Consider the following 68882-nt stretch of genomic DNA (forward strand, 5'->3'; position numbering starts at 1 on the left):
GCAGCTGGGGGTGTGTATATTTCTCAGATGCGCTTCTCATTCTCAGTGTTGGAACCACTCTGGGCGCACAGATGTGCCACTGGTGGCCATTTTGATCACCCAGCCACACAGGACAGGATAGCCAACCTTTTGCCACATGCAGCTTCTCGATGGCCTCCCCCCCCCCCAACATTCTGATTTCTCTCTCGTGGTGGCACCCTCTGCCCAGGTGCGTGGAGCAAGTGCTGCTCAGAGGATTGAGTAACCCCAAACCAGAGTGAGGCTTGGGTGAGAGATAAGCTGGCAAGGGCCTTTTAGCAGCTGTCCAGCAAAATGTGCACATCTTGATTAAAAGCTCTTAGACCTCCTTTGAGGGTGCAGCCGGCTGGAGTGTTTCTGTGGGTGGTTGCAGGAGATCAGATTTCTGCGTCGGACTTCAGAGCAGTAGCCCTTTGCTGCACGGCATGTTGATGTGCCGAGCGCCCTGCCCAGTCACAGTGGGGCCTGCCACAGGCACCAGTGGGGCGGCTGGGGCTCCAGCTGCTTCAAGAGTGGCATCAGCATCTGGGCGACACGGGCTGAAGCTGCCTGCCACCACGCTTTTTCCTCCCCGCCCCCCCCCCCGCTATTTTCCAAACCTCTTACTGTGGGACGACCAGCTGGGCAGGTACATGGTTACAGATAATTGCTCTAAAACGTTCTTGACTGCAAAATGCAGTTTGATTGGTTCTTTTTTTAACATCAGAGTTGGCAGGTGTTTTGTTTTGTGGCTTTTTGCACTCACCCATCAGGGAGGCAAAACCTGTCGTAAGGCACGGCATGTGGAGGGGTGGTGAGCACAGAAGAGACATCTCAGTTGGTGCCTCACGCTGGAAGTAAAACACAAGGCCCACCAAGGGCCCCCCTCCCAGGGGGCCAGCAAGGCTGAGGGTCTGCGCTTGCCTAGCGGCATCGCTGGCCGACACAAAGGGCCGGCACACCACTTCTTCCTCCTCCTGGGATGTTTGCCGGTCCATCTTCCTTCCGGAAACTGTAACAATGGAGCATGTGGGTGCCCCGGAAGGCTGGGCTTAGCACACATCCCAGGAAACAAACATGCTTTTGCCAGGCTGAAAGAAGCACCCTGCAGGTGAGGTGGCTGCATACATACTGATCCCCCCCCCCGGTTCAATGGGGTATGCCAGGGGTCCTCAAACTTTCTGAATAGGGGGCCAGTTGAAAGGCTGTGGTGACCTTCGCCGATGAGGCGGGGGTGCATGGGGGCGTGGGCCGGTGAGGTGCCGTGGGGCGCGTGCGAGGCGGCATCAGGCGCGCAGTGGTGACTCGCGCATCCGGAGAGCTCCCAGCGAGTCCAGAACCATCTCCAAGTGAGCGAGCGAGCCACTACCTTCCTGCCCACGCTGCCAGCGCGCACGCGGGCGGCAAACCGCGGCACAGGCCAGATGGATCTGCCCTGTGGGCCGTAGTTTGAGGACCCATGGGCTAGGCTGTCTGGAGCATCCTGGGAGTTGTATGCTGTTTTTCTATCTGAGCTTACACGGGATTGTGCCTTAAAATTATCCCACTTTTAGAATAGCTGGAATGGAGTATACTTCAAATAAAAAGAGAGCTGCTGTCAAACAAAGCAGTGGTGTTCTCAGCATTCCCATGGCGTCTGCAAATCAGCCAGTGCCCTCCTAGAGGGAGACTCTTCCTGGCTGAGGGATTTCGGATGTGCAGTATTCAGATGGGAGGCTTTGTGTGCAAAATGTCATGCGGCTGACTAACTCTGTGCCTGGAAATTGAGCGCCAAGTGGAAACGGCCCGTGTTGATTTCCACTGCCTGAAGTTGCAATCCTGCCTTTCCTCTTGCGAGTCATTGAACTTGCTGCTCCAGAGCTCAGGACTGGGGAAGGCGTCACTGACTCTTTGTTTCCGTAAGAGGCCTTGGCAGCCAGGCCTCCTTCCAGGCTTGCCCTCTGGGCCAGGTTCTGTCAATTTTTAAGCCTGTGGGCATTTCTCTCTGCTCCATGGAGGCAGGCTGAGAGCAGGAGAGGGCACTGGTTTCCTTCCCTCAAAGGATTCGGGGAAATTTGTGCCCTCCATCTCCGATACATATTTGGCCGAGGCTGCTTTCCTCTGCAGGAAAACACACGAGGATGCCACAGGGGTGAGAGGCCGTGAGCAGAAGCTCCCTTTGCAAAACGGTGGTGCTTCTGCATCCTTTGTCATGCTGTTGTTGCACACAAAGCCCCCACCCCAAACAAAACCCTGTGAAGTCAGCTCTGGTCCTGCCATGCTGCAGATGAGGCAAAGAGCAAGAGGGAGAACGCGTGGCTGGCCCAGAGCTGACACCCCCCAGTCTCGAGGCTGGCCAGGGCTGCATCTGTCTGCTGAGAAGGGCGCTGGGCGTGATGGAGACCCCCGGGCTTGCTGGGCTGCACAGTTGCAGCCATGCTTCCCCCTCCGGGTCCAGGTCCTCTTCCCAGAATGCTGTGCTGAAATCAGCAACTCAACACTTTTTGTTGCCGCCAAGGGCAAAGCTCCTGCCCTTGAGAGCAAGGGCGCCCCCACATCTCCTGGTGAGGGCCCAGCCCTTTGGGTGAGCAACTCCGGCCGGTGCTGGAATAGAGTCCTTGCCTCCGCAGCGACACTGGATGCTGCGCTAGCCTCAGCATTGCCCTCTGGAATAAACGCTGAACAGCAGTGCTGTGGGACAGTCCTTCTCAGCAGGTGTCTCCAGATGGATTATTATTATTGCGAGGAACCTAAGGCCGCTTACAAGGCCCTCTTCCCCTCCTTTTTATTCCTGAAACAACAACCTTGTGAGGTAGGCTAGACTGAAATTCACTGACAGGCCCATAGTCAGCCTGTGAGCTTCAAGGCCACGCATGGAGCACAGAAACCGGGTCTCCCAGGTCGCAGGCCAACACTCTGCCCACAGTGGCCCACACCGCATGGGACCACGGCTCCGCCAGCCCGTCACTTCCGGAGGGAACCAGGCAGGGAAGGCTGGTGTAAACGACGGGCCGCAGCTGCTCTCCACCGAGGGGCCTGCGTTCCATGTCTCCCAGCAGGGCTGGGAAGCGCCCCTTTTGCACACACCGCCTCAGGAATCAGGCAGGCCGCTGGGGAACAGGGGCAAGGTAGCGCCTCGCTCCGGAAAGCATCGCTTCACATGGTTTCCTTTTAAGGAACACCAGGCAGTTTACATAATTCCCCTCCTCTTCTCAGCCTTATCTTGCAACACCACCCCTGTGAGGTAGGTTGGGCTGGGAGGCGGCGACCAGCCCAGAGTCTCCCAGCAGGCTCCATGGCTGAGCGGGGGCTCGCACCCGGATCTCCCGAGTCTCGGCCCCACACTCCGGAGCACGGCACCGCTGCACCTTTGCTGCTCCATCCTTTGCACGCCCACTCTGCTTTGGGCCGAGAGGGGTCCCCGCCCACTCCCCCCCCCCCCGCGCTCCTCATGGCTTGTGAGCGCCCGGCTCGTGCGTCTGCTCCGGCCTTCCGCAGGCCTTGCTCCGGCAGTCTGGCTGGTGCGCTGCGACGTGGCACCTCCGCTTTCCATGAGGCCACAGCAAACTCGACCTTGCAGCTGGAATGCATGAATACGGTCGGAGCCTCTGGAAGGAACTGGGGGAAACCCACCTAACTGCTTCTGTTAATTTTTACCCTGGCGGTGTGTCAAAGGCACCATTCTGCGTGTCACCTGCCTGGACACGTTCCAGCTCTCTCCCAGCAGCCCAAAGGTGGCAGCAGAACGGCTGGGCTCCTGGCCCTTCCCGAGCCAAGCCCGTGACTCATGGCCACGCTGGGCACCCATGAGAGCAGCTCGCAGGCCTGGTGGCCTGGAGGAGCGAGCAGCGAGTTGGCAGACACAGCTGCTGGTGAGGAGGTGTCTCCCGAAGCCCTGCAGGAGCTGCTTGCTTGGATTCTGCTGCTGTTTCCCCTGCCCAGGTCAGAGGGTCCACAGAGACTGCCTCGTTCCCAGACATCCTGGGGGCCCCGAAACCTGAAGCCTTCGCATCACCTGGCAGAGCCCACCTCGAATGCCTGCCGTGTCACCCCTCCATTATTGACTGAAGGCTCAACCCTACACGAGTCTGGACAGAAAAGGGCCCTCCACTGCCAGCAAGCCCCAGCCACCCACCCGTTGCTGGCTAGATTTGCCCCAGGTTGCTCCCTGTGCTTCTGCCCCTGCAGCCATCGGCTGCCTTCCCGCCCCCACCTTGGTCCCCCCGACAGATACTTGCCTGATAAAGACAGCTGCCGATTTCCACAGCTGGCACTTCTTTCTGCGTGAGCCTGATTAAGGTCTTACACTGTCTGCTTTTGGAATTTTCGTTGGAGCCAGCACTTGTTTTTTTTAAAGAGAAAGAAGTTTGCACCCAGTTCCACTTACAAAAATAAAGCGGTGTTCATCCTGAGAAATGGGGTCCCCCTCTCCATGCCGTCTGTTGGCTCTGGTGTTTTTCTGTAGCATGAAGAGGCGCTCACTGGCTGCAGTGCCCCCCCCCCGCGAAGCTCTCAGTGCTGCTGAGTGATGCGCAGCCCAGGGTGAGGGCCACACACACATCCGTTGGGCAATGCACTTCCGCCCCACGCCACCTCGGAGGGCGCAGAAGGCCGCCAGATCTGCTAACGCCACAGCCCAGGGAGACCCGGCAACAGAGCGAAGACGCGGGCTTACGCTGTGCCAGCAGAATCAGCGCCTGCTTGAGCCCTTGTGCCCACAAGGTGCCTATGCTGGGATGCACAACCCGTGAGTGCCCCGAGGGCCCCGAGCCTCCCTGCCCCCACTGCTGCATTTCCTCTGCTGGAATCTGCACTGCCTCCCCGGAGCTCCTCGCGGGTCGCTGGGGGTGCGCACACGTGGCCCTGGCTCCCCGTCCTGTGCCGTCCTTGGGCCCCTCAGGCCTGTGGGCTCGGGCCATAGAGCACTCCCCCCCCCGGGCTTTTCCACAGCTGCTGTGCCCTTCAGGAACTCAAGGCAGGTGCTGCTCCTGCACGAGGAGTCATTCACCCCCCCGCCCCGCCCGCTCTTGCTTCTTCACGTGTGTGACTAAGAACCCCGTACCAGCGCTACAGATCCGGTTGCTTCCTTTCCCCGCCTCGCAGCTCCTCCGGGGTGGGAACCTACGGACAGCCTTCCTCTTGCTAACCAGCCAGGCTGTTCAGTCAGCGATACACAAAATCCCCGCCTGGTGAGGTCCCCATTTATCCCTGTGTAAGTGCTCTTCTATTGTCCTGGCTCCTGAATCCTGGCACCAGCATCCTCTGAATTGCCTGGGCCAGGCAGACAGGCAGATTAGAAAGGAATGGCCTCCATCTCTGCACAGGCGCGTTTCAAAAGACCGGCAGAGAGCACGGCTCTCCCCAGAATCCTCGGCTGCCTCTTCTCTCAGATATGGGCAAGTCCAGTACCTCCCAGACACTTCAGTGCAGGTGGCTGTTCTTCGGTGGAGAGCTATTTGCGGCTGCCCCCGATTTTGGGATGTATGAATTGCACTGGAGCAACATGGCAGAGCCGTTCACAGGCAAAAGCTGCTCTGCTCATTCAGCCTGGGCAGGAGCTGCCACTGCATCGCGCCGGCCAGATGCGGGGAGGGCTGCAGGCTCCAGCAGCTGGGCCCAGGGTGGGTCAGAGGCTTGCGTGCATCTCCCACACTCCGATTGCCTCCTCTCAGTCCGCTCTGCGTACCAGCCAACCTGCCCAGCCCTCCTGCAGGAATCACCTTTCCGAGAGACTCTACCTTCCGCGGCTCCAGAGCATGCAGGCGGCTTCGGGAGCGTTGCCCCCTCAAGCTTTTAATGGCAAAGCTCTTGCAGTCGCGCCTGCTGAAACCTCCCTCCTGTTGCCCAGCGGGCCGCTCCTGGCCGCTCTGCGGAGCCAGAGGAAGTCAAGAGGACGGGCAGCGGCGCTGGCAGGGGAGCCCACAGCCGATGCTTGTGGCGTGCTGGCCAGGCCCTTCTGGGAACACACCTGAGCAATGATGTCCCGGCCCTCGGCATCAGTGAGCGAGAGGAACCACGCTGGCCTGCTGGGTCAGCAGCTTCATTCTTGCGGCAGCGGTGGGACATTTTAGTGGAAGGGAAATGACAAAGCTCCGAGGCCCGGGAGTCTAGTTTTTGGCTTCTGGCTATGCAGATGTCGTTATGCTTCTATTCGCCCATTAAGACCAAATCTTAATCCAGGGCAGGGGACACTGATTAAGACACAACTGATCAGATGCATCCAAGAAAGCCCTTTGGCAGCTAGATGTCTTACATTGCTGAACCTAACTCTTCCTCATTTCTTCAAAAAGGAAATGAAAGAAATGAGCAAATTCCAAAAAACTGCAAGGCATTTTTATCCTGTTAGGATCATCCTGGGAGCAGGAGATGCAGCTGACAAAATGGAAAGATGCATCTGCTCCACATCTGGACGGAATAACCCTGCAACTGTTAACGCAGCCCAGATAAACATTCTTTGGCAGAGCTTACAGGCAGGCAAAAGGAACAACAGATCTGTCAATCGCCACATCTCCAGTGTCTAACATGACTCCTCTCTGTGTATACAGGTTTTCACAGCTTTCTGCAGTAGCAAAAGTTACTGCTTGACCATCATGGTTAGAATGAGGATATTATGGCAGATGATACATTATGGCAAATCAAAGTCCTAATTACTTTTCCCCTGCCTTTTCCAACCTGATGTTTTCTGTGTGTTTTCGACTTCAGATCCCATCAGCCCCAGATGGCAATGTCAGGAATGCTGGGAGTTGTCATGCAAAGCACCCGCAGGAGCCCAGGTTGAAGTGGGCTTCTGTAGACAGACGCCTTCCTACTCCCCACTCAGCCATGGAGCCAACCAGGTGACTTGGGGCCATGCACAGACTCTCAGCCCAACCTACCTGTTGTTGCGAGGACAAGGCTGAGAGTAGGCAGATAATTACATTAGCCACCTTGAGTTTCTTGGAAGAAAAAAAGGTGGAATAGAAATATAAAATTAAGATTGCACCAAAGATCTCGGATGGATTGTGGAGGCACTTCTGAGGTGGCCCCTCTGCAGGAACCCCCAGCCCCAGCCTGCGCCTGGCGCAGGCAGAGGGCCACAGGGGCTTGCCTCCCGCCAAGTTTTTACGAACACTTGCTTTCACAAGATGCTGCCTTTACAACCAGGTGAATGGCCACCAGGGGGCTGTCCAGCCGCTCCCCAAATCACCCCTTGGAAGCACCTAATGAAGTGGGCAGCCTCCCCCCCCCCCCGCTTCCCTCCCTTCTGGTGCAGCGTTTGCAGCTCTTGGGCCATTTCCCAGCTTTCCAAGGCCAGGCACATTTCTGAGCAAAAGAGGAGGAGGATGGGATCGCTCAGAGCCTCTGCCCCTCCCCAGCCTCCCCTCCCCTCCCCTCTGCGGGTGCCTGGCGGCAGGCACCCGCTCCAGCACCTCAGTTCTCTGCTCTGCCTTGCCCTTGACTTCTGCGGCCGGGAGAAACCCCTCCCAGGCCTTTGCCCTTCAGAGCTCTCTGAAGCGACCAGCAGCAGAGATAAACTCAGGAAGGCGGGAGCCCGCAGGCGGCAGGGAGGCCCCCGGCTGGTTCTCTGGGTGGGTGTGCTGCGGCCCTCCATAGTGGCGCCATTGTCAGGAGAAAGGACTCCCAGGGCCCTCCGAGACATGGGAAGCAGCGGGTGGTGGCAGCCCCCCGGCCCGCGCATTTTCATCTTTCTCCGCCAACGCACAGCGGACTCCTCGCTTCACTTTTCCCTGCAGGCCATGCCTGCGCTCTTCCCTTCAGCTCCTGCTCCTGCTGCGTGAAAGCAAAGAGCAGCTCCAAGTCTGAGGGTTTGGGAAGGGCCCCTTGTTTGCGCCACACGCGCTGGGCTTCCAGGATAGCGCAGCCACCCCGGGGGCTTGGCAGTGGGGGCCCGGCCCAGCCCCAGCCTGCACGGGTGGCTGGCATGCTTTGCCACAGCTGCTGCAAAGGAGCCCTGTGGCTGAGGCTGGAGGGAGAGTCTTTCCCCAGAGCAGGCAGGAGGGGAAGCTCTGCAGAGGGCGGCGATCAGGATGGCAGCCTTCGCAGTTGCGCACAGCCGCAGAAAAGCCCTGCAGGGCGTGGAACTGGGCACAGGAAGGGGCACCTGCCCCACGATGACTGTAGCCCCCATGGAGGAGAGGGCAGACTTGGAAATCAGAAAGGCTGGGGCAGAAATCGGGAAGGGGGAGATCTGCCAGAGGCGTGTGGGTTGCTGCAGCAGCAGCAGGTGGCCGCTTTTGCTTGCAGAGGAGTCTCCCGCCTGTCGTCAGGGCGATCCTGCGGTCCGGGCAGAGTGGGGCCCCCGTCGCACGTCCGATCGAGGGGAAATGCGACCCTTGCAGGCAGCCCTTCCGGCTGCCGCCGGCTGTGGTCTAATGCACCGTCTCGCCAGCACACCCACAAGGCAGAATGCCTGCTCACCAGGCCAGCCGTGCGTCTGCATGGAGTTCCTTCGATGCAGGAAGCTGGAGGCATGTCTTGGAGGGGAAAGAGCTGAAGCGCAGGCCTCTGAAAAGACCAGCACCGCTGAGCCAGGCTGGGGCTTTGCCTCTGAGCTCCTCTGAAAAGGAAGGGGGAAGGAATCGATGGGGTGTAAGCCATTTGGTGCTTTGAGCCGACACAGAGGCCCCTCCCACCAGCCCGCTCAGTGGTGCTTCTTTCCCAGCCCAACTGGGAGGAAAGACCCCCTCCCCTCGTCTGGCCTGTGGCATTGTCGTGATGCTCAGACGCTTGATCTGGGCTATTTTGCAAATGATCCAAGCTGCATTTAACTCCCCACAGCATCAGACAACCTGAAATCAGAGGCAGTCAACACTGTAGAAACATGCCCATCCCGCACGCAGGACTGCTGACTGGCAGATTACTCTGGCCTGAGCAAGGCTGAGAGAGGCAAACATCACAGTAACCCCCGTAATTCAGCCAGGGCAGATCTTGTAGGGCAGGATGGGGGGACGCTGCAGCCTCCTCCTGGGGCTTGGGTCCTCTGGATTCCGGGGCCAAGCGCCCGTGACGGGTGTGCGGCTTGCCCGCTCGCCCAGTTGTTGTGTGTCCCTTTGGTGGCAACCTACCCATGGAGACTGTCTTTGGGTCCCTTGGGCTGGACTCAGGGACCTAGTGGAATGAAAAGGCCATATCCCAGGGTGGTACCGCCTCAGGTGGAAGGCGCAGGCGGCGTATCCCATCGTAATGTTCCCCAGTGTTACTGTACATGTAGCAAATCCTGAGCACGCAAGATGGACTGCTGTTGCCAGGCCTGTGCCCAGAGAAAGCGGCTCAGGCAAGTCACTGTTTGGACTGATCCAAGGTATCTGGAGGGCAGTGAGCAGGCTTTATATTCAGATTACTGATCAAACAGTGCTGAAAAGAAGTCATTCATTCCTCTCTTGGCCGGGGGCTACGAGCATCTTTCCTGGGAAGCCGGAGAGCTGGAGGTGGGCAACAGAGGAGGCTGCGCCAAGGCTTTCCTCCTGTTCAGGAGCTGCTCCAGGTCTCCCAAAAGGGGGTGGGGAGAGACCTGAATCAGGCCACAGGGCAACTGCCCCACGAACAGCTCTGAAGGGCCAGGGAGGCTGCCTGCGCAAGGCTGAGTTGGCTGGACCACGCTTGCCCTCCCGTTTGGTCCGGGCCACCCGAGGGCAACTCGAACAGCTGACCGCTTGGTGCTCTGAAAGTGGCCGGCCTCGTTCCTTGATCCTGAACCCTGAATGAGTCTTCAGCCTCTTCCCACAAAGACCTAGGCCGTGTGCTTCAGTGGGGAGGGGGAGGCTCCTGGGGGGCATTATCAGACACATCAGTGCTACTTTAGCAATGGGGCATGCGACCCAAGCACCAGCCGGCCGCCAGCTGTGCTCCCCCAAGGCTACGGGGGCTGCAGCTCCAGTCACTTCCAGGGGACCAAGGAGGCCAGGGGGGGTTTACCGTGGGGGCAGCAGCTGGCTCCAGCGTTGTCCTGCCGGGCCGGGCCTTTGCTCCCACGGCTGTTTTTGCTGGGCCACCAAAACCGGCCAAGGCTCCTGCGGGCTGCCGTCCAGCTTCGTCTGGCGGGCACAAGGTTGCTCACCCATGTGACAGTAGGAGCTCCGTTACCCAGCAGTTTGCACATTTCCACCCCTGTGCCCCTCACTCTATCTGGTTGCAGCTGGCTAAATTTATCCTGCTCGTGGAAAGTAGACAGCGGCAGGATGGGGCAGCAGGTGCCAGCCGGGGTGCCTATTCCTCCCTGACTCTGGGAAGTGGAGTGAGGCCTCTCCTGAGCAACTTGTTTGCCTGTGTGTCCGTTCTCTCATTTTGTGTCTGTACCACCCCACAGCTGAAGCTCTCCGGGCGGCTTGCCAGATGTTTGGTTGCTTGGAATCTGTTGCAAGACAGGCCTGGCCAAGCCCATTTTGAGAGATCAAGGAAAGCATGTTTGAGAGTCCAAGACAGCTTGCATTCCACATGCTTTGTGCTGCGGACCTTATCAGCCCCACTCAGCAAGGCCAATAGACAGGCATGCTGGGAGTTGTAGTCCAGAGCATCAGGACTGCACGGGGCTGGGGAAGGCTGTCCTGCCCCCTGGCTCGAGAACGGCAGCCCTTCTCCTACAGCTGCCCTTGCTTTTCCCCTTACCCCACCCCCACACAGCACCTTGATCATTTTCTGTCTTCCAAAAATGCTCTGGGGAAAGTATGTTTTTCTTAAAACAGCACAGCTTTTTCAGTGAAAGACGTCCCTGGCCCTGTGCCTGTCCCAGACACGCAGAGCTCTCCCCAGCTTTCTGAAGGCCCTTGGGCAAGGTGTGATCACTGCCCCCACCCCCAGTGGCTGCATTTATGCAACACAGCAAGGAGCCTGCACAGGTACCCTGGTTTAGTGCCACCATCTTCCAGACAGATGATCACGTGGTTTCTACTTTATTGTGGTTTCCTAGTCCTCCTACTGTTGACATGCATCCCATCAGCCACCATGCCTGCAATTCATAGAAACATAGAAACAGAGCGAGTCAGAAGGGTCCTTCTGGGCCATCTAGTCTGACCCCCGGCTCCAGCCAGCTCTGCTCACAACACGCCCACCATGTGCACGTCCAGCCTGTCCTTGAACACCCGCACCGATGGGGCCTCAACCACCTCCCGGGGAAGCCCATTCCACACCCTCGGGGTCCTGACTGTCAGGAAGTGCTTCCTGGCATCTAAATGGAACCTTGGCTCCCTGGCCTTGGCTCTGTTGGAGCGCGTCCCGCCTTCCTCTGCAGGGAAGAACAGGTCTCTACCCACCTCCGTGTGACACCCCCTCACATACCTGTATGTCGCCAACAGATCCCCTCTGAGTCTCCTCCAGGCTGAAGAGACCCAGTTCCCTCAGCCTCACCTCATACGGCATCCCCTGGCAAACCGGCCACCAACCTTGTGGCCCTACGCTGCACTGACTCCAACCTGGCTACATCCTTTCTGTAAGGAGGGGCCCAAAACTGAGCACAATACTCCAGTTGCAGGCGCACCAGAGTCGTATAGAGTGGTAGTAATACCTCTCTTGATCTAGAAGCGACACTTCTGGCTATGCAACCAATGGTGGCCTTCGCCCTCTTGACCACTGCATCACACTGCTGGCTCATGTTTAGCCTGCAGTCGTCCAGCACCCCGAGGTCCCTTTCACAAGTGCTGCTCTCCAGCCACTTGGCCCCAACCTGTGCTTATGACACCCATTCCTATGCCCCAAGTGCAAGACCTTGCACTTATCCACATTGAACGCCATCCTGTTGTCTCCGGCCCACTTCCATAGTCTGGCCAGATCCTTTTGGATCTGGAGTACTTGCTCCTCAGTTGTGACCACTGCTCCAGTTTTAGTATCGTCTGCGAATTTGATCAGCAGACTATTCACCCCTTCTTCCATGTCATTTATGAAAAGATTAAACAGGATCGGCCCCAGGACAGAGCCCTGGGGGACCCCGCTTGTCACTGGCCGCCATCCCGACGATTCCCCACTAATGGTTACCCTCTGTTTTCGGTCAGTCAATCATGCCCTTATCCATCGGACAGTGCTTTGGTGTATGCCAAAACTCCTCAGTTTCTCCACCAGGATATCATGGGGCACTTTGTCAAAGGCCTTGCTGAAATCCAGGTAAACCGCATCCACTGCATCCCCTCCATCCAGCCACCTCGAAACCTTGTCATAGAATCCCACAAGGTTTGTCTGGCAGGACCTGTTTTTGTGGAAGCCGTGTTGTGTGGCTGCCAGCCTCCCTTCCCTATCTAGCATCACTAGATCTTTCTCTATTATGAGCCTTTCCATTGTTTTTCCTACAATGGACATAAGGCTAACAGGTCTGTAATTCCCCATGTCCCTTCTACTACCCTTTTTGAAAATTGGGACCACTGATGCCACCCTCCAGTCCTCTGGAACTTCACCCGTTCTCCACGAGGCCTCAAAAATGGAGGCCAGCGGGCGTGAGAGAAGCCCTGCCAACTCTCTCACTACTCTCGGGTGTAACCCGTCAGGGCCTGGCGCCTTTGTAATGACCAATGCCCTGAGGAGCCCCTCAACTTCTAGGGGCTCCTAGAAGTCTAATCTGTGCCCCTAAGTCCCCGCGCTCATCTCATCTCCTATGCACTCCCACCTGTGCCACCTGCCTCTTCCTTGTGGCTCCACATCGAGGGGCTACATGGCCGAAGTGGCTCCTGCAGTTGCCATTCCTTTTAGAGGACTTCAGTGCACCCCAGGACTGTGAAAACTACAATCCTGGGTTCAGGCAGCACGGCAAGCCATGATGGTACAGAGAAGCCGTAGGACGAGCTCATGCTCCCGGCACACGACGGCGGCCTCAGTGTCCCAGAGGCCTGCTGTCCCTTCCTCCATGCACGCTTTCTAAGAGGGTCTTTCTGCCGGGAAGTCGTATCCTGGGCACTACACTTCAGACGATGCACGTCGAGGGCTTGTCAGATGAAATGGGAAATGCTGCGAGAAAGCCAGCTGCAACCAAGCAGAATAAACACCAGTCGGACCCCCACACCTGGCACAGCCTGGAGAAGGGGACAGCCCTGGGCCGGCCTCCTTGCAGGAGCAGCTCCGGGGTGGCTGGAGGTGCCGCATCAGCAAGCCAGGTCTTGCCTCTGGGGGCCCCCAGGAGGCCTTGCAGAAAGGCCACAGAGGGGGTCTCCCACCCAGCCGTGCTGCCCGAGCAGCCCCTGGATCAGGCCAGAGCCTCCCGGCAGCAAGTGCGTATGCATGCTCGTTCTAGGCAACAGGTGCGGGGGCAGAGGGTGCCAGGCCTCGTGGCAGGGCTGACTTGCAGGGCAGGCAGAGAACTGGGGGGTGAGCACGCCAAGCCGCGGGGCAAGCCGTGGGGCAGTGAGCAGGCCGAGGGCCTCGCTCATCTTGAGAGCGCTAGCGGCGTGACTAAGCCTGGCACAGCCTCAGCCTGCAAGCTGCTACCCCCCCCCCCCGCTGCAGAGCGGATGCTGCGTGCTGATTGCACAGCAAAACTCTCTGGTGCCAAGGCCCAAAAGCAGAAAAGCCTCAACCCAACAACACCCGAGAGCAGAGAGGAGAACAAAGGAGCAACCGGGCGCCACGCCCTGCTGCGTGAGTGAGTCATCCGGCCCATCGCTCCCCGCACGCCCAGCACTCTGCGCGCGCCGCCTGGCCTGCCTCGGGGGATCCTGGAGATGCGAGAGGCCTGGGCATCTGGGGGGAGGAGGGAGGCCCACCCACACAGCCCAGGGGAGCCGCGGAGAGTGGCGCCATGGCAACGGTACACACACAGATGCAGGGTCAAGCGAGACCAGTAGACAAACATCTGGCAGATACACAGGCAGGGAAATGCAGCCGTGCATTTCCACCGGAACCTGTGACCTGGCCGGAGAGGGAGCTGGCCGTGTCCATCAGGCTGAGCCGGTTCTAGAGCTATCAGGCTTCTACTCAATAACAGACCATCGAATCAGGGGCTGCCTTTCCCATTTTCTTTCGAGTCTTCAGTCCAGAAACTGCACAGCTGGCCCAGGGCTGACTCACCTTCTGTGCAGCTGAGTTTTAGCAACCCGGCTTGCTCATCGATGCTTGTACAAGCACTGACTAGAAGTGAAGCCCAAAGAAGAGAGCTGTTTTTTCCAGACAGATGAGGGAGTCATTACCGAGTGCACTTTTTGCCTCGAACAAGTTTGGAATTCTTGGAAATGCCCGCAAAGCCTGTTACTGAAGGCATGGGTGGGCACAGGAAGCACGACTGGAGGCAAGTGCCCCAGCAGTTCATTCACACAGTGGGCAGCCAGATCCCCACTGGAGACCCCCAAGTGGCCAGGAGCACAAGTGTTCTCCACTGGCCTGTCTCCCAGCAACTGCTGGGCACGGGCAGGCGGCCTCCGTCACGGCAGGCAGCATGGAGCCCAGGGGAGCCTTCTGCAGGCCCCCTTGACAGCTGCCCAAGCGGGCAGTGATCACTCCTTGTGCCGGGAATCCCCCGGTTCGCCTCTGCACTGCTCCTTCCATCTGCCCTGAATTTCCCACCCATCAACTTCATGGCGTGCCCCGTTTGAGTCCAAGCACTGTGGGAGAGGGAAAGAAGGTCTCCCTCTTCTTCCTCGGTACACCGTGTCTGTGTTCTGTGCTCTCTGCCACGTGGCCCCATCTGCCTTTTTTCCAGGTGAAGCGACCTCAACTCTCGCACTCTGTCACTGCGCAGGAAATGCCAGATTTATTTATTTAAACCATTTCTATGCCGCCCCATTCACAAAATGCCTCGGGGCGGCTTACAATATAAATAAACAATTATATAATTAGACTTAAAAACCGGAAACTTCTCGGCATGTACATACAGATCCTTTCACTTGCCCTTTCCTGCACTTTTCCCATCTCTACCATATTCTCTTTTTTTAGATGTGACAACCAGAACTGCACACAGCATCACATCACCTGGTTTTAACGTATTGTCTGTATTCTAAAACCCATTTTAATCTATTTATTGTTCACTACACTGGCATTGGTCTCAATATGGAGTACATGCAGAAATGCCATGGATGGATGGATGGATGGATCCAACTACCTTGCAGGACAGTTAAAGACTGCAAACTAAGGGGCACTTCAAGCCTGGAACATGTTCTCACATCACACCCAGTCACCAGGAGAACAACCAACAATGGGTTGGCTGTTCACTGAACAATCCACAGTGTGCCTGGCAGAGACTGGGCTGGCTGTGGGTTGTCTCTGCTGCTTCCTTCTGGGCCCTTCCTTCTGCATCCCATATCCCAGGGCACTTGGCAGCTAAAGCTTGCAAACCTTTATTGCTTGCCACAACTTCCCCCATATTTCCAAGATCACAGCCAGCAAGATCTCCACAGTGGCCAAGCAGTGCACTGCCTATTTCTGTGTTCATGTTATAAAACCCAGGGAAGTCTGTCAAAACCCCTGTTTTAAAAGGGCACTGGAGACTCCTTGCTCCTGTAAAGGAGCTGCCTTGCACTTTTCACTTCCCTGAGCACCCAAAGTCTTAGAAAAGGGTAGAAAAGTGCAAGAACACTGGGGTCCACCTCAAAAAACCAGATCACCACAAAGGGGGTGATTGCCTTCATGAGCACGCCTCGTTCACAGCCTTGCCTTCCCTTCTGTCTCTTTGACAGCTGACAGAAAAAAAGCAAAGAGGAGACATACACCTCTTTGCAGCCTCAGCAGATCCATGTCCGTACCAGGTGCTGTCTGCACTTTGACAACAGACTCCTGCCAGAGCAAGCAAGGCCATTTTTACCCCCCTTCCCCCCCCACACACACACATGTGCACCTGCACACCTGTGCATGCCTGACTGCAACAGAAATAATAGTAAAGCACCAAAAGATTGTGCAAACAAGCCAGCCTGTGGGAAGCGGCCCGGGAACACACGGGATGGCAATCCAGCATGATTTTCACCCAGAAAGGGTGGCCACACCCTGCAAACGCATAAATCCTAAGTCCTCTCGGGCTGGGTTCAGAGAACGTTTCAGGAACGCGGCTGATGGGATATATGCCAACACTGGGAGGACTGAGCAGGAGGATGGAAACCACAACAAAGTGGAAACTGCTTGATGGTCTAGTAGACTGTGGGGAAAGAAACACAGGCTGTGGTAACCCTGTCCCTGGCTTGCCTTGTATTAACGCAGCCTCTGCGTGCAGCCAGATTCGCATACATACCAAGGTGAGTCCCACCGTTTTCAGTAGACTTTGCTCTCCAGGAGGCCAGTGTGGAACTGCAGACCAGTTGTTCGAGGGTGCCCTGCACTGCTGGGACTTCTCGAGTCTTTCCTTACTCCCTGGAACTGCGAGCTGGAGGGGTCCCTTGATAAGAGCTTGCACATGCAAAACAGGCACTCCCCATGGGGTCAAAGCAAGCCTCCCCGCCTGCTGCCCCCAGGCTCAAGAGCAAAACCGTCTCACCCTCAGTCCACCCACATTGGCCAAGGGGGCAGCTGGAGAGGGGAGCGAGCCACTAGACAGCAAGGGGGTGCCTGCAAAAAGTGTGGGGCTGTGTTACCAGCTCATCAGCCACTGTGCTAGGGGAAAGGGAACAGAGTCCTTTCAACGGACCACCCTGGAGTAACCCCCTGCAATCCTGCCGGCCCCACACCAAGAGGACCTCAGCCATACCAGGCTTCAGGCCGAGAGGCTGCTCTCGGGTGCCCCCCACTGGCGCCAGGGGCACGATGCCCCACCCGCTCGTCCAGCTCGCTCGTCGGCGCTGCGGAAACCGGCTCTCCTGGCGCTGCCACCGGCGCTGCCGCCCAGCCAATCGCAGCAGGAGCGCTTCTTTCCGGCGGCAGCGCCTTGGATCCGGTTCAAGGCAGGTCACGGAGCAGGAGGCGAGTGGAAAAGGCTGGGGCCGCACCCAGCCCGGGAAGGCCGTTAGCGGGCTCCATCGCCTTTTTCAGCCGGCCGGCCATGCAGAGTCCTCGGGAAGGGGACACGGAAGGAGTGCGTGACCCGGGGGCGCACAGGGCTACTTGCCTCTCCCTGCGGAGCGCCCAGCACGCCCCAGGTGGTCGCCGGCCGCGAAGCAGAGCGGAGCCCCGCACCGAGACAGCGCCTTCCAGACCGTGACCGAAGGTGCAAGGTTGCCCTCCCTTCTGCTTGGGCCTGAAGCCACCGGCGTGGCGGCGGGGGGGGGGGATCTATTTCTCCGCCTTTATTTATTCCCATTTTGCCCGCCTTTTCTCCAAGCGGCTCGAGCTGATGCACACGGACTGCGCCTCCACTCTTGGTATGTGGCAACAGCCTGCAGCTGGCTCTCCTCGTTCGATGCGACACCCACCCTTTGAAGTGAGCATCTTGCGGGGGGGGGTGCACAGTGCCAGCCACCCCCACCGTGGAGACAGGCCAGGGGAAGGCCAGGCAGCAGCCTCCGCGGCCCCAAGCACCGCAGCATGCAGGGAGCCCAGTCATGGTCACGTCAACAGAACATTTGCACGGATGCCTGGGATGAAGCGATGGGCATCTCTTTGGTTCCACAAAAAAAAGGATGCTAAGGATGCAGAGGCACAGCTCTGGAGGGCGGCACCTGTTCGCTCCTCCCTGGCTACAGGGCCACCTGCAAGGAGGGAGAGAGGCCCGCCCGAGTTCTCCGGAGGTGGCTGCTGGTCTTGGGCACCGGGCTGGCTGCCCCCTCCCCCACTTGCCCAAAAGTGCAAAGTTCTCAGAAAAAGCCATCCCAGTTGCAGCATTGTATCCGTTTTCCAGACCAGAAGAACATGTGTTTATAGGGCTGTGATTTGGTTACAATTTGGTGAGTAGAGTATTATTATGCTGCATATAATAATGAAACCTAGTGGGACATGGAAAGCCCAGAGGTCTGGTCAGAGGACTTCGGAGACCTGGGTTCTAGTCCCTTCTCAAGCAGGAAACTCACAGGGTGACTTTGCTCCAGTCACTCACTCTCAGCCTAGCCCACCTCGCTGGGCTGTTGTGAGAAGAAAAGGGAGTGGAGGAGCACAATGGAAGCCACTTTCGGTTTCCCACACAAAGAAAAAAGGCACGCTATAAATGCAATGTAAGAAGGATGATTTCCTGGCCTACTTGCCAGAAGGGTTTGACATCAATTGGTTTGCATTCCAAACCAATCGATCAAAGTCACATGAAACTCAAAAACTACTTCATGGAGAGATTCCTGCCAGAAAATAGAAGAGAAACAAGCTCAGGGTTATGGGTCCTGGAGTATGTTTCTCATCTGGATGATGGAAGACTCAGGATTTAAATTCTAGCCTCTCCAGGAAGACCTTGTTGGAGTCCTCAAAAATACACCACCACCCACCATATTGACAATTCTTACCAGACAGATCAGCTGGTGCATTTCTTCGGATGTGGCAGTTTCCTAAGAGAGGCAAGGAACCATTGGATTGTTGGATACAGGTGGGAAAGGGCAGGAAAAGGGAGCGGACATGGAAGCAGAAGGCCAAGAGGGGGAGGGGGGAGGGGGAGGGACCATGCTAGGGGAGTAAGCGAAAGAGAAAGCCAGAAGGACGAGATGTTGGAGAGAAGGAGCAGAGACAGGGAGTTCTGCGTTTATGCCACCACTGAGTGAGTGAGTGAGTGTGTGTGAGAGAGAGAGAGGTTATTATTACAGACCAGGCCATCCTTCTGCAGTGTGAGGACTTCCAGATGTTTTACACTACAAACTCAGCACGCCTGACCAGGGGCTCTGCTTCCTGAGGCTCATGGGTATTGCATTCCAAGACAGCTGGAGGGTATGCCTTTGGGGAAGGCTGGAGCAGGAGAAATATATGCGGGACTATTATTATTATTATTATTATTATTATTATTATTATTATTATTATTATTATTATTATTATTACATTTTTATACTGCCCATAGCCAAAGCTCTCTAGGCAGTTGACAGCAATAATCACAGTAAAAGCTGATTTACGCAGCGAGAGGGCCCGTCCCGTGAGCTGTGGGGTGTGTCCTTCACCCCCAAGGCCGTGTCCTCTGCTGCGTTGTGCCGGTTTTTACGTATGACGAAACAAAACCGAAACCGCGCTGCAAACGCCTCGGCGGGGCGAGCGGGTTCGCAGCGGCCTCTCGTGGCCGACGGCTGCCCTGCTTTTCCCGGAGCGCGTCTGGGCCACCACCCCAGTCACGCTCGCCCTCCTTCGTCCACGTGTGGTCCTCAAGGGAGAGCCGTCCTCCCCGCGGGGAGAGCGGTGCAGGTCCATTGTCATACTGCAAGAATTAGGCCGCTTGCAAATATTCCCTTCTTTGGAAAACCATCACCCGACAGCCGGGCAAAGGTGGTGATTCAGACTTTCCCTCGCAGAAGGCGCATTCCTGCTCAAGAGCGCCTTTCCGGGCCGGCTCCCCCTCCCCGATTCAGCTGCGGCAGGGTCCCGGCTCCAGCCAGCTTTCCACCTTGGTGCCTTCTCCCCAGAGGTGTTGGAATGCATCCTCACTGTCCCCACCCAGCAGGGCTCTGCTGGATGGGGATGCTGGTCCTCCCCATCAGGGTGGGGGTGCTGGGCTTGGGGCTGCCCCTGAAAGGGTGCACACTGAGGCAAGTGAAGGGCAGATGAGCAACATGGGGGAGTTTCTGCCTGGCAGCTGATTCTGTCCCTGCTGGCTCGCCCACCCCGGCAGCAGCAGTTTCGGGAGCTTCCCTGCCATCCCTTCTGCAACAGAAAAATCAGAGCAGCTTTCAAGCCCCTAAGCAAAGTTCTCGTGCGTCGGAGATCAGCTCAGCCCTCTCTTCCCTGGAACCCTCTGAGTGCGCCAGGCTGCAGCTCCCACTGCCCCTGGCCGGCCGCTTGGCCCAGGTGTCTGCAGAGGATGAGTTGCTGGTTGAGAAGAGCTGGGTCAAGCCAGAGTTGCTCCCGGCACGCGGCTCGGTGTCCTCAAGAGATCCAATTCTTCCGGCAAAATGAGGGTACTAGGACCTCCCCGCGAGCCACAAAGCGCATTCTGGGCTCCAGCCCTGACCTCCTGGTGCTGGCATCTGTGGGGCTGCCAAGGGCACGGTGAGGCAGGCAAGCCCCGCAGCAAGCCACCTTTTGTGGACCACAAAGAAGGCAGGGAGCTGCCGGAGGTGGCATTAAGGAGCAACAACAGGGAAGGGGGATTTGCAAGGCCAGTGCCCAAAGACAGGGAACTGGTCTGCTTTGGAGGCACATGCCTTACACCACCTATCCATTTTTTCCCATTTAAACTGTCACAGCTTGAAGAGTTCTGGTGAAGATTACAGTTCCCAGTATCCCCTGGGTGGGCAATTAATTGTTGCTTAACACTATCCTATGATTACTCTGCAGAAAGCCCCGCTGACTCCCAAGTGAGTGCGAAGAGCAGCATTCCCCATCTTGGAGCCCTGCACAGGGCTTGGCCTACAGCTCCCAGCATCCCCGACAGCAGGGGCTGGTTGGCATAGAACTTTCTCCCCAAGTACATGGAGTAAATGCTCCTGAAACATTGTTTCTGGGGGTGAACTGCCCCTTGTGTCTAGCATGGTATTCGGGCTCCTCACTGAATAACTTCAGCCTTCGATAGAGCATGAAGGCTTCAGCCTTCCAAAGCTGTTGCCCTTTAGAGGTATTGGACTACACTTTCCATCATTCCCAGCTCCCCATAAGGAGCTTAACAGGTTGGAGGTGGCCGGAGCAGGGTGTGCAGAGCTGGTTTGGCAGAAACCCAGAAGGGAACCCCGGAGCTGCCCTGTGCAACCCGGTACATGGACCTGCTATCTCAGCATGGCCAGAGTGGCCAGGAGGCGGCGGCACTCCAGGGCTTCAGAGAGGGGACACCCCAGTCTGGAGCAGCCCAGGCCTGCTGAGTCGCCCCAGCCAGGCTGCGGCCGCTCACCGTGCACCATTGCAGCCTCTTCTGCCAGCTCCCCCGAGCACTTGGGAGGGCATGCCTGGGCAACATGCCCGATGGGGCCTTCCTCAGGGGAGCAGCCCAGACAGGGCCCATGGCAGCACTGCAGAGCACCCACAGAGTCCCGGGGAGCAGCACAGTGATGGGAGCACTACCTGGAAGCCACCTGTCCCCGAGTCTCAGGTGCATGGAGTTTCCCAGGGCCTACATGGCACTTCAGAGCATTCCAGGCTCTTGCAGCATGTGCTGCTTCAACGGCTTGTGGCACACGCAACATCCCTGTCTTGCAGAGCAGGCTGAGAAAGGGCCTAACTCCGCAGCTGGGCCCAGAGACCAGTGCTTGGCAGCTCTCAGGACCTCTCCATTGTCACAATTCAGGCCTAAGGCCTCGTCCACCATTGCCAACCCTGCGCCTTAAGTGGCCGGCATGTTTAAAGAAATAAAAAAAAAAAGCCTCTAATGGATGGCTGAGCTTCCATTTTCGCATCCAGAGTAAAAGGCTCCAGCCAAGTGGGAGTGAATCATGCCGAGTTTCACTGCCAAACCAACCGTACGGCTCCGAGAGGGTCCGCCTGCACAACAGCATAGGAGCAAGGCGAGTGCCAAATTGCCTGGAGTGCCCCAGGGAGGGTGGAGACAGCTGGGGCAGATGAGCCCTGCAGCAAGTGAAGCCTGCTCTCCCGAAGCAAGCGAGGGGGGGAGCGAGCGAGGGAGGTGTTGAAATAATTGGCGAGACCCCACAGGCACACTGTGTGGCACTGGCTGAGAATGATGGTGGTTCTAGTTCAAAACACCTGGAGGGTACTGCTTTGGGAAAGGCTGGCCTGGGATAAGGGCATAGACCATAAGGAAGGCTGAGTGCCGAAGGATTGAGGCCTTTGAATTGTGGTGCTGGTGGAGACTCCTGCGAGTCCCTTGGACTGCAAGGCGATCAAACCGGTCAGTCCTAGAGGAGATCGACCCTGACTGCTCTTTAGAAGGCCAGATCCTGAAGATGAAACTCAAATACTTTGGCCACCTAATGAGAAGGAAGGACTCCCTGGAGAAGAGCCTGATGCTGGGAACAATTGACGGCAAAAGAAGGGGACGGCAGAAGATGAGGTGGCCGAATGGAGTCACTGAAGCAGTTGGCATGAGCTCATAGGTGGACTCCGGGGGATGGTGAACTTCATGATGCTCACCCTGCCCAGTCCCGGACCTGCAGCCTTAACCTTCCTCACTGGATTGTTGTAAGATGAAGAGGAGGTTGCAGGGATCGTGTGTACTGCCTTGAGCTCCTCGGAGAAAAATGCTGGATATTAATGCAACAAATGCATGTCGTGAATTGCAGCGGCCCTGACACAACATGGATACAGAAGGCCTGTGCAGAGCTGCCCTTCAGATTCTCTCCGGCTTTGGCAATCTGGCAGGGGGAAGTTGGCATTAAGGCCAGTCAAATGCACCAAGGAAGAGGTGTCTGGATGGAAAACTCCACATCCTCCACCTGCAATCAAGGAGGTCAGTTTGGAGGGAAGGAGGGAAGCAAAGCATTTCCATTAGGGCATCCCGAGATGCAGCTGGAGGGCCACCTGCACAGGAGCAGCTGGAGTGCTGGCCGGCTACGCCTGGACTGGTTTACTTAGGGACCCAGAAGGCTGGAAACGGAGCTTGCTGCAGGCGGATGCGCGCTTCAGAAACAGAAAAGGGGACATTGGCGAGGGGAGAAAACAGCAAGCCCAACAAACTCCCAAATGGCACGTGCCAAAGAGGTCAAATGCACTCGGGATGATGAAGAAGCGACGCATTCGTCCCAACAGTTTGCTGGAAATCTGGGTAAAAGGGTCCTGTTTTAGATAGTCCCCCCACCCCCAGTGCCTGCATGCTGCCCTCTCCCCAAGGAAAGCCCTGCTGGAGCAGAGCGGGCAGACAACAGGGGAGCCCCTGGGCCCTCTGCATCACCGCCCTGTGGGCACAGCCCTCCCACCAGCATCCCAAGGCATGCGGCTGTCACAAGAACATTTGCTTGCCCCTGGGAGCTGCACTGGCCCCATGAAACTTGCCAGGTGTTTCTTCGCCACAGCCTCCCGGGATGCAGACCCTTCGGAGTGGCTTCCAGGTGACAGTGAAACGCTCACTCAAAACCCAGAGCATCGGCATGGAACGGCCGGCAGGCTCCTCCGCACAGGGCAGCAGGGCTTGGCAGCCCTGGGGGGGAGACCCAGCACTCGTTGTGGCCCGCCTCCTGGCACCCCTGTTGCCACTCCCCTGCAGTTCGTGTTGTGGGGCTTGCTGCCACTGGGGTGTCCTCCGAGAGACGCCCTGCCTGGCAGGCTGCATTGTGGTGCAAATGAAAAAGCCGGCAAACACACAGTGCACTTTTTGCCTTGGAGTCTTCCTTCAGCCACTTGTCGAGAAAGCAGCTTTCCCTGAAGAGGGCTCCTTTCACCTGGGACAGAAAACCGCAGCTTCAGGGCTCACATCCTGCCTCTCCAGGGTGTTCAGAAGGCCAGCGCCTTTTCCCCCAGGCCCCAATTCCTGGCTTGCCATTACCCAGCTTTCCTGCCGTATTTCCCCTATTCTGAAAGTTGCGGTGCTCCTGTGGCTAAGTTGACTGGCTGCAAGAGCTTGGCGCTAAATTGGGCTTGCATTTTTGAGTTTGGGGCTCTGCTCCTTTCCTTCACCCCCCCCCCACATGGAATCCAGCCTTGGGGAAAGGGTCTCCTTTACCTTTTCCCGGGGATGCCCAGCCTAATGCAAGCTCAGAGGTAAATGTTCATTAGAACTACTGCCTGTAACAAGGAGCACCTGAGCACCAGACTGAATATGCAGTAACTCTGGTCACCTGGTCACAGACTTTTGCAACCTGGTCAGAGGGACTATTTATCTTTAAATTAGAATTATTTCTAAAGTTGCACCAATACCTATTAACACAGGCACTTTTGAACCTCTGCATCCTCTTTTGTTCTCCTTCTTCATGGATGCACTTCCTCCTTTTGTCTCGCTCCAGCAACTGCCCCACCCACGGCTGGGGGAGCCCTGCTGCACCCCCTATCAAGAGAGTTCAAAACGTTAGTCCATTTCAGGATGTTGCCAGACGGTTTAAGCCTGGGTAGAGCCCAGACCGCATGACCCTCGGATGCTGCAATTACAAATATGGTCTGAATTGAACTCCACTATTGGATGTGGTAAATCTGTACAATAATTTTACATATATGAGCTGTGGGCAGACATGTGTGTTGGCAGAATGTAATATTGTTGCTGAAGGGAAAACATAAAAAGTTTAAGGGCAGGCAAGAAGTTAAATAAAGACAAGGGAAAGAGAAGTCATCAGATCCCTGTACGGTGTTTTTCCCCGTTCTGTGTTGAGCTATTTTTAGCAACTCACTAAGTTAGCTACAAGAGAAAGCAGAGGAGAAAAATCCAGGATGCGGGGAAGAGTCTTTACACCTTGCAGTATGTTCAGAACTGTTCTTGGCCTCTCTCATGAGCTCACCGAGCACCTTGCACAAGGCTCACATGCACTGGCCACAGAGGCCAAGAACGGCAGGGGTGCGTTCCAGTCGTCCATTCGCTTGCCTTCTAGGGAGCAGAGCCCAGGTGTAGCTTGGGTCTGCCAATGCTTAAAACTTGGTGCTTGGGAGGCACCCTGGAGGGGAGCCCACCAAACCTTGGGGCTGAACCCAGCTGTATCGGGCAGGTCCAGGAGCGGAGATGGAACCAAGCCCTTCATTAATCGAGGTCAGGGGTGGGCAGCCAGCAGGACACATGCAGACCATGCACCTTCTGGCAGGTTCCACGAAGCCTCAACTTCCGAGGCGGAAAGGGGGCACCCACTCCGTCAGCCAGGGTGGACTGGCACTGGAGGCGGCCACAGGGGGAGGCTGCACACCGCCTTCAGCAATCCTAATGCATCTCCCCCTGGATGTGTGACGGCTGGGGGGCATTACACGAGGCATCATGGGGGACCCCCCCGTGGCACCCAGTGGAATGTGGCCCTTTGGGGTAAAAGGGATGCCCATTTCTGATAAGGTACACAGCAAAGACATGAATGCAGTGAGACAAATTCATTATTAACAAGGTCATTTAGCGGGGTGGGAGCACTAAGGAGAAGAATGGCCTAGGAAATAGCCCATTTTATTCCCACAACAATCCTGTGAGGATGAGGAGGCTGGGAGATGGTGGGCTTCCCATGCAACCCAACATCTGCCTTGATGTGGTGGGGTGGAAGATGCACTTGCAAACGGAAGTTCTTCGCTTGAGTGTTCTGCTCCCATGGAAGCACACAGCTCCTGCTTGAGGCAAAGGATTTGGCAGGGTAAGCAGCAGCTGCAGGGACAGGTCTCCACAGATGCCCTGGGTGGTCTCCCTGCTTGTGCACCCAGCACTGTGGGCCACACAAAACATACATGCAACACAAAAGGTTCTACTGTGGATCACTCAGCAAGACCTTTTTGCCCAATAGAAAAATGCCCCCCCCCCCCCCCCCCCCCATTTTCAACCTCTGGCAGCCCCTGACAGGCCGGGAAGGTTTTGCCTCAAACCCTGGAGAGGCAGACCACACGGAGCAAGTTGGACCCATGCCTTGGCTCAGTGCAAAGCAGTGTGAGATCTGGGGCACTTATACCCCAATAAGGTATTGCCTGAGTGTTGCATAATTTCTGATTGCAGGCCAAGCAGCAAAAAATGTGTGTTAAACATGGAGTTGAGAGCCCAAGCTTCAACGCTCGAGGAGCTATTTTTTCTTTAAGTAAAATCTAAAAAGATGAAATTTATTCCACGCATGCAATACACATCATCTATTCTGCATCTTTCTTGTGATGCCCCCACAAATTGTCAAGATACTGTTTTTCTCTTCCAGTTATTTTGGCCCCTGCTGGGCCCAAATTAAACAAACCAGAAAAGCAAAAAAATTGCAGAGGGAGGAGATCTACCAAAAATGGCAGAGACTGAGCTGGTCTGCACATCACAATGGCTCACAATGGATCGTCGGGAACAAGCAAGCGTGCTGGCCGGAGCATGGCGCACTGCTCGTGGGTGATTTAGCACTGCGCCTGAACCCAGATGCTCACTTTGTCCGGGAGGGACAAGCCAGATGAGCAGCCTTGCAGCAAGCCATGCAGCATCCCTAGATTGTCCTGGCATTCCCACGCTCAAGCGGGAGTGGCCAGGCAGCAAGCACCACACTCCCAACATCCTGGGATTTAACCCGGAGTGTGAGCCAGGCCCCACTGGGCCACTGCAGGCCTCTCTTTCCGAGTCGAGTTGTCTCTCCAGACCCCTCCAGGCCCCTGCTGCCCGACTCGGCTATCGCTCTCTGCCCCAGGCCGGCTCCAGCGCCTCTGGAATGTCCTGCTCTGGGCCTGCTGGGACAAGCTGCGTTGACCTTGGAGACGGCCATCCCTTTGGACGTTTCCACAGGCTCCCCCTTCCCTGTGCTGGCCACACCACCAGCCTGTTGCCTAGCTGTGTCCACAAACACAAGAACAGCAGGATGACTTCAGGCCCTCCCCTGGCATCTGACAGCCGCCCAAAGGCATCCCACACCCTCCCCTCGCCCACCCAGATACTTCCAGGATAAACCAGAAAGAGGCGCACGGGCTCGCCATTCCAGAAGTTACCACTTTTTTGTTATCTCCATGCCATAGAAGGCGCTTTTCGACCAGCTGAGCTGACCCTCGTGTGTAACCTTGCTGGCAGTTTTTACAGCCAGACAGATTTAGGTGGGTATTTATATATACACACAACGGCCTTCCAGCTAACAGCATTCCTGCCCTACTGAGTCAAACACCTCTCCACAAATAGAGGGGAGCAGCACGGGGGCTGGACGGCGTCTCTAAAGAGCAATTTCGAAATGGCCTTTCTTCCTTTCGGAGCCCTGCCTTTCGTGATGGTCCCCGGGAGAAGGTGCTGGCGGCGCGGCGGCCCAGGGAGCCACGCCGGGCCCTGGCCCGCCGCGCCCCCCTCATCCTTGCACCAAGCGCCGGTAGAAAGAGCGGGCGGCGGCGGGGCCTGCCGGGGCCCGTCCGTCGAGGTCGGAGGAGCCACCACGGCGGGCGGGCGCAGGCCCACTTCCCCCTCCTCGGACTGCTTGGCCAGCAGCCCCTGCGACGGCTCTGCCCCCTCGCTCCTTCCAGCGCCCGCAGCTCCTGCAGCTGTCGCCGCTCTTTCTCAGCGCAAAGCAAGCGTTCGCCGCGATCCCATGCATACTTTACCCAAGAGGACGCCCTGCTGCCCCAGGGGACTTGCGGGAGCGCACACGCATTACAGCAATGTGCTGGAGGCGCTAGAAACGGCATTTGCTCCCATCCGTCCATCCATCCATCCGCGGTGGCCGGCCGGCCGGCCCCAGCCCCTCTTCCCCCCGCCCGGGCGGGTGTGGGGGCCAGCGGCACGGCCAGGAACGCCCCCTGCGAGCAGCGGACGCCCGAGCGCCTCGGCCGAGCAGCAGAGCTTGCCTGCTCCGCTCTGGCCGCCGGGAAAGCCCGCCGCCGCTCCTCCTGCCGCGGCACCAAGTGGCCCCGGCCACTCCGCGCCCTCCGACCGCGCAGGCGAAGGGCGGGCGGCCGCCTCCGCGAGGCAAGGCCGCAGCGCCTTCGCCTCGGGCAGCCCTTGGAGCGGCGGGCGGCGCCTTCCGACGCGCTTGGGAGACGACCTCGCGGGGGTGCCGGGCGCCCGTCGGCGTCCACGGGCCCCCTCGCGCCTCACACTTTCCCTGCGGAAGGCAACGTCCGCCCAAAGGAAATGGGGCTGGCGCAAGGCGCGGGGGCCGAAGACGGCCGCAGCAGCCCGCCCGGCTCGGCCCGCCGCCAGCCTCGGTGCCGCCAGCCCCAGGAGGCCGGCGTCCCGCCCTCCCTCCGTTCCCCGCCTCTCCGGCGCGCTCCTCCTCCCGGCGCCCGCTCCCCGGCGGGACCTGGGGCCAGCCCTGCGCGGGCATTGCAGCTGACTCCGGAGATCGCCGGGGGGGCATCCCGGGGGGCTCTGGCTGCGCGCCCTATTTATTAATAATCCCAATCACGCCCACCCATGCCAAACCCGGTCCAGCCCAGCGCACGAGGAACTGGTTTCCCGGAGAGAAAGGTAAGAGGCGCTACAGAAAGGGCTCGATTCAGTGGTTCCCCATTCTTGAGGGGAGGGTGGAAAGCGGCTCTTCCCAGCCAGCGAGCGTGCTCACGCCCTGCGGGGCTGGAGGCGAGGGGTCCCGCGACCTCTCCGAGACCCTTCGCGGGAGGATCCGGGTGGGGCTCGCCGTAGCTTCTCCATGCAGCTTCAAGAGCTGGCCAAGGCAGCCGCTTTCTCGAGAGGAGAGCTGGCCGTCGCTCGCACGGCAACAGGCGGCCGGGGAGGCCATGCGCGGAAGGGGAGAAGTCTGCAGTCCCCTCCGTCTCCACGCGCGGTGGCTGCGTTCGTGTGGGGCGGGGTGGCTTTGGCTCAGCGTGGAAGAGCAGCCTGGGTGGGAGATTGCGCCGCCACGGCGTGGGAGAGCGGAGGTCGCACGAAGTCGCTGTGAACCAAGTGCGACTCAGCCGTCGTGCCCGGGAGAACGCCCTCCGTTGCTGGAGGAAGAGCACTGGCAGCCGCCGCCGAGTCCTAATTCAGAAGTTGCACCGAGCCATCTGCACGTGTCTTCGCCTTCACAAGCCTCACGCGCAACTGCGAGGAGGCGGCGGGCATGCGAGCCGCGGGGGGAGGGCAGCCTGCAAGGTGGGGAACCGCCTAACTTGAGGGAAGGGAAGGTTTCTTTCCGACAGCCTTTCCGAACCACCTCTGGAAGGGGCCCCGCCCGGCCACAGCCCCAGATGGAGCACCAGCCCGCCGGCAGTCTTCCCGGAGGAGGGGGACCCCGGATCCCACGCGTGCGTGCAGGCCATGTATCACGGCCTGAGCCAGCATATTCGGGGCTCCTCCCTGGGCAGGCTCACCGCAGGCCTCCTTCGAGGGCGCTCGTTGCCCTCCCCGCGGGGAGACAAAGTAGGGCGGAGGGAGGCAGCTCCTCGTGCGCTCAAGTCCGGCTGCTCAGAGGAACGTGCCCCAGCTGACTTTCGAAAGCCCTGCCGCGCGGGGGTTCAGCCCCCGCCCTGCTCCAGCGGCCCCGTCCGGACCCCGGGCTCCCCCTCTGACGCCCCCCCCCCCGCGCGGCTCGTTGCCCGAGTCAAGTGTCGTGCTGAAAGCGCGCCACGCAGCCGCAACAGCTGCAGCTCTCAAGTCACACCGCCTTCATTCAGGCATGACTCTACGATACTTGCTCGGAAACCGGAGCCCTGCCCTTGCCCCCCCCCCCGCCCCTTTGCCCGCTGCGATATTTTAATACATCCCCGGCCATCTTGCAGAGGAGGCCCACAAATTTTTTGTGGGCACTGTTCTCGAAATCTACGGCTGGGCCAGCTTTTTCGGTTAATAAAGAAGAGGTTGCATTATCAGTTTTTTAAAAAGTGAAGCCCACAATCTGACTTCAAGCAACAGACCCGCCCCACTCACTGGCCCTTGCTACTTCAGCCAGGCAAAAAACACCTCCAGCCCAGTTTCTCCAACTTACTCAGGCAATGCGATTCATTTTTAAAATACTTACTTTATGCCTCTATTGCAAACCGTATGGCTCTACCAGAGTTCCCGTCACTCCAGATATTTTCTAGAACACACTTATGAGCATCTATGTTCGTTGCAAAGAATAGGAGAGCAGACTTCTGCCCCACAGAGGTTACAGTCTAGAAAAAGGCATAATGAAGTTTGGAAGGAGGAGGGACTGGAGGCAGAGGGGATATGGATGGGTGCAGTTATTCCCTGGAGGGCTCCTGGTGTCAACAGAAAAGTGTTGCCTGGCTGTTCCACCATTTTCTTCTTGGCACTTTTTCAGAACTAAGGGAAAAGATGGAAGAAGTGATAAGGCGCTGTGTGGAAGAGGCTAAGCATCTGGGCTACATAAACCTCTGCAAACAAGCAGAAAGATGACATCATAAATAGGGCCTCACTTAAACAGGGAGACCTAGTTTGCTGGAGCTCAGTGGATTCCCTGACCTGAGTGAAGGTCAGAAGCAAGCTGAGTGGGGAGGGGGGTTATCTTTCAGATGGGCTGCAATTCACATGCAGTGTTCAAGCTGCTAATGGAATTTGCACAGATTTGCACCTGAAAGCCAAATGGGACCTGCCGGATGAGTGCAGGATTGGCTGGTTTGCACAAACTGCCATCCCATTAGAGCCACTCACAGGGAGCTTATTTGCACCAGTTTCACTTAACATCTACGCTTGCTTCTTGGGTGGAAAGCTGTGGCAAATCTAGACAGCATACTAAAAGCAGAGACATCACCCTGTCGGCAAAAGTGCGTGTAGTCAAGGTTGTGGTTTTCCCAGTTGCAATGTATGGCTGTGAAAGTTGGACCATAAGGAAGGCTGAACGCCGAAGGATTGAGGCCTTTGAATTGTGGTGCTGGAGGAGACTCCTGCGAGTCCCTTGGACCACAAGGCGATCGAACCGGTCAGTCCTAGAGGAGATCAACCCTGACTGCTCTCTAGAAGGCCAGATGCTGAAGATGAAACTCAAATACTTTGGCCACCTAATGAGAAGGAAGGACTCCCTGGAGAAGAGCCTAATGCTGGGATCAATAGATGGCAAAAGAAGGGGACGGCAGAGGATGAGGTGGCTGGATGGAGTCACTGAAGCAGTAGATGTGAGCTTATAGGTGGACTCTGGGGGATGGTGGTGGACAGGAGAGCCTGGAGGAATGTCATTCATGCATAACAGAACACTTAAAATGTGCAAAGGGTGGTCTATGTGACAGAAGTCCATGGCTAGTTTAACCCCACTGCAGCACAGGACTATGGAGGCAGGATCCTTCACATTCTCCCCACCACATCAGATTTCTTGCACATCCCCGGCTATGAAGGGTTCATTGGAAGCATTCTTAGCACAGAAAGGGAAGGACAAGGCAAGAAGAGCTTCATGGAGGAGGAGAGTTATGGGGGGGGGGGGTTGAAGGAAAAAAGGAAGGCAGCATTCCAGAGACAGCCCAACCCAGTCTTAAATTCTTGGGATTAAGCAGATGGTTATGGTATAATTAGGTACTGTGAAATAATTTGAGGAACCATTAATGTGATAAGGTTTTGTTTTGTTTTATCATACTTTTACTTCCAGTGGGTTTTAGTTCATGTTTCAGTACCAAACTGCATTAACCACACTTAATTTTATATGGGATCATGGCCCTTATATACGTAGTAGTATAAGGGCCATAATCCCATATAAGTGGATTCCGGGGGATGGTGGAGGACAGGAAGGCCTGGAGGAATGTTGTCCATGGAGTCGCGATGGGTCGGACACGACTTCACGACTAACAACAACATTGGCGCTTAACTGCAAGAAGGAAAGACGGAAAAATAGCACGCATCTCATGCAGCTGTCCATCGCTTTTATCTACTGAAATTAATATTCCAGTATCAAATCAGTTACTGCAGCCTCTTCCAACTGATGCCCTCCAATTGCACTAGACTACGAGTTCCAGAATTCCCTAGCAAGGATAGGCAGGGCTTCATGGGGAACCCAAGTACAAAACGTCTTGAGGCTGCCAGGTTGGGAACATAGGTGTTACTGCTTAGGTTGCCTCAAGAAAGAGCTGCTACTTTCGGTTAAGGTGGGCACCGTTGTCTAGGTGTCAGAATTGGAAAGCACCCAGCTCAGAGCTAGCCTCAGCCCTGTGGTGCTCCCAAACTAGACTGCTATTGTGCAGTGGCGCAGTCTCATCCACAGAATTGCACGAGCAATGTGCATGACCATCATTTTTTATTTATTTATTAAAACATTTTTATGCCGCCCCATTCGCCGAAGCCTCGGGGCGGCTTACAACAATAACAATCATCCACTTGTAGCTCTCCCACTGCCGTTTTTGTCTTTTTTCATCCCACAAAAATCCATTAAGAAGAGACTGAATTGTTACAAGCCCTTTGGGGTGGGTGATGCTGGGAGCCCTCCACCTCAGAGTGTCTCTGGGCATGCTTGGCAGCCTGAAGCAATCCACACTCGCTTTCTGGGCCAAAGAAGGCACCTGGCAGAAGGTCTGTGATTAACTTTTCTGCTGTTTTTTAGGAGTTTAAGGTAGCAACTAGAGAGAGGCTCAGTTCAGTGGGAAGGCAATGTTGGGGGGGAGGGTTCTTCCTCATTAAGCCCATTAAGTTGCTCATATGATTTGTCTCCTGCAGAGGCATATCTATCCCTACAGCTACTATTAAAGTTACTGTGCATTTTTTAACAAGCAGGATATCTAACCATGTCTAGTTTAGAACGCAGTATTTGTAACATGTAGAGAATAATGCCAACCAGCTTAAAGATGCAACCATGCTTTAAGACTTTATTGGGACTAACTAAAAGTATTTTGTGATGCTTCAGACCTGTCCTGAGAAATGGTATGTATAAATGTAGAAATTGGACATAGTCAGTTTTTCTGATGGGCCAACAAGCTTGTCTAAAATTTTCCTCTTCCTTACATGGGTGTTGAAAGGATTGCAGAAAGAGAATACGAAGCACCATATAAATGCACATCCTTGCTCATTGTTCCTTACTCAGACCACGTGGAAGCCGTTCGGTAGCATGCCTCCCAGATCAGCCTGTGCAGTACATTCACATGTCAGAATTTCTCCAGGGATTGCTGTCCCCACTGGGTACAAACCACTGAGAAGTCACAGTGGGACAAGGCTGCTTATGGCACCGCCTTTTGCAGGAAGTAGTCCTGCTCCCCAGGGACGAGGGGTCGGGGCCCCTGGGATCAAAGTGTGGCTGCCACGTGCAGGACGACCCTCGGTGTTTTGCTGTAAAAATAGGGTTAACATTGTATCCCGAGACACTGTGTCGAGCCGCCCCCACAGACAATGCCCTTTCCTGAAGTGTCCCTTCCACCCTGCTACCGGCACTTCTCAAGAGCTACAGCACATGAGCGGGCAAGGCATTGGTTTCATGCACCTAACTCTATATCCATGCGCACTGGAGGATACAGGCACTCGCTACACAGAGAGGTAACTGCTTGCAACCTTGAGCAGCAGCTCAGCAGCTTGCCGTTTTTTAAAGGAAGTGTCGGCTACAGCAAGGGTGGGGCACCTTGGCCTGCGACACGACCTCATGCAGCTCTCTGGGCTCCTTCCTGCCCATCAGCTGTTCAGCGGGAAACCACTCGGCTTCAGGGCAAGAGACAGCGCACCTTAAGCGCCGTACATGGCGAGCAGCTCAGCAGAGGAGGGAGCGTGCGCGCGGGAAGCCGCCCCTTCATTGCGATGGAGTGCAAAAACCCACTGCGCAATCTGCTTGGCGAGTACGCAATTGCAGTTCCTTCCTCTGCAAGGAGGTCTGCTGCAGGAAGTAAGAAAGCTCTGTCGCCGGAAGAGGGAGTGCTGTGCTCCTCGCCGTTTGCATCTTTGGCTCACTTCCCATGGCAGGCCCTGGTGCCATCATCAAAAGGCAGCTTGCAGGTGTCCCATCACCCCTTTAGTGGGTTTTCTGTTGTAAGAAACAAGACAGGGATAGCAGTGGGAATTTGCAGGAAGGTTACACGTGCAAAATGTAGGGACCTGCAAAATTCTGTGTTTGAGGTGGGGCAATTTTCATAATGTCTGGCAGTTCCCAAGTTGCAAAACTAGCCGCTGAAGAGAGGAGGCAGCGTGTTCTAGGTTCCCTTCCCCCATCAAAGCAGATGAGGAAATGGCTCAGCAGAGGTAAGTGTCTTCTGGCTTCAGTTCCTTGCAAATACGAAGTTCTCGTGCATTTCCCAGTTGCGTGCATGCAGCGTGTGGGGAGGAATTGCATCTTGCCGTCACTGGCTTTAAGGCTCAACCAAGACAGTGGAGCAAGGCATGGCACTGGTTTACCAGGGACAAATATCGGAAAAGAGGGGTCATCCCTGGGAAATGGGGACTTGAAGCAGGGGTGCGTCCAGTGGGAGGGCTCCTGGTACTCCTGCGCTGAAGTAGCACTGTTAGTTAATGGAATAGTTAATGGTGGAACCAACATAAAGTATATAAGTGGCTGCTTGTGTTCTCACGCCTACTCTCTGCCAAGACGGCCTGGGATTTCTGTGGATGGGATTCATTCTAGATACAGCTGCTGCCGTCCACGCCCTTCGCCTCCCCAGCCACAGTGGTATTTTGCTGCTGGCGAAGAACACACCTGCCTGGAAGGACACACAGACTGGGAATCAGGCCTGTTTTTCCTAAGGCCCAAACCCACTTTTACGAGTGAGTGGCAGCTGCTAGCAGTCCGTATCATTTGCTGCATGCACACAAATTTAGAAGGTTTGTCCCACTTTTCTCTTGATGGCCCCCATTGGGAGGGGTTTCCTAGGCGACCCCCACCCCCCAGTGCATGGGTCAGTATTCCTCTTCCGGATCGCTTTCTTCTCCCAGCATGAAACGCAAATGGTTTCTTCAGGGCTGCTAGGATGATGTCACGCTTGCCCTTATGCCGCCTGGGTTGGCTTTGCACAGCTCTTGCCACGGGAGAGCCTGGAGGGGCACTTCTCCCTGGGTGAGCAGTTGAAGGGCTGGGATCCTGCTATGGAAACTGAGGCAGGGAGAGCCCGTGGCCAGGTAGGAATTCTAGGGGCAAACCTCATTCTTCTCATCATGCTTCGTGCGTCGTGTGCTTGACTGCAGTGCCAGCCAGCCGTCTAACTCCCAGCTACTCCCTGGAACCTAGTATTGGAAAATAGGGATTGTGACATCTAGAACGCTTAACTCGGAGCAGTCACAGCTGATGAGCATAAGGTATCTTCCTAGAACTGTCAGAAATTGCCATGCAATTCTGTCTTTCTAACAAACTGTGTTACTGAGCAATGTGCCTGGTTTAGGTCCATCTCTGGTTACTTGACATTTGTATGGTTGAGTTACAGCATTTACTTGGTGTTGGAACAACAAACCTGCTCTCCAAAAGCTTGTTTACACTTGGAGCCGCCATCGCTCAGGATTCAATTTGTAGGTTCAATTTACAACTTGCTTTTCATTTTCAGGACAGCGATGGCAGACTCTGAGCCTTCTCTGGAACTGGATAATGAGGAAACCCCTTTGGAGCTCAGTGCTGGGGATGCAGGAACATTCCTGGAACTCGATGGAGGAGACTCCTCTGGGATGCTGTATGTGGACCCTGTCTATGCACCATTCTCACAAGATACAGGAATGACAGGTCTCCCCGCAGAACTGCAGGAAGCCATGGCAGACCAGGAATCCTATGCTGGGGATGCAGGAGCATTCTTGGAGCTTGAGGGAGGAGACCCCTCGGGGATGCACTACATGGACCCCACCAATGTGCCATTCTTGCAAGGCATGGGCGTGACGGGCTCCCCAGCGGAGCTGCAGGAAGCTGTGGCGGACCAGGAATTGTATACCGCAGAGCCCGAACCGACAAGCATGGAGGATCTTGGAGAACGTTTTCAGAGATGCATTGAAGCAGTAGAACAGCTAGAAAGGGAGAGGGACCGGCTCATTCAGCAGCTTATGTTCCTGCGGGAACCAGCTCTTGAGGAAATCAAGCAAGCCCACGAAGAGATCCTTGAAGCCTACCGACTGCACGCCAGAGTCGAGCTCGAAAGGAGCAGCCTCAGGGAGGAGATCCGGCAGATGAAGCGGAAGCTGTTCAAGGTGACGCGGGAGTGCGTGGCCTGCCAGTACCAGCTGGAAGCCAGGCGGCATGATGTGGCTCAGTGCGCAGTCTACCAGGAAGAACTGGAAAGCAGGGTCATCCAGCTGTCAGAGGAACTGTCCCAGTTGAGGGAGAACTGCGAGAGGGAGAAGGAACAGTTCAGGCAGCGGTTGGAGGCTCCCAGGCACCGGTGGGACAGATGCTACCTCCAGGAAAGCCGGCGGCTCTCCATGGAGTTTGAGAGCTTTTTGTCAGAGAGCCGCCAGGGCTTGGAAGAACAGTATGAGCCCAAGTTGATGCGCCTCTTGGAAAGGAGAGAAGCCAGCAGTAAGACTTTGCGAAAAACACAGGGTGAGATTCACAGGCTAAAGGAAGCCCTGAGGCCGCTGCAGGGAGAAGTCAGCAAGCTACAGCTGCAGAACAGGAATTTAGAGGAACAGATCTTGCTCATTAAGCAAAAGCGGGATGAAGATGTTCTCCAGTACAAGGTATGTGCTTGGGGGTGGCTGAGTTTTGAGATGGTGGGCGCATTTGAAACCTCACAGAATGGGCCTCCACTGGAAGCTGTCCTTTCACAATGCGACTGGCCTGGTAGGCACGGCCCATCACAAAACACTCACTTCCCAGAAGGAAAACTGGCGAGACTAAAAATAACATATCCAAGAACCTACGTTAAAAGCAGTTCCAAAGCACAAAGGCACTTTTCTGAACCCGGTTTTCTGCTCCGGTGCCCATTTCACAGAGAGCAAACTGGAGAGGCTCAGAATGAAGCCAACTGGTCGAGAAATGGAGTACAAGCCTGAGTCCCAAATGCTAAAACATGAATTTACCAGGCATAAGGTAAATCAAACTGCCGACACCCAAAATACCCACACATACTTGAAGCAAAACACTGGCCTATCCCATGCAGCTGCACCAACACCCCCCACAAGCCCCAGGCCACACCTGCCCCTTGCACATTGCCAGACAAGCTAACAGGTTGGCTGGGAGAATGCCTGCTTGCCTCCCGCCCGCCCGCCCGCCCGCCCGCCCCTCTTTCCCCGCTGGAAAGCTGCCTCTGACCCAACACGTTTGCTTTCTGAGTGGACTACAAAATGAAGCTGCAGCCCACACAGATCAAGGCAGCAGGAGCAGGTGGGCAGCTTCCCAGTGAAAAAGAAATAGCTTAAAATATTGTTTGTTCGATGCATGTTTATTTTACTCTTGAGTCAAACAGCTTCCCGTGTGGCTTAGAGGAATCAGGAATTAAGCAGTCCTACCATCAGGCATAGAGTCTAAAAAGTCATGAAATTCAAGGAAAGGGGTTGTGAACTGGGAGGAAGGAAGCACAGCTGCTTCAGCTTCCCAGCCATGTTCTTGGCTAGGGTTATTTTGGTTATTCTGCTCCTATTTAGTTCCTTCTCCCGTGGAGCACTCTGCTTTTGAGTTCAGCCTTGGCCCTCATCCACTCAGGGTGGGCATGCCTGAGACAGCCATCCAGGGCCAGGTGGGGAAGAGTGCAGCCACCCTGGAAGGTAGGTGGCGGCAGCATCCATGCACATGCCAGTGCCAAGCAGACAGTGCATTGGGAACCTCGGCCATGTGACTCCTGAGTGAGAGCATGGTGCAAGTCCCAGAAACTGTGAGCGAAGGCACTCCCAGGAGAACCAAGAAGCAACACCTGTGCACAACTTCAGGTGAGGAAGAGCACCTGTCTGGCTGGTTCCCTCTCTCTCTCAACTTCTTTGAACATTTAAGAGATTAACATGTTGGAGAAAAGGCTAGGCTGCAACCACCTTTTCTCCTAGTATATTTTGTGTGTAAGCTTTTCATACGCAGGAATATTCAGAGAACGAATACCCCACATGCAAGCCTGAATATCACAAGCCCCCAAGAGCAGCATGTCCCCCATGCTAATTAGCAATTACTAGCAAGGTAGAATATGTTCCTAAAAGCACCTGGCCGTTTCAGCCTGTCATATGCTTTAAGCAATCTTTTGTCACACATTCAGATTCTTACAAAATACAGCTGAGGAACAAGCTTTACATTCTTAAAACATAAATGCATTTATTCAGAACTCAGCTTTGGGGGGAATTACTCCCAAGATGTAAAACTGGGACTTCTTTGGGGGTAAATTATCAGCTGGTTCAGTAGAATTTTCTTGCCAACTCCCTAGAGACATCCAGATGCTCACTATGGGAAGCAAAGCATCATACTATTTGGAAGTTTCACCCAATCCAGGAACACAGCAATGTTTGGAAATAACTTTTTGAGCTAGGACTAGCCTTCCTTTAAATTGAAAGTTGCTTCTCAACAGGTAGATAACCTAGCCTGACTGGCACACCAGGTTTCCAGCCTAACCAAAAGCCTCTCAGGTCTTTCTGCTGCACCAGCAATAACATCCGCACCAGGCTTTGGCACCTCTTTCAAGAGAAGAAGATTGGAAAATATGAAAATGCCTGATTGGTGCCCTATTAACAGAGCAAACTTGGGAGAGCTGAGGCACAGCCAAGCACAGGTGGATGCATCTGACCCCTTTCCCAACCACTTGTCCCTCAAGATCTTTCAAGAGCCAAATTCTGCAAGTCTCTCCCTTCTTAAAGTGGCAGTCTATACCTCACAGAGGTATGAGGGCAACAGATACTGGGGTAGCAGTGCTATAGTTTTATTTCTCCCTTAGATTATTTCCTTTTCTGTTTAGGATTCTAGAGGCTTACTGCTGGTCATTTTTTCTTGAAAAATCACCCCCTCCCTTTACTGTCCCTGAGTTTCGCTTGGACATACACCATCAGAATTTTCAGGAGCCCACACAAAAAACTGTTTGCCATGGCAGGGGAGCCAAGAAACATTCTATGGACAGGACTGGCCTGTTACTCGTTCATCTAGAGCAGGGGTCTGCAACCTTTAACACTCAGAGCCATTTGGACCCATTTCCCACACAAAAGAAAACAGGAGCTGCTAAACCCTTTTGACATCTAAAATGAAGATAACACTGCATATATTGTTTTTTACCTTAATGCTATGTATACCTTCATTAATGATTTAGCTGCAGCTCTTGTTCAGTCACTAAAACTGTTATTTTTAATCTTACATTATAAACTAGTAGAACTCCTTTCATATATTTTGAATAGAACAGCTTCCTGAAGAGTCAAAGTCAGTGCTAAAGGGCTGCGTGTATTAAACAGCAAACCACGTAAGTTCGTCAGCAGTAAAAACAAATCAATCTACCCATGTTTGGTTTTCTTCAGAAACTTTTCTTCTATTTATCCATGGTTGGCCTTGGGGTGGGCACAGATCCCAGCTGTGCCAGATATATAGATGTGTTTAGTACCAGATAAACAGTCTGTGAATTGTGACAGGTCCCAAGCGCAGCTTTTAACATTCAGATGGAGATTACATTGGGACAAAGAGAATCTTTTCAGCAGCATGAGAGCCTGCAGGAAGCTTGTTTAGCAGAGGAATGTAGTGATTTACTTAACTAGCTGATTTACTTAACTAGGCCGTGTTCCTGAGTGGAGCTTCGAGCAGATCAGCGGCTGTGCCGACGTGCGTTTTGAGCAACGGAGCCGCAGCAGAGGGGTTCAAGAGCCACGTGCGGCTCCAGAGCCACGGGCTGCCAACTCCTGATCTAGAGGCCCCCCGCAATCCTTGGCTTTCCAAAACAGGAGTAGCTATGCAGTTATGAATGGGATGTACATGGGCCAGAGCTTTTCTCAGTACCAGGCCTGAGTCCTGCAACAGAAGAACAGTAATATATGAACTGCATATGGACACCTCCATTCATTGCATGCAAGTATCAAGAGTGTTCTTTCCGTGCCACCTTCCAGGGATGCAGGGTTCCACGTTTGAAGTTCCAACTCTGAGGTCGCAGGTGCCAGGATTCCAAATAAACCTATGGCCAAAGCACATTGCCTCAGTCCAAGAAACACACAGTTCCACTCTCAAAAGAGCCCATGCTGTAGTTAGTGGAGCGCTGGACCTGGCAAGTTTACTTTCTACTGCTTTCTTAACATGAACTTTGAAATTTCCCTTTCATGAAACCGCCTAGCTGTTGTGGCAGCATATAGGTCTGGAAGTGTGCTGGGGCAATCCCCAAAGCCAGTCTGGCATAGGAAGGGCTCTTGTGGTCAGGGGATGAGGCAAACAATTACAGAGAATGGAAAGACACTAGCAAGTTATTCAAATTCCCTTGTGTAATTTTTACCAGCTGTAATGCACTTCTCCTGCTTTCCTGTTACCTTGGCAAACAGAATTTATTTTTAGCAGAGTTCACAATTAAGTTGGAACCTTTGAAGACACAGAATTTTATCAGACTTAGCCTGTTCCTGAAATTTCCTTGCTGACAGCAAAATATGAAGTCTTGCATAACCATTGGAACTGTGTATACACATTAGCTTTGAGTGCAGCTGATGGCAATCAGGAACAATTGCAGGTTGACTTCCTTTCCAGGATCTTTTGACAGTTGAATGCCAGTGCTTTTCCATCCACAGGAACAGGTAGAAGAAATGGAAGAAAGGCTAAGGGAACTGAAGAAAGAAGTAAAGCTTCAGCAGCGAAAAAATCAAGAATTGGAAGAACTGAAAGCCAGCTTACATCAGGAGTTAGCCATTTACAAGTAGGTTTTATTTACTTTTTTGATCACTAACCTCATACAAGCAAAGGGAGGAAATTTTCTTAGTAACCAAAGGAAGGAGTTATGCAATTCATACAGTGAGAAACTGTCAAGATGCATTGTCATAGGATACTATTCGTTTATAGAACAGTTAGGAAAGGAGCCATTTCTGTGGTCAACAAGAATTGGTATTTAACTATGCTTCTGCAGTATTTAAGTATTTTAACAGTTTCCCAATAAGCCAACTGACAATTACATTAAAATCATTCAGGTACATTTTTTTAACAGCAGCATAGCAATTTTTAAAATAAAGTTTCAACTTTTTTGGTGGGGGGAATCCATGTGGTGTTTTTCTTGCACTCAAGTCTTGAAAGAAGCGGTCTCTTTTAAAATATTTCTAGTCTCATTCCACAACATGCAGCTTTTTAAAATTTAGATTTGCTTGTGGAACATTATCCTGAGCCACTGGTAATCCAGCTTCAATCCTCACAGAGATTGCTTAGAAATCTATGGACAACTCTGCAAGTCAGAAGCGAAACAAGATCACGATTGAACCATGGATGCCTATCTTAGGAAAGCAGTCTCCTTTCTGGAAATGGCAGAACTGCTCTTTGCAGCTGGCTACAATGTAGTTGCCAATGGTCAGCCTGTTGAGTGTCACATTATGTTAAATGCAGTTGCAGAATGATCTTCTGAAATCTGGTACTTATACTGGACAGCTGTCATGTGAATGGAGCAGACAAACATGTTATGGACAATGCTGTAAGAAGATTGTATACAACATTTGTCAGTGTTGCTTTAATGCTGTTCTTCTGTATAAAACCTGAAAACAGGATTATGTGATTCTTTAAAGCTTTGACACAGTATGGATAGAAAATAGAAATTATATTCTAATTGTTTGTATACATGCACATGCCCAGAAAGCTTTTAAAATACTATTTCAAGTAGGAATAACTGCTTATACTTTGGTAATAAGACTAAAGTGACTGGAAACTCAATTTAAAACTACAGGCCAATACAGCCGCCACTGTTCTACACAGAGAGTTTGAATCAGGTCTGTCCCCATTTGCTGTACCTCCCAGGCACATAAAAGCAGTAAGAACAGCTAGTCCCTAGTTTCAAGGTAGTCACTTCCGTACCTCTACATGGGATAGAGGCAAGCCAAAAAACATCAGAGATGTTGTAACACTCACTCCCATGCAGACCTCGGCTTTTCCCCAAGGATAAGTCACAGACCACTCTTTCAGAGGGTTATTAAAAACAAGTTGAGCAGATGAAGGGGAAAAGGTCATCCCAATCTAAAACAAATCCAGGAGTGGCCTTATGAAACAGAGAGCAACAAATGTGCAGAGAGAATGAACGGCTAGTTATGGATCTCCCATCTCATCAAGTGTTCAAATGTGACTTCCCGGCAATGTGCCTTTTCCCTGTGTCATGCTGAGATTGTTATCAGGGCGACACCGTGCAATTAGACTTGTAAGAGGCAAGTAACAGCTCTTGAGAGCCTGCTGGTACCAGCACCCTCCTTGAGATGCAGAGTGCCCATATGCTAGTTTACATTACAAATTCTGCTCATGCTTTCAAGTCCCTCCCTCTTTGCTAGTGGCATTTTTCAAAGCTTCCATTTTGTAGCATATCTGCCTGTCCTTCCCTCCAGCAGACTCGTACTTGGTTAGGAATTTAGAAGCCAGACAGTTAAGCTTAGGCTTTGGTTCCAAAAAATGAAATTTTCAGTTGAAGAAAAAGGACAAATCACAACCTACATAGAAAATCAAATTTATTTCAGTTGTAGCACTTGTTCAGGTTCATAAAGAGTCAAATGGGCTAATGGACCCACACAAGAGATGTACTGATACAAGGGAAAGAGTATGTCAGTCGCTCCCATGTGTGCCATCTGCCAGTGAGATTCTGGTTAGCTGGCAATGCCATCCATGGTTATCACTCAGTGGAAACAAACACCTTTTACAACTTGGTGATCACCCAAGTTAAAACACAAAAACAGTTCACAGAAGTGAAACAGAACACAGTTCAAGAAACACAAGAGAGCAAAGTGATGTGCAATTATAAGCTACTACCATACTCGTATCCACATCCTAAGTTGCCCCATCAGAATAAGATAGAAGGACTAAGGTGTTATGCCAAAAAAAACCAAAAAACGGGAATTACCTGGTAAGATGGAATCATTCTAATCACTGACAGCAACTAGAAGTGAGAATAGATGACATTGCACTGAAATTACCTGCATGTGAAACCACAAGCCTAAAGACCTGTGCACATAAACATATCAGAAGGACCAAAATATTAATAAAAGAATCTTCTCTGTACTTAAGTTCCTCATAGTATAAAACATGAGCTCTTACCAACATTTGCACTGAAACAATTCTGGCATAGTTTGCATTCAAAACATTAAAAGGAAAATTTATTCTGTAGAAGAGGCAGCAGAGTGGGTACACCAGCTCAGCCAACTAATATTTAAGAGAAAAATGGCCAACCAAAAAGCCACTGTGTGATACTAGTTCATGTCAGGTCAAATCCTCAATTTTCAACAGCAATAGTTCACTTTCTCAATTAGTAGCAAGGCTGATGAATAGTATCTACAGATGGGCTGTGGAACGCATGGTGTATTTGTCTCTCTCAAAAAGCAGTGTGGATGATCTTAGGAAAGTTGAGAGAACAATGCAGGAAGAGGACAACAGGAGGAAAAAGAAGACGTGGGGGACAAGCATCTAGGACCCTTGCCCTTCTGGGTCCACACTTCCTTCAGGATCTTCATCATTGTATATGTTCTCTGCCTGTAAAACGAGAGCAGTGTGTAATTATGAATATTAATTTGATCGGTGAACACAGTCCCACCAAGGACAATGTCGAATGGCTGCAACGCCAGCAGCACTCAACTAAGCACCAAGCAATTTCAAAGTGTACGAACAGCTTTGCACTCTTGTTAGACATATTCATAATAATCTCCCCAAATAGATATGTAATAGTCCCCCTGGCATGGTCTGAGAGGCAGCACTGAATCTTAGTCACAATGAGCACCTTGTGCTACACCAGGAGATGCTTCTGACCTTGTCTACACATCTACAGAAGAACATACGCACTTGTGTGTGCACTGCTTATGCAAGGTATGGCTACAAAAGAAGGATCACAAATTTGACCCAACAACAGCACGTTCACTCTGTTGTAGTTACTGGACAGCCAGTTTTGGATGCAATTTTCCCCTCAAATAATGAACTAAGCACTTACCATTTGCCAGACTTGCATAATATTGTCTTCTGATACAGAACAAATTACCCAGGGTTCATTGGGATTCCATGAGAAGTCAGATATCTTTGCAGTGTGACCACCATGAATAAACTAACATTGAAAACAAGGAACACTGATTGAAATACACAACACTGATGAATACATACATCGAGAACACCATTACAATAATATACATCAGTGAATTTCCAATATATAACTCAACAATCTTCAAGGACTGCACTCTAAATCAGTTTTAATATTAAAAGCAATTTTAATAATAAAACTTTACAATGATACTATAATCCATTTTACTTTTAAAATTATATCAATGTCAGCAAAAGTTTACCTAAAGGGTGCATAAGCCAACATCATTTTCCACTTCTACTTTCTCCCCTTCTCACTTTGCTATGCACTCATCCACTTGTGCCGTCTGTCAGGAATATCCTCAAGGTAACTAACAATAAACTTCAGGTTTATGAAACTTTAAATAAAACCATACCATAGAAACAAATCTGTTGCCCTTCTTTTCCCACAATAGCAAGACGTAATTCATAGCTAACAGGAAACCATCAGAGGAGAAAAGAAAAAACAATAAAACATCTTCCCATTCCATTGTCATATACGCATCAAATAGTGGTGCCAGCAAAATGGAAAAGCGGTTTAGAAATGGGAAAGAAAGTTCACCAGACAGATTTGCATTCTTGGTTAAGGGGGAGCAGGAATCATTGAAGGGAAACCGTGCCACATGCATGCCAATAGACTTATCCTTCAGACTTGCCCGAATCTGAGCAACCATTGTGTGCAATCGCCCTCTCACCAAGCTGAATGTTTATAAAGAGAGCAGTTTTCATCTAGATTTGCACAGCTGCATAGGGGAGGAGGAAGAAAAGTTATGGCAGGACCAATACATTCCCCTTACCAACAGCTCAGGTGGGCCATCTTCTGCATCTTCAGGGGACTGTTCTTCTCCAATTTTGCTGAAACAAATTGGGAAACATAAAATTCATTTCTGGTGAAACTTAACCCCTACACAATACTGCAACTATATGGAACTCACCTCAAATCCCAGACGTTTAGCCTGCGATCAGTACCACTGGAAGCCAATATAGTTTCATTATGTGGCGACCACTGAACCTGTATCCATTAAGATGACACAATGTTTAACCACCATTAATTTCTAGCACTGTGATTCTTACATATAAAGCAAGAACTTTTCATAAATACCAACTATACTAGTCTCCCTTCCCTTACATAACTCTGCATGCTACATAAAAGACTGGACAGCAGGTAGTTAGAGAAGACTTTAACCAAAGATCTACACTGAATCAGTTTTCCTTTGGAAGCAAGATTATAAATTTTAATTCCGGGAACAACTAAAAAGGAGCATAGTCATAAACCAAAGGGTTAAAACAATGCATTGTCTTACCTATTTACATTTCCTTTCTTTAGGACTAAGAACAATTCTGTTTAACAAGTGCTTCATAGAATGCATCAAATTGGACGGCTGCATAGTGAATTCTAATGCCCATAAAGGCCAATTCTGGAAGCATGTATTTCAAAACATGTTATCACAAAAAACCCACATCACATTCCATCGTGTGAATTTACCTGGAATATTTCATCTTTGTGTGACTCAAAGGAGTGCAGTTTCAGTTTCAAGTTTCTTAGATCCCACAAAGCAACAGTCTGACCAGAAAGATTAAAGTAAATTTAAAAAGCATTAATTTCTCATATGGAATGTAATCTTTATTACTGTCATTACTTGCATGCTTTCAAGTACATTCTTTATCAACTTAACAGATATGAGAGCCACTCAGCACAATTAACAGTGTAAGATAGCAGTTCAAAGAAAAATATCCTTAACTCGCAACCATGAGTTTAGACAAGACTACCTGGGCATTCTGCACATATACCTTATCTGCTGATCCTGTAGCCAGGATGAATTCACTGTAAGGATTGAAGGAAAGGCAGTTCACTTCAGCAGTGTGAGCATCCACAGAATGGCTTGGCTTGGAAGTGTTGTTTGACCGGGTGTCCCAGCTAAGAAGAAACAGGCTCAGGATGAGAAACTATATTGATGGACTAAGTAGCCTACACTCGTTTCAAGTGTGGTTGTTAATAAGGGCACCCCTCCCCTTTAAGAACAAACAAAGTAATTCAATGTGAGTAAAAATGTTCTGCTTACATCATGAGTTTCTGATCATCAGCAACAGATCCAAAGAGAGATTCATGGAGCAAATGCCAGGAAACATCTTCCACCACAGCTGTATGGCCTGTGAAAATGGTCTTGGCATCCACCACTTTCCCCTCTTTTGGAACAGCACTTATGTCCCACAAGCAGATAGTCTTAAAAAGGAAAAGAAAAGACATTCAGACAGGAGACATAATTGCCTTGACAAATATAATATGCATGCACAACAGAGCTAACTAAAACTATAATACTCACATGGTCATCAGATGCACTAAGCAAATGTCCACTAAGGTTTGGATTCCAAGATAGCCCATAACCTTCCTTCTGATGCCCACGAAGGCGCAGATCTGGATTGCACTCACCAGAAGGGTCTGGAAAGAAGAAATGTAAAAGCAAACTTAAAACAGTAGCTCTTCCTCCAGTCTTGGAACCAGAAATTGAAAACCTTGTTGCCTAGATTGGGGTGGGCAACTGCAGGAGGCCCAAGGGCCATTTCTGTCCCTTGGCAGAACACCTCCCCATGAAGAAAAAATAAAAATAAACTTATCAGCAGCCTACCCTGAGATTGATAAGTTCCCCAAGTCGCTCAGAGAAGCCTCCGGACTTAGAACACCATTAATTTACCTGGTTGTACAAATGGTCATTTTACAGTCCCGATCCAGATTTAACTACTGAAGCTAAATTAAATATGCAACTACCCCTCACCAAAAAGGGAAAAAGGATGTGTTAACATCATATATATGAGCAATAAACAAATGCTCAAAACAAAAAAATATATTCCCAGCATACATGCCATATTAAAGGCCTATTTTCTTATTCCTAAACTACCTAAAGGTAACAAAACAAAAACAGGTAAATACCTGGCTTAGATGGATGTTTGGTATAATCAAACACAAGTACGTCACTGGATGGAGTCTTTGTGGCAATGATGCATGGATTCTGGGGCATGTAGCGTGCTCTGTTAACTTCTCCTTCATGGTTGATCTTTATTTCAATTTCAATTTTCCCACTAACAGACCCAAAACCTCCAAACTCTGAAAATAAAGATGGCACATCTAGTATCCTATCTTGTTTGTGTTATTCAAACAAGGAAACAAAGCTTTTCAGATTAAGAAACTGTCTGATGAACATTAAGGAGCATTAACAAAAGGGGGGAAATAAAAGGCAAAGCACCTCTTGAATGCTATAAAGCTGTATCAGTGTTTAACTACAGAAACAAAACATTACAGAATTCTAAATGGTCTTTAAGCAATGGGGCATTAGGCTTTGCAACTCTGTCCAGATACTTAATTAGCAATAGCCAACATGCTGAGGTCCTATATTAACTGTCCCCAAACTGTATCCTCTTGTACCAGCATATTTATCTGATTTCTGTACCTCTTTTCATTTTAGAAAATTAAAATAATGTACAATAACATACACAAGCAATTTAAATCCATTAAGCATTAAAACAAAGATAAGTATCAAATGGCAGGTACATTTAATTATTTATTTGTTGAAATAATAATAATAATAATAATAATAATAATAATAATAATAATATTTCTATGCTGCCCCTTGCCGAAGCCTCGGGGTGGCTTACAAACACAATAAAATACAAAAATAACAATATAAAGTTAAAATTAACAATATAAAATAAATAAAAATATAAAATATAAAAGAAGTCGCCCTGGCCAGATAAATAAGCAAATATTGTTAACAATTAAAGTGATGTTTAAATAACAAGGTCTTCACCTGGCGCCGAAAAACAAGTATAAGCTTATAAATTATATAAGCTTATAAATTATATTATTATAAGCTTATAAATTATAAGCTGTGCCTTTAGCCCTGCAGGGCTCTTGGGCTCTCCTTACAGCAAATATAGTACAACTATATTTAAAACAAAGCCTCCAGTAAGTTACACCACTAAAAATTATTTATTGAATTGACTAGTAATTTATCCAGCCATCACTGACTCCATTAGGGAAGCCACAGACTTGAATGTGGAAGAGCTGGGCGGGGCTGCCACAGATGGGACGTTATGGAGGGTTTTCACTCATAGGGTGGCCATAAGTCACAGATGACCTGACAACACATAACAGTAATTTATCTGCTAGGTTGTAGTGCTTTGAGCAGCAGTCTTCCAAACAAGCATGTTCAGCAAACAGAAGCTCTATTAGCGCATTTATCGATTCTTATTTTTATCTTGACCAAACACTGTTCACATAGCATGTTTACTTAACAACAAGGGTTAGGGTAAAATGTTGCCAGAGGGATTAAAAAGAATCTTACTCTTATTGCACATTTTGTTCTCTTACCTCCTTTCTCACTATCATAATGGGAGGCATCAAACTGAGCATCATCATTAGGGAGCTGAACACTGGCTATCACAAGGTGGTTTTGTTCATCAGAGGTGTGGGTCCCAAGAACTAACCGATGAATACTGAAATCTTTGCCTTCAGGTCTGCAAAGAATGAGATGAAAGGTTTTGTTGATTTCTTTTTCACTAGGATCTCTTGGTGCCACTGGCTCCATCAGCATCTGTAATATTCTTGCCAATAAGAAATCCCTTTCAGGTGGAATTTCAGCCTAGAGTCTCATTTTCCTTGTCTAACAATACAGGATATTATAGGCAAAAAAGGGTCAATAATTTGAATTATAGTAAACATTTCTATCGTAAGATATTTCTGCATTATTTTTCACTTAGTTGAAATATTTCTTGCCATTCAGAGAAGCTCATGTACAAATTCAAAAAAGTTAATGCATTATTCTTTTAACAGTCTTGTTCTTACATTAAAGAAAAGAAGCATGGATGTTAAAGAACAGGTGCCTACAGCATGGAACAGATGCCTATAGCTGGAAATATTTATGTACCTGACCACAATGACAGAAAAGCTAGTAACACAAAACTTATTCAGGAACTGTTTCCATACATGGAGCATGGGGGTTATGAGTACATACAGCTGAGCATTTTCAGGGTGCAATCTTATGTGTGTTAAAACCCAAAAATGTTCTATTTTCCAGAATTCCTCTAGCCAGCCTTGCGCATGCTGGGAATTATAGGCCTAATTTCTATCTAAACACTGAATGACACCTACAGACCCTTAATCCAGAAAGGGCTCCCAATCACAGTATGGTTTTCAAGTGCATTCAGCTGGGAGGCCATTGTGTCAAACAAGCAAATATCCTTAGAAGCTCCTTGAGACACAGTCTATATGCAAGACATGCCAGCCAACTGTGCATTAATTTACCTGCAGGGAGTTGCAATGCATGTCAACCAAACTATTCAAGGTCCAGCAAGGTTGCTGTGGCATGCCATTCAAACCCTGGCAGAGGGTATTATTTGAAGGCCACACTACGATTCCATAATCCTAAAACAGACCATGGCTTATACAAGAGTTGTTTAACCTTCAAATGATTGCCAGTGTCTAGTTTCAGATAACAAGCCATCATATTTATATTGCATATTCATAATGGCGGGGGTTTGGCCAAATCACCCCTTTAACCCTCCAATCTACAGAATGAATGCAGGGCTACAATTACAGCATAAAACTATGTGTGTTGCTCAGAACTAACTGCAAATATGTTCGCTGAACCATATCCACATGTGTATAAATTGCCATCATGAAAATTACCTGGTTACATCAGGAAGCCATTGAGCAGTCAAGCTGGGCCACTCCAAGGCATGAGTCATTACAAGATCGTAGAGAAATGGAGTGTTCTTTTTCCATATTTTATATTCTTCATTAATAACTCTCTCTTCCACTGCATCATCAAAGGCAGCTAACAATTGTAAGAGAAGTATACAAAGAATTAACACTGACAAGCGAACCTGAAAATCCACGGGCAAGTGTCTAAAAAGCTGCATTTACTTATTAGAGGAGAGAGGAGAAGTTATTTCTGTCTTCAGCATACAGAAACCTTTCCATCCTCCTTACAAGTCATACCAGTCCCACTGAGGAAAGAGGGGCACAGCAGGCCTGCAAGATCAACTAAGAATTAAGACTGAGATGCTACACCACTTAGTGAGGAACAGCCTGTACTGAAGCTAGCAGTTTGTTTCCATGTTCTATTTTCCTAAACAAGTAGGAATTACTTTTATTAGGCCAGTAGGAGCCTAGCTCATCAACTATACATTGTGGTCCTATTCTAAGTGCATGCACGCACTGCCCATCAAACACAATGCAGAAAAGCTGCTCTCACCATAAAGCATCAGAACTATTTGTATTGTACTCTATGCTTTAAAGAAATGAGAGAACAAGGAAAAGCAGTTTGAGTTCACTGTAGCAGCTACAAGTGTGAGATGGGAAATCCTTGGTCCAATGATTTTCAGACACCAAGTAGCCTCCATCTCTCAGCCTCCAATCACTAAGACATAGAACCTTTGCATGATCACTGTAAGAACTACTGAGCTGTAAACCAGAAACACCACCTTATCCCCCACTCAGATCTCTCATAAACTCATTCGATGTTTAATTAAGGTACTGTATTCCTATCCTCCTAACTGCAAGATGCACTATGGCCTAGTAGAGCTGGTGTAGCTATTACTGAAATAAAGTACAAAGGTGCTGGACCGGCCGGAGCAGAAGATGGACTAGGGCTGAACGCTGTGGTGAGGTGGATCATCAGCTGGGCAATGACAACAAAAAAACCCTTTCTAATTAGGCTGCTGGGACAAAAACAGCAGGTTCGCGGGCGAGCCACGAATGGTGTTTGAGGGGAAAGGTCCGCTTTAGCTGGCGCTGAAACACAATGATCCTAAAGCGCTTAGTGTTCGGAGAGCCTCCGCCTTCACCCCGAAGCCTCTACCAGCCCCCGAGCGACCATTTGCATCCTGAGGGTCTGAGAAAGATGCCGGCCGGCCGGCCGCGGAACCAGCGGCTCGAGGAGCCCGCCGAGGCCCTCAGCCTCACCCACTGCTGCGGGGCGGGAAGGGGACCACGTGCGCGGCCCTGAGCGGGACGGAAACAGAGCAGATGATCTGCCAGGCCAGCCCGAGGCGCGGTACCCGCAGGGCGCCGTTCCCGCCGGCGCAGCTGCGCCTCCCCCTCCCCGTCTCGCCTGGAAGGACTTCGCCGGCGGAACGGCCGCCGGCCCCGCGCGGTAAGTAAAGAATCCGGCTCGCCGCCGCCGGCGCCCACCTGCGCCATCCTGCAGCCCTCCCCGCCTCATCACAGGGCACCGTCCGGAAGCCACGCCGCGGGCGAGACGAGCGGGCGGGCGGGCGGGCGGGCGGGCGGGGGCGCGCCCATTGGGCGGCTCCCGCGAAGCGGGGCGGGGCTGCGCCAGCGCGCGCGCAGATTGGGTGCGGGGCTGCCCGCCAGGGCGGGAAGGGAAAGCGGGAGCGCGGCCTAGTCGAGCCTCCGGGCTGCTGCCGCCACTGCTCCTCCCTCAGCGGCACCCGCTCGTCTTACCTTCCTTATCCGCCATGATGCCTGCTCCCTTCAGCAGCGCGGGCGACGTTGCGGCTTCCTGATTCCCCTCAAGACTCGCCGGGCGCTGGCTCGCTGGCTGGACGCTTCGCTCTCCCCGGAGCCGGCCAGCCGCTCGGCGCTCCTCTATTGTTCCCTGAAACCGCCTCCTCCGCCCCTCCTCGCGATTCACTCAGGACCACAGCCGCGCGCGACGGGTTCGCGCCAACGCCGACCAATCACAGACCCCTCCGCAGCAAGTCTCCTGGCGAAGCAGGAACGCGGGTGGAGAGGCGGGGCGGAGTGGGCGGAGCTAAGGTGGCATGGTCGCGCATGCACACTCGCTCTTTCCGCCCCCGCCCTGGAAGGGAAAGACGTCTGCTCTTTCAGGCTTCCTGTGGAACCGCCATTTTGTTTTCGGCGAGGTGAGCGAGGCGTCCGCTGGGCAGCTTGTTAAACGAGCGGGCCGTGTGGCATGAGCTGGCCGTGGCGAGCTTGCTGTGAAGAGAGGCCGTTCCTCTTGACTGAGATTTCTAGAAGCATTGGTCGGCATCGTCTCTTGAAGGACGCGCGGCCGCCTGAGCAGCCCCCCTTGCAAAATGGGAGCCACAGTGAGGCGTCCATTTCGCCAGGGCAGTGACAGACTAGGGTCAAGCTAAGTTTTTCTCATGCTTGTAATCTTACAGTTATCACCGCAAAGGAGAAACAAGTTCTTATAATCGTATGAATTGCATGGGTAATAAAAGTGAAATGGCTGAAGGATGCTAAAGGCACCGTCCTGGGGTGCATCCTTCACAGTTAAGTCCCATTTGGCACAGTGGAGCATTTCTGAATCAACATGCCTGGGGTTACTTGGTTTGTCACCACTTCAGAACAGACACTCATGTCAGAGTAAACGCTGTGGCAGCTCTTAGCATATTGCACATGGTTCCAGGCACCACAACCAGAAAAGGACACCATTGAGTTGGGGAAAGGGCAGCTAAAGCCATCAAGGAGGAACTGCTACAGCAACTGAGATCGTGTAGCTCAGAAAAAGGGCAAGAGAGGAGTTCGAATTCATGCACAGCATGAAGAAGTGGGCTGGGAATCCTTTTTCTTCTGTAACACTGGATCCTAAAGGGGTCATGAAGCTGATGCGTGGGAGATTCAGCATGCATCAAAGGAAGTCCTTAGCGCAGTTTGACTCTGGGATCCACTCCACTTTTCCTGTCTCTGGGCAGGGGGCTGTGCCCTCAGGCTGTTGCTGCCTCTAAGTACCATTTTCAGACAGGGACCAAACAAGCCTTGCGCCTGTAACATCAAAGCACCTTTTTCAGTAAGAAAAAAGCTGAGCGTGCTGTAACAGTTACAGGGCTGGCAGACGAGAAGTGATAGACTCTGGCACTTCCATACGAGCTTTTTCTTCTACAATCGCCCTGCCTCGTGCACTGCAGGGGCCAACTCTCCTCTTCAGGTCACCAATCGGCCAGAAAACCGGCTGGGTAGGCCCGTTGGAGGAAGGGGGTGCCGGCTGAGCTCCTTGGAGGAAGAGTTCTGTGCATATGAAATCGAAATACATGAAGGAAAGCAGGACCATCGCCGCAGCATGCTCGCTAGAAACCCAGCGAGCCACCCTTCCACTTGCACGGCAAATGCCAGGAGAAGCTTGACCGGCTGAACCTCTGCCTGCTCAGCGGCGGGAAGGCCCGGGAATCCCGACCCGAAATGCTTTAAAAGCCGCTACCATCGCGGAGGAGCCGCCGCAGCTCCACCTGCGGAATCGGCGGGGCGGGGCGCGCCGCATGGATCCGGCCGGGACCCCGAACGACGGCGGCGCGCGCAAGGAGGCGGGGCCGAGGGCCGAGGGCCGGCCTACGCTCCCCGCCGGCGAAGCCGCTCGGCGGAAGAGGCGCGGCGCTGTCGCCATGGCCCACGACACACGGGAGCTCGGCCTGACCGGAGAGCAGCAGGCCGTCAAGGCCCGCTACCCGCCCATCCAGAGGAAGTACGAGTGTGAGTGGCCGCGGGCCGAGGCCGGCGCGAAGGGCGGGGCGGGCGGGCGGCCACTTCCGCGGGTCGCGGCCAGGCTGGGCAGGGGCGCGAGGGCGCGTCCTCCTTCGCGCGGCGGCGGCGGGCAGCGTGCTCGGCTCGCTGGGGCGCCGCACTTCGCCCTCGCGCGGACCGAGCGTGGTGAGCGCACTGCCGCTTCCCAGGCAGGAGCTGCCGCGTGGGGGACCGAGAGAGAGCCCTGTCTCGCGTCACGACGTTTCTCCGCTGCTGCACCGCCGAAGCTCCCTGGGCAGTTGGCAGGAACAACGGAGAACCACGAGTCCTTGCCGCGGGAGAGTTAGTGCGTTTCGGTGTGTTTACTTGGTCTTCGCTTCCTTGTTGAGCACGGAAACCTGCCTTGTGCTCACTTCGTGAGACCCGGATTGATGTAATACGCATCATTGCGTGGCTGGAGTAGTAGTATCCTGGCCACTTACTGCCTTGCTCCTCTCCTCATTGTTTAGATTTGTTTTTGAAATCAAAGGACTCTTTTAAATGGGACAGGTGGTCTGATCACTTTTCTCTCTTCTTAATCCCCATTTAGATCTGGATCACACAGCTGATGTGCAGTGAGTATTTCCTTACACAGTCCTGCCTCTGTTACCTTCCACTGGACACGAAGGGGGAAGGAAAGGCATCAAGAGAGTCCATCTCCCACTCTGTCCTTCCTAAAGGAAATGCTTCCCCAGTTTTCAGCCGCTGCCGTCCTTCCCCTGACCTCCCGTGTGGTCTGTGGGAATGCCGTGGACATAATATATCCTGAGTTCAGCAAAGCTGTTGACAGAGTGCCCCACAACATCCTAATCAGCATGGTCAAGCTGATCCCTTTCTGGTGCCCTGTGGGAAAGCCTAGACAGCTGGGGGCTTCTTTGCAGGAAGGCGTGCACAGCAGTTTTAACGTGAAGATCTCTTTAGGTTGCATGCCTGGGGAGACACCTTGGAAGAAGCCTTTGAGCAGTGTGCTATGGCCATGTTTGGGTACATGACAGATACGGAGACGGTCGAGCCTCTGGATACAGTCGAGGTGGAGACAGAGGGTAAGATGGTGCTCTCAGAAGCAGGGTTCTCCAACCTGGCGCCTTCCCTTTATCCCCAGGCAGTGCGGCCGACTTCTGAGTTGAAGTGGCCCTGTGGCAACATGCCCTTCATTTGTCTGGAACACATGGCCTTACGTGACTGCCTTGTCCAAGGCACAGGGGAATGTATCGCTTGGCTTTTACTTGCCCAGAGTAACTTACTTATTCAGTTTCCAGTATTTTTAGGGGAGTCCAGAGGTGTTAATTTTCTGAAGGTCCAGAGGTCCACTGAAGGTCCAGAGGTGTTAATTTTCAGAGTGTACTCAAAGACAAGTTGACTGCAGGCTGAACATGAGCCAGCCGTGTGATGCAGTGATCAAGAGGGCGAACGCCACCCTTGGTTGCATAGCCAGAAGTGTGGCTTCTAGATCGAGAGAGGTATTGCTACCACTCTACATGACTCTGGTGCGCCCGCAACTGGAGTATTGTGCTCAGTTTTGGGCCCCTCATGACAGAAAGGATATAGCCAGGTTAGAGTCAGTGCAGCGTAGGGCCACAAGGTTGGTGGCCGGTTTGCAGGGGATGCCGTATGAGGTGAGACTGAGGGAGCTGGGTCTCTTCAGCCTGGAGAAGAGGAGACTCAGAGGGGATCTGTTGGCTACACACAGGTATGTGAGGGGGTGTCACACGGAGGTGGGTAGAGACCTGTTCTCCCCTGCAGGGGAAGGCAGGAAGCGCTCCAACGGAGCAAAGCTCAGGGAACCCAGGTTCCATTTGGATGCCAGGAAGCACTTCCTGACAGTTGGGACCCCGAGGGTGTGGAATGGGCTTCCCCGGGAGGTGGTTGAGGCCCCATCAGTGAGCTGTTCAAAGATAGGCTGGACTTGCCCATGGTGGGCATGTCGTGAGCGGAGCCGGGGGTCAGACTAGATGGTCCGGGGGGACCCTTCTGACTCGCTCTGTTTCTAAGTTGCCAGACTTTTCGTAGCAGCTCCATAAGAACAAATCCTGAAGCCTTCCCCTGTGGGAAGCGGGCAGGCAGAGAGTTCGGCTTGAGATGTTCCCTTGAGTTCAATAGACCAACAATGAGAAGGAGCCACTTATAATGTGCTTGGCTGTCCTGCTGATCCCCACGCAAGAGCTTGCTCTCTGACCATGCGCACAAGTGTGGCTTGGATGGGAAAGGGTCCAGCAGGTGCTTGGGAGAGCCTTCCATGCACTGGGGGATTCTGAAGGAAAGGAGCATCTGGGGACCCTCTGTTTGCTCCACTCAGCTTGCTCTCTGCTTACTTCTGATTCTCTTTAACAGGACATGACATGCTTTCTCTTCTATTTCATTTTCTGGATGAGTGGCTTTATAAATTCAGTGCTGAGGAATTTTTCATTCCGAGGGTGAGTGTGAATTGATTTCTGCCTAATTAAATGTGGTATTACTCCCAGTTTTGGCTGGTTGCGCATCAGTTGGCTATACCCATCACCAAATGCTCGTTCTCTAATTTTTACTGTAAATGTTTCTTTTCTGCAACAAGATGGTGCTGATTCCCAAGTGAACATGTTCAGCATCATGCAGTAGTAGCAAATGCAATATCATTCCCATAGTCGTTCCACTATGATTTGTTTGAGCTTAAAGTGCAAAACTGCACGTGCCCCACCATCACTTTTAAAATTAGGATCAGCAAAGTGTTGTTGCATTTGCCTTGCAGCAAATAATCAGGAATGTAAAATATTAGAATGGCATGGAAGTAGCGACAGAGAAGTTAATTGTCCTTCAGAATTCAAGTAATACATAAGGCATTTAAAGGACATCTCCATAAACTGCACCACTGTGTATAAGCATTAAAGTGGTGATTCAGGAAGGCCTTTGCAGAGTAATTTGGTTATTTGAGAAGATAAAGGTGCTGAAATGGGAAAAAGAAATACGAGCAAATGTACCTAGTAGATGTTGTTTAGTCGCAAAGACGTGCCCAACCCATCATGACCCCATGGACAACATTCCTCCAGGCTCTCCTGTCCTCCACCATCCCTCAGAGTCCACCCAAGCTCACACCCACTGCCCCAGGGACTCCATCTAGCACCTGGTAGATAGACTCAAACATTAGTTCTCCTTGCTTTCAAATGTTTTTTTTCTCTTGATGTACCTCAGTTTGCGTAGATAGTTGGGAATTAGTATTCTGCCTAGAACTGAGAATTAATATTTTGTCATGTAACTAAACAAGTAACTTTTGTCATGTTACTAAAGCTATGTGGAAGTATATGCCTTTTAAAATCACAAAGAATTGCTCATTTTTCTGTTCTTTGTAGGAAGTGAAAGTGCTCCATATTGACCGGGTAGGATTCAGAATAAGGTCTGTTGGGTAAGTAGAATGATCTAATTTAAAACAGAAATGTTGAAACCCCAAGTGGAGGCCCTGCATAAAAATTTCCAGAAACTGCAAGTCTGTGATGTGATTGGCTGAAACTTCCCATTGCCACAACACATATGCTTTAAACCTGGAGGGGTGTGATGAGGAATTTCTCTTCTTCCAAGATGATGCATGTTCTCCTTTTGATTAAATGGCCTTCTTGTACTGACTGAAGCTAAACCCAGGTTCTTGGGAAGGATGTGCTGCTTTGAAGATGATGGGAAATGTACTGGCCTTCTTAACCTGGCCATTCACACCTGGATATGCACAACTAAATCTGTACTGCCCTCTGAGGGTGGGCCATTTAGGCTTTGGGGTAGAGCTGCTTATGCACTCTATCTAGCTGCCCAGGTTTGCTGAGGGAAAATCATCCTGGTGCAGTTGATATCATGGCCTTTCTTTCAGAGCACATTTGTTGTTGTTCCACATATCTGCCTTAAATAACCAGAGCTTGTTCGCTTTTAAACAAAAACTGCTCTGATTTAATTCAGTCATTTCCTTTAAAAAAACCCCTCTACTTTTCCTTTTAAGGTGGGGAGAAGAGTTCTCTTTGTTGAAGCATCCCCAGGTATGTCATGAAAGATGTAGTATTCATTCTTCAGTAGAGGCCAGTGATAAGTCTGTCTTAAATAAGCACTTCTCTTAGTTCAAATTCTCATGGTCCTGTATTCTCTGGCTTGCTGTTGGTTGCAGCTTGCACTCATGAAATTCCTGCTAATACCCAGACTGGACCAAAATCAGCTGCAGTAAATATTCACAGAAATGAACAGTGCAACTTCCAGGACAGATTCTTTCAGGCAGAGGGCAGCATAAATGAAAGGCTTTCCCTGGGAAATCCGTATTCCAGCTATGCTGTTAGCTCTGTGTTAGAGCAGTTCGTGCCAGCACAATGCAGTTTACCTTAGCCATTGGGCCCCATTGATACTTCCCAGCATCTTCTGAAGCTGGCAGGTTTTTGCTGCCAGCTGGGAAGCCGTAAGATGACATGATGCCTTTGTTTTGAGCCTTAACTTGGAGAAAGTGCTCACTGTGATTAACCCACTTTTCGCAACCTGCCTGTGGACATTCATGAATACCCTACCAAAACCATACCTCTCTTGTTGCATGCGCTGAGTCTTTGGCCCAGCATTACTCAATCACGGGCACTGCGTGAGCTGGCTCTTCTCTCCTACCCTTGCTTTTTCCCTCCTGTGGGGGCTTTCCTCCCTGCCCTTTCTGCTTTGGAAATAGTAGTAACTGCACTTAATGTATTGCTCGCCATCATTCGTATCAAACCAGAGTTGGAAAACCTGCTTCTGACCATGGTTTCAACCAGGTTCAGTACTAAGTATGGTGAGTGAAAACATAGGTACAGACACTGTGCTAAACCTAACTGTTTGTCAAACAAAAAGGGAACGGAAAGGGGAGAGGAGAGCCTGAGGCCTCTGGATCGTCAGACCATGGTTCAAGGCTGAGCAGTGTTCCATCTGCAGCAGTTCTTGGGTGCTTCTGGATGAGGCTTTCCTTATGTCATTGCCCTGCCTCAATCACAGGATTTTACGAGGGTCCAGATGATTATGTATTTCACTCCAGCCTCTCCTGGGTTTTCCCAGTACTTTTTCCATCTTTTTCTTACCACAGAGAAAAAGACAACACTGTAGCATTCTGGGTCCTCTGTCTAAGAGCATGTTTGGAGTGTTGGAGAGGCTTTGGGCCAGTGCTGATGATACAGAAAGTCATGATCTGGTGCATTTCAAGATTGCGCTTGTTCAAAGAGTTGAACACGGAACGAATGCAGCTATGGAAAGGCTACTTCGGCTGCACCGCACGTGTTGGTGTCTCAGAGAAGTTGGCCTGTCACTCTGCATATGGCTCTGAGGGCCAATTCATTTTGCTTTTCTTGTTCCTTTTCAGGGCACAGAAGTCAAAGCAATCACCTATTCAGCAATGCAGATCTGTGATGGTGAAAAACCTGAGCTCTTTGTCATAATTGATATCTAAACAGAGAAAAGCGCACTGGTGAGAAACTGCGCTCTTCTCACTTGCTCTCTCCCGAGTCTTCCTGGAAGTGACACAGCCATGGGCTAGATGAACTGTGCTGCCGCTGAGGACATCGTGGTGGCTGTGGCATCTGGGCAGGGTAATCCAGGGAATGCCTGGGCTGCTCTGGGGTACTGCTGCCGCAACACTAAAGAGAGAGTGCATGTGCAGAGAGCTAAACTGTAGGCAAAGAGTAATTTGGTGGTGCAGCCTGTAATATTGTGTGTACTGTTTCCAAATGCAAGATTCTGCGGTAAATTAGATCAAGAAGTTGGTGGAAGAATATTTTTGATTAAAAAGAGGTGATAGTATACGACATGAAAATCTAGGTCTTGTCTACTTTTCATGATACTACCTCTTCTATTGCCTCTGTTGTCATTTAGAACTCTTTGTAAAATGATATTTTACAAATATTTTTTTGTGCAATGCTTTCCTTCTGGATCTCCCAGAAGTTTGTGCCATAACTGAATCTGGTACAATCAGTGGCCTGGCTCAGACATGGCAACATGGTTCCATAGTTTGTCAAGCACAGGTTGTTTATAATGAAGAGGATGTTAGTGTACATGCTGGCCCTTGACTGCCCATCTGCTCCTGCTGGGCTAAGCAACAACCCTGGGATACTCCTTCCCAGGGTTGATTATCATGACATCTGAACCTGGAATTGCAGGTTGTAGGACAAAGAACAATCCAGCCGTGTAACTCAAGAATAAGCTATGGATTACAGCTCAGCAGGGGCGTATGGGTAGCCAGGAGCTCACACACTCCTGGGTAGTAGTAATTTTCTCATTCACTTTAACTTTGGTTTGTTTATGTAAATATACTACTACTTAGTCATAAAGCCATCACTATTAAAACAATTGAAAACTGAAAAAGATGAAAGCAGAGCTTTTAAAAGAGCCCCTCTAGAATAATAAAACCAGCTGTCAACCCTTCAAAATCAATGAATGCTGAGAAAACAGAAATGCCAAAAGCTGAACAACGATGGAGCTGGTCTAACCTCAGAGAGGAAATCCGGGTGCTCCTCCAGGAAAAATTTGGTTGGGGCATCTTAAACCGGCTCATTCATTGCCCCTCCCTCTTCATCCCTCTGAGATGGTAGTATACAAGGGGTCTTTTTGTAAGGCAAGGCACTACAGGAGAGAAGAACCCTAAACACCATGCACTGTGCCAATCGAGGTATGATTTCAACATGTCTCTGCTTACCTAGGCACTTCCATGAGAACATTCATGCAATGATGTGATTAGGCGTACTTTTAAATGCAGGTATATACAAATGACAGATGGAGGCTTGCATATTTTAAATTATTTTTTGATTATAAATAAAATATAAATAAAATCCATTTTTAAAATGTTACATGTTCACATGTGTGTGGATAATGAATTTTATTTGAGAATCTTTTGCAGTAGAAACAATGAATGGAAACCTGCAACAGCATGTTCCATAATCCATGTTCAGGGTTCACAGAGATGGAGCCTATCTTTAACAATGATAAAGGGGCATATACATTGAGGGGTTCCACAATCTGGGTGTAACCACTGAAATACCTTCCTGTTTGATAGCTTGCAGAATTGAGCAGAACCCTATCTGGGACAGAAGAAGAAATGGAAGGATTAGTGTTCACCGTGGCCCTCCCGGTGCTGTTTTCCACAAACGGGTTAATGCTGAACTGTTCTTTCCATTGCCATGATGAAATCAGTGGCGGAGCTCAGTTGCACCCAAGTAAACATGGCAGCACAGCACCCCAACAGAGACACAAAGGAGAGAAAAGGCATCTGAAGAGGCTGAACTCTTAGCATAGTTGGCTCCCTCCCTCCCTCCCTCTGACTTCTGCTTGCCTTGCATTCTGCAGGGAATCAAAGCACAGTAGAGTTGGAAGGAGCCAGAGGGCCACCAGGTTTAATCCCTCCTCAGTGCAGAACACCAAGCTGAAGCATCCCTGTCAGATGGCCGCCCAGTTGCATCTTGAATGCCTCCAGCGTGGGGGAGCCCACAATCCCCCCAGGTCAGGGGCTCCATGGCCGTACTGTTTGGACAGGAATTTTTTTCCTGCTATCTAGCCGGAAGCTGGCGTCTTATAACTTGAGCCCTTGATTCTGTGTCCTGCAGCCTGAGGTGATCATGAAGAGATCCTGGCCTTCCTCTTTGTGGCAGCTTTCAAGGACTTGGAGAGTGCTCTCTCTCCCCCCTCAGTCTTCTCGAGGCTGAACATGCCCAGCTATTTTGATCTCATACGGCCTTGCCTCCAGTCCCGGGATCATCTGTGCTGCCCTCTGAACCCTTTCCAGCTTGCCTGCATCTTTCTTCAGCTGTCGTGCCCAGAACTAGGCACAGCACTCCAGGTGAGGCCAGACCAGTGCTGAGTAGAGGGGGACTGGCACTGCAAATGATCTCGGAGTGATACTTCTGCAGCCTAAAATAGCATTTGCCTTTTTTTGCAGCCACATCACATTGTTGATTCATGCTCAGCTTGTGATCTACAACCATTTGCAATGGAGTGTATTTATTTATAATTAGACTTACATTCTGCAGTTTTCTTTTTTAAAGAACTCGGAGTGGCTTACATCGTTCTCCTCTTCCTGCTCTTCATCTTACCCTCACAACAACAGCCCTGTGAGGTAGTCTGTGCTGAGAGTCTGTGACTGGCCTGAAGTAACCCAGTGAGCTCTGTGGTTGAGTGGGAACTAGAACCCAGGCTGCCTGAGTCCCAGACCTGCACTCTTACCAATAAGCCACATTGGCTGTCATTGGATACCATTGAAACGATCCTTTATCATCTTTATCCAGTGTGCAATTCTATATACTGAAAACGGGATAGATTACTGAATTGCTTTGCATGGATGGCTAAACTGAAAGGAAGGAATCGGAAAGTTTAATGCTTGCTATTTGATGAGTGAGCATGTCCCTAAACAAAAGCATCGAACAAGGATAAATTCCCAATCCGTAACAAGGGGTGGTTACGACAGGCAGTGAGGAGCTACTCTGGCGAGAACTGATCAGAGAGCATAATTTCTTCAGCCCAGACATAATTTATTTATTTTGCAAGTGGTGCAAGGCAGAACTTGTTAGAACCTGTATAATATTTTAAGATACAATGTAATTTGAATTACGATATTGTACTTCTAGGCTTTTTTCCAACGACAATTGTGAGCTAATTTGCCTCCAGTTCCTGGAGGAAATAGAAAAGCATGTGCCCAAGTATGTCAGTGGGAAAATACGCTGGTCCTCCAAAGAGAGCCAGGCAATGTATTTGCATAACAGAACGAATGTGGTTTAACAGCCAGGCCCTGCTCCCTTGTCATGTAGGGAGTCTGTATCCCAACATTAAGCATACATACACTTCTAATAGGTCCAGCAGAAATCCAGATTTTATCACCGGCGCAAAATGGGATCAGCAGCCATGGATAGGGTGGCAGGTCACCTGCAGCTTCAGCTGCCACTCCCTAGGGAATGCTTGTCAAAGAGATGTTCTCCCAGGCCACCCTGGGGCGCTCCCAGGTGCCTCAGATCAGAAAGGAGTTTTCCCAGCTGCTTGATGGTCTTCACCTGCTCTGTAGGAAGTCACAGAGCTGCAGAGAGAGGGCTAGCAGGGAAGCGTGAAAGAACGGCTCTGGACAGGTTCCCAAAAAGCAGATGGCGTTTTCAACCAGAGCTTCTTCCCCGGGCCCTTGATCTGCTAGCAGCCCCCCGCACAAACAATTCGGTATACTCCAGCGCCAGAGTACCAGAAGGAGCAGAACAGTGAGAAAAGAGACCCTGAGTCAGCGGTGTGTGCAAGAAAAACCTACGTTTGTGTGTTTGTTTGAAACTTTTCTATACCGTCCTCTTACCAAATAGTCTCAGGAGGGTTTTACAATACAATAAAGTAAAACACAACATCATTTCTGTGTTTATGCTAAATTGCTAAATCATAGCAATTTAAACCTTAAAATATTGGGAAAATAAAAAGGTGTTAGCCTGGCACCGAAAAGAATAAAGTGACAGTGTCAGGCGAACCTCTGTGGGAAGTGTGTTCCATGACCAGGGCACCACAGCTGAGAAGGCCTTTCTCTGGGTAGCCACCCTCCTAATCTCCTTCAAGGAGGGCTCCCAAAGAAGGACCTCCAACCCAGATCTTAAGGGGCAGGCAGCACATAGGAAAGGAGACACTTCCTTCACATGTGCAGCTTCTAAGCCATTTAGGGCTTTGTGGGTCATCACCAGCACCTTCAATTGGGCCCAGACTTCAATTGGCAGTCAGTGTAGATGGTGAAGGACCGGCATTATATTTGCCCATCTGTCCCTGTTAACATCCTGGCGGCTGTATTCTGAACCAACTGAAGTATCCAGACCGTCTTCAAGGGCAGCTCCATGTAAAGCGTGTTACAATAGTCCAAGCAGGAGGTTACCAGAGTGTGGGTCACCATTGCTAGGCTCTGCTCATCCAGGTAAGGGTGCAGTTGACGAATCAGCCAAAGCTGCAGAAAAGTGCTCCTTGCCTCAGTGGCCACCTGGAACTCCAGGGACAGCTCTGGATCAAGGAGCTCTCCCAAACTGCACGCCCTGTCCTTGAGGAGGAGTGCAACCCGGTCCAGAACAGGGCTAGCATCATTTACCCAGAAGGCTGAACTGCCTGCCAACAGGACCGACATCTTGCCTGGATTAAGCCTCAATTTATTGGCCCTCATCCAGCCCATCACACTGGCCAGACATCAGCTAAGGACCGCCACTGTCCGCAGAAGATTGAAGAGCCAGTCTCCAGCATCACTGCCAAGCATGGCCTTGGGACTGCACACTGCTGGGTGGCCATGCAGAAAGTGCTGGGCTGGAGCAGCCAAGAGAGGCGTCCACCCCTCCGAGTCGTCTCTCCTCAAGCGCAGGAGCCAGCGGATCCCTAGCCTGGGCTCTGCAGTGCCCTCTCAGGCCGCCTGGTTCCCTCCCTCCCCCACAAATATCCATCCAGCTGCCTGTTCTGCTCTCCGAGCCCAGGTCACCTACATGCACATCCCCATGCTCTGCAGCCAATCTGTGCAAGCTCTGACGGCCCTCCTGGCCCCTTCCAGCCCTGCTGTTCTGTGATAACCAAGCAGCACGGTTTGAGACTTCCGGACAGATGGCTCTCACAGGGCAAGTGGGACGTGAACCAGTCACAGTCCAACTGGATGAGAGGAAAGAAGGCAGTTCATTCACTTGACTGTCCTGAAAGATGATGGCTCTGCCCTCTGGTTTTGGGATTTCAAGAACTTCTCCGCACATCCCCCTTGCTTGGGGGACTCCTCCTTCAGGAGCACGGCGTTGGACATAGCAAGACTGGGAGAAAAACGGAATGCTACAATCCACAGGCGCGTGTGATGCCGCAGTTTCGCTACTGTTTTTTCCATCTGTGGGAAAGGATCAACAAAGGGAGGCTGCAGTTTTCTCCATTCTTTACTGTCAAACATAAGTATGCAATTTGACCATTGACTGAGAACATCCAGTTAGCAGTTTTACAGAGAAGCGGCAGCACCACATGCCCGGCCTCCTGAGAGTTGCAGGGATGTTCAGTTCATTTCAACATTCACGGAATGCCCAGTGCTTCTCGTAATGTGGCTCATGTCCTCCCGGATAAAAGTGACGGAGATAAACAGCTCAGCCTTTCCGTGCCACCGTGGTTTGATCTGCGGGTGGAAGCTGTGGGCACAACTGCTCTTTGCAGTGAGCTGCCAGAAACCCTGGCCTAACATTGTAAGATGCTGTTGGGAAAACCAGGGCTGGGATAGAGGAGAACCTATAGGCAGCATTATAGGAGAACCTCCTAACCTTTTCTGGCTTCTCTGGCATCAGTAGTCACCCCACCCCCCCACCCCGCCCCCGGCCCAGAACACTTACAGGGCCACCATTTCAGCTTTCCCAAATTAAAATTTCAGGGCATTCAGGAGAACGTAGAATGGTGAGTGGTGTGGAGCTGCCAGCCACACAGGACCAGATGCACACAGGCCCAGGACCAGCGAGAACATACACGTAGGAGGGCCCAGTCCAAAGGACTGCCTGGCCCTGCCCCACGCACCAGCAGCCCTCGCTGCCAGGGTTCGTACTTCGCCCAGGCTGTGAATGCTTTCTCGAGTGCCCCGCCAGCTCAACCAGCATTTTTGAAACAGAACAGAATCAAAAAGATGCCAGAAGCCCCCTGGCCTTTATACCTTGACGAAGAAGAAGTGCATCACCCAGAGAGGAGGATGCTGTCTAAAGCGCAGCCGTGGCCGCCCGGGGCGGGGGGGGGGGGCGGCGGCAAGGCTGCTCCCGACTGTCCTCGCGCGCGAGCGGTGGAGCAAGCTGCAACAGGGCGGCGCTCCAGGAGAGGGCGCCCTCGCCCAGCGGAGTGGGGCACGTGCAGCAGGGCTCCTTCCCCTCCAGGGGGCGCTCACCTTCGAGTGATGCCCCGCGCAGTCAGCAGCCCAGATGGCAGGGACGGGTCAGCCGGGAGGCCGGGCGTCGCGTCACGACAGCCGCAGAAGCGCCCCCGAGACTGAGCCCGAGGGCAACCTTCTGCGGAAACGGTTTCCTTGCCGGCTTGCTCTTTGCAGGAAATAGCTCCACGAGGGCAAAGGGGGCAATTTTCGGCAGAAAGCAGGTGTGGGGCCTGATCCAGATCCTGGGTGCGCATCTGTATTTGCACAAGATAGAAGCAGCCGGCTTAAGTGTGTGCGTGTGTTTGTTTGTTTAAAAATGCGACAAAAGTAGCCTGCACTTCGGCCCTGGGGAGGCTTGGCTGCAGACAGGCGGCGCAAGACTTCTGTCCCGGCTGCAGCGCCCAGGGAGGGTGGGCCCCGCCAGGTCCTGGGCCCTGGTCACAGCTCCCAGCTTGTCCATAGGACTCTGCGCGGACTGACCAACCAGCATCTTCTCTGCCTGAGAGAAGAGATCCGTCCGTGTCATTCAGAGGGGATGTGCCCAGCCCGGAACATAGGTGCTGCAGGGAATGCCTGCAGAGGTGCGCACGGAGCTGCCAGGCCACTAAGCAGAGCAGGCACGCCCCGGCACGGCTGCCCCGGCCTAGCACCACCCTCCTGCTTCAGGAGCTCCCTCCCTCTCGGTCACGCCTGCCTCTGGCTCCCCTCCCTCGGAGCAGGTGACCTTTACCCCCCTGCTCCTCTAACTTGGTATCCTCACCAGCTGAAAAGATGGAGGCATTTCCCAAAAGTGGCCATCTAGCTGGGGCATTCATTTCAGAGGGGGAGGGAAGGAAGCTGGGGAGGCGTGTCCTGGAGCCTCCATTCCCTGCCTGCCCCTCCCCACCAACGCCACTTCGCCACCTCCCGCCAAGGTCACCTTCCCCATCTAGGGGGGCAGCTGGCGTGGCCGTTTCCACACCTGCTGCGCGAGGTGGGGCCAGAGCCTCTTGAGCCTCTTGTGGCCAGGAGACCGATCACTTTGTTTATTGAAGGCTTTTATAGACGGTTCAGTTAGCAAAAAGCTCTCAGAACAGCATACCAAGAGTAAACACCATATAAAACCATAACATAGAATACATGCAGCGATGTAATAGGACATCTCAACATTCATTGAAATATAACAGTAATAACAAAATAACAATAATAGCAGCAGTAGTAGCAGTAACACAAAAACTAATACCAAATCTACAGTATGCCAGTGACAATATAAATCGAAACCAACATACAACTGAATATTAATATCTAGCAATTAAAATAATGAGAAAATAAAAAGGGTTGCCATGGATCTGAAATCTATAAAGAGACGGCCCCAGGAATGCCCTCCCTGAGGGACTTATTTCTTTTAAAGGTGGCTCCTGGAGAAGGGCCCCCACAGATGACCGTACAGTCCAGGTCGGTGTTTAGAGGAAGAGATGCTTCTTTAGATAGCCAGACCCTAAGTCATTTAAGGCTTGCTATGTCAATGTGAGCACCTTAAAGCAGGCCTGGGCTTTAATGTTCAAATGCAGCCTTCCCCCCCCTTCGACCGCCTACCCCTCCTTTCTCTCCTAACTCCACTGATGCTCCCTGCTGGCCTGTGCCCCCCCTCCCAATGCTGGCGTGCGCCCACCGCTCTCCCCTGGCGTGGTCCCTCCCTCCCTCCTGGCAGGCCCTCCTGTCGTGACCTGGGGAGACACCAGCAGGCCCCAAGCCCCGGGAAACCAAGGCAGCTGAGGAAGTGGGCGCCTGCCACGGAGAGGGAGGCGTAAGTGGCGCACAGCAGCCTCGCCAGCCACGTGGCAGTTGTGGCGCACCGGGGACTCCGTGCTGGTGCTCATTCTGAAGCTGGTGCGTGCAATTTTCCCAGCAGAATCGAGGTCACGCAGAGCTCTGTGTGCCAGAGGCTTCCGCCACCGGGGGGGGGGGGGCACACTCTTTCAAGCAATGCAGCCAGGCTGACCTAGGTAGGAAGGAAGGAAGGAAAGATCTCTTTGTCCCGCCTTGGGTTAACAGGGCTCCCGCGCCCCCTTGCACTGGTGAAAGGGGCAGGCTCCTCAACGATGTGGCACAAGGGTTGCCGTGGCATCTGAGAAACAGGCTGATGCTGGGAAACCAAGCAGCAGCGTGAAGTGGGAGTGTAGGGTGTCCGACATAAAGACCACCACCAGCACTTCAGGTGAGGCCTGACGAAGCCACTGCCCTGCCTATTCTGCAGAATGTCCCTCCACTCGTAACCCTGCCACGCTTTCCACCCAGTGTTCCTCTCCGCTTGTGGCAGAGAATCCTCACATGAGCAAAAGGCGGGATGCCTCATGCCGCCTTAGGCCCCATCAAGAGAAGCGTCACTTTCAAATCACGTGAAGTGGTTGCTCCCCACCACTTAGCACTGGCCAGGCCCCACCTGGAGCATCCGGTTCCAGGCACCCTAATTGAAGAAAGATGGAGACCAGGTGGAAAGGCTTGGTCAGAAGAGGGCAACACGGATGATCCGGGGACTGGAGACAAAGTCCCAGGAGGAGATGTCGGAAGAGCTGGACACATTTAGCCTCAGAAAGATGGAGAGGAGATGGGGTGGCTGTCACGAGAAGGAAGGCCAGGATCCCTTCAGGATCCCCCCAGAGTGCAGGACACAGCATCACAAGCTTACTTTATAGAAAAGGCTAGATACTTGGGTGGGGGGAATCCTGACCATTCAAGCAGTGTGACAATGGAACTAATGACCCTGGGAGGGAGTGGGTGCTCCCAGACCAGAGGCGTTCAAGATGCATCGCATCTCAGGAAGAAGATGTTTTTAAAAAAGCAGGCAAACCCTGTAGACTTCGGCCCACACAGTGGGACTTCCACTTTCGAACAAACAAGTAAATTTCCTCTGCAGCCTTTTGCTTCAGATTTAGGGGATGCACAGGGGGGACCACAGCAAAATACACACGGAAGTCTCAGTGGTGACTCATCGCTCATCATTTATTCCCACCTTTTGTCAGTGTCACAGGAGAATGGCTAGGGAAAACTTCCATCCATGGGTGTTTGCGTTTTTTCCAGGAACATGATCCTTTGCTCTTCCGTCTAGAATTGAGTGTCTTATAAATTAAGAGGGGGATCCTTGCTGTGCCTGCTGAGCCCTGCACACGCCATCCCGGGCCTCGAGAAGCTCCTGCCCCACGTGGGTGACCCCGGAGGCTGCCCAAAATGCGGCTGGTCGTCCTCTGGGGACTGCAGGGCCTCCTGCAAGGGGAAGGGAGGCCATTTCCCCTGGCCACCATCTGCTGAACAGCGGCTGTCCCCGTTTCCCTCTGAAGCGCCTCCCGGCCTCCCTTGCCGCACGTTCCTGCTCGGAGCACAGGACCAGCACTGTGAAGACAACCGCCCTCCTGGCCAGGATTCACTGCTGCCCCCCCCCGCCCCCAGCCACGTTCACTCCTTCAGCAGAGGAAGGCCAGATAGATGGGGGGCAGTGGTGTGAATTCCTGGTGGGAGAAGGGGGGACCCTGCCCCCTAGAGTCCAGGAAGGCTGGCAGGCCACATGGAAACTCGGCAAGCTGCTTTCAGCTGGTGAGCCCGTGGGGGGGGCTGCCCTGCCCCCACACGCATCCCCTCTGCTCCTCACGGCTTTTCAGCCTGGCAGTGCAGGGAGGCTGTTGCAGGCAGCCCCTGGACCGATTCAGGGCCTCAGGGAACGCGCGCAAGGGGTTTCATGGGCCACGTGGAGCGGGCAGGGAGGCGGGCGACGTGCTCCCAGTCCCACGGCTTCCACGGAGCCCGGGTGCAGGCTCGGCTCAGGCTCTGCCTCAGCTCCATTCCATGGCTCACTTCTTTGTAGTGGCTGGGGGGGGGGGTCTCTTGCTGTTCTCTTAGGCTCTGCCTTATGCTTGACTCAGGCATGGACAGATTGGAGGAAATTTCACTAATGTTTTGAATTTGTTGTTCGCAGCAGATAAAGCTCCATGAACACTTTTGAGGCATAGACACATTGCAAGATTTGGAAATCAATAAAGTTGGCTTTGGAACACATTTCTCCCCTGAACCCTTCTGGCTTCAGGGGGCGCCCACATCTGCTTCGTGAAACATTGTGCACCATGTCCCAACACATTCTTTGATCAGCGTGAGACTGGCTGCCAGGGAGGGATGGGGCGGGCCTAGCAGGATCAGGGCAGGGCCTCAGAACCCCAAGGGGACTCACTTCCCTGAGGGCAAATCCCATAGCGATAACTTCTGAGCTGGAAACAGGTAGGATTGCTTTGCAGATGTTTGGGTGTGTGTGTAAATGCAGCTA

General features: G+C 52.2%; 3 protein-coding genes across 7 annotated transcripts; 2 read left to right on the plus strand and 1 right to left on the minus strand.

The window, feature by feature from the left end:
* The first annotated feature begins 27670 nt into the window (after positions 1-27670).
* On the plus strand, positions 27671-40771 carry SYNC (syncoilin, intermediate filament protein). Of its 2 annotated transcripts, none has more exons than XM_044424890.1 (4): positions 27671-27817; positions 34717-35833; positions 39815-39939; positions 40429-40771. In XM_044424890.1, exons 2-4 carry the CDS (start codon positions 34724-34726, stop codon positions 40487-40489), a joined length of 1296 nt encoding a protein of 431 aa, XP_044280825.1. In that variant the 5' UTR covers positions 27671-27817; positions 34717-34723; the 3' UTR covers positions 40490-40771. The 2 variants fall into 2 exon arrangements, with proteins under 2 accessions (XP_044280825.1, XP_044280824.1); XM_044424889.1 differs by lacking the exon at positions 27671-27817 and adding an exon at positions 33180-33427.
* A 925-nt stretch (positions 40772-41696) lies between these two features.
* Positions 41697-51039, minus strand: RBBP4 (RB binding protein 4, chromatin remodeling factor). 2 transcript variants are annotated; one of them, XM_044424892.1, is made up of 12 exons: positions 50764-51039; positions 48985-49132; positions 47668-47813; positions 46231-46404; positions 45626-45741; positions 45365-45525; positions 45093-45219; positions 44788-44865; positions 44237-44313; positions 44099-44156; positions 43180-43290; positions 41697-42728 (listed from the first exon to the last, which is right to left on the minus strand). In XM_044424892.1, the coding sequence occupies exons 1-12, from the start codon at positions 50777-50779 to the stop codon at positions 42663-42665; spliced, it is 1278 nt and encodes a 425-aa protein (XP_044280827.1). In that variant the 5' UTR covers positions 50780-51039; the 3' UTR covers positions 41697-42662. The 2 variants fall into 2 exon arrangements, with proteins under 2 accessions (XP_044280827.1, XP_044280826.1); XM_044424891.1 differs by lacking the exon at positions 50764-51039 and adding an exon at positions 50491-50557.
* Positions 51040-52618: 1579 nt separating this feature from the next.
* On the plus strand, positions 52619-59579 carry ZBTB8OS (zinc finger and BTB domain containing 8 opposite strand). Of its 3 annotated transcripts, none has more exons than XM_044425190.1 (7): positions 52619-52752; positions 53333-53357; positions 53704-53825; positions 55114-55196; positions 56106-56158; positions 56738-56774; positions 58100-59579. In XM_044425190.1, the coding sequence occupies exons 1-7, from the start codon at positions 52665-52667 to the stop codon at positions 58184-58186; spliced, it is 495 nt and encodes a 164-aa protein (XP_044281125.1). In that variant the 5' UTR covers positions 52619-52664; the 3' UTR covers positions 58187-59579. The 3 variants fall into 3 exon arrangements, with proteins under 3 accessions (XP_044281125.1, XP_044281127.1, XP_044281128.1); XM_044425192.1 differs by having other exon boundaries at positions 52657-52744; XM_044425193.1 differs by lacking the exon at positions 52619-52752 and adding an exon at positions 52998-53099.
* The last annotated feature ends 9303 nt before the right edge of the window (positions 59580-68882 follow it).

The sequence above is a fragment of the Varanus komodoensis genome, unplaced genomic scaffold (genome assembly GCF_004798865.1).
Source record: "Varanus komodoensis strain SLA01 unplaced genomic scaffold, ASM479886v1 scaffold15, whole genome shotgun sequence".
NCBI lineage: Eukaryota > Metazoa > Chordata > Lepidosauria > Squamata > Varanidae > Varanus > Varanus komodoensis.

What these genes read in the sequence shown, in the direction of transcription:
- SYNC (XM_044424889.1), top strand. An exon ending in AAGATGTTCTCCAGTACAAG is followed by an intron (nt 35,834 to 39,814) that starts GTATGTGCTTGG and finishes TTCCATCCACAG; the next exon opens with GAACAGGTAGAAGAAATGGA. An exon ending in CAGGAGTTAGCCATTTACAA is followed by an intron (nt 39,940 to 40,428) that starts GTAGGTTTTATT and finishes CAATCCTCACAG; the next exon opens with AGATTGCTTAGAAATCTATG.
- RBBP4 (XM_044424891.1), bottom strand. Translation starts at nt 50,521, where the DNA reads ATGAGGCGGGGAGGGCTGCAGGATGGCGCAG. An exon ending in TGGCTTCCTGATGTAACCAG is followed by an intron (nt 47,814 to 48,984) that starts GTAATTTTCATG and finishes CATTCTTTGCAG; the next exon opens with ACCTGAAGGCAAAGATTTCA. An exon ending in TTATGATAGTGAGAAAGGAG is followed by an intron (nt 46,405 to 47,667) that starts GTAAGAGAACAA and finishes CTTTATTTTCAG; the next exon opens with AGTTTGGAGGTTTTGGGTCT.
- ZBTB8OS (XM_044425190.1), top strand. Translation starts at nt 52,665, where the DNA reads ATGGCCCACGACACACGGGAGCTCGGCCTGACCGGAGAGCAGCAGGCC. An exon ending in AGTCGAGGTGGAGACAGAGG is followed by an intron (nt 53,826 to 55,113) that starts GTAAGATGGTGC and finishes TCTCTTTAACAG; the next exon opens with GACATGACATGCTTTCTCTT. An exon ending in TTCAGAATAAGGTCTGTTGG is followed by an intron (nt 56,159 to 56,737) that starts GTAAGTAGAATG and finishes TTTCCTTTTAAG; the next exon opens with GTGGGGAGAAGAGTTCTCTT.